Source organism: Salmo salar, chromosome ssa05 (genome assembly GCF_905237065.1).
Source record: "Salmo salar chromosome ssa05, Ssal_v3.1, whole genome shotgun sequence".
NCBI classification, from domain to species: domain Eukaryota; kingdom Metazoa; phylum Chordata; class Actinopteri; order Salmoniformes; family Salmonidae; genus Salmo; species Salmo salar.
In genome coordinates, this window is record NC_059446.1 from 62,579,969 (window position 1) to 62,652,057 (window position 72,089).

The following is a 72,089-nucleotide window of genomic DNA, read 5'->3' on the forward strand; positions in this document are numbered from 1 at the left end:
GTAGAAGCACGGTGGCTAGGAATAACTCCCTAGAAAGGCCAAAAACCTAGGAAGAAACCTAGAGAGGAACCAGGCTATGAGGGGTGGCCAGTCCTCTTCTGGCTGTGCCGGGTGGAGATTATAACAGCACATGGCCTAGATGTTCAAATGTTCATAAATGACCAGCATTGTCAAATAATAATAATCATAGTAGTTGTCCGGGGTGCAACAAGTCAGTAACACAAGAGTAAGTGTTTTTATAGCCGATCTTTGAGAGTATCTCTACCGCTCCTGCTGTCTCTAGAGAGTTGAAAACAGCAGGTCTGGGACAGGTAGCACGTCCGGTGAATAGGTCAGGGTTCCAGCAGGTCTGGGACAACAGGTCTGGGACAGGTAGCACGTCCGGTGAACAGGTCAGGGTTCCATAGCTGCAGGCAGAACAGTTGGAACTGGAGCAGCAGCACGTCCAGGTGAACTGGGGACAGCAAGGAGTCATCAAGCCAGGTAGTCCTGAGGCATGGTCCTAGGGCTCAGGTCCTCCGAGAGAGAGAAAGAAAGAGAGAAAGAGAGAATTAGAGAGAGCATATTTAAATTCACACAGGACACCGGAAAAGACAAGAGAAATACTCCAGATGTGACAGATTGACCCTAGCCCCCCAACACAAACTACTGCAGCATAAATACTGAAGACTGAGACAGGAGGGGTCAGGAGACACTGTGGCCCCATCCGATGAAACCCCCGGACAGGGCCAAACAGGTAGGATATAACCCCACCCACTTTGCCAAAACACAGCCTCCACACCACTGGAAGGATATCTCCAACCACCAACATACCATCCCGGGACAAGGCCGAGTATAGCCCACAAAGATCTCCGCCACGGCACAGCCCAAGGGGGGGCGCCAACCCTGACAGGGTTAAATATGGGTCACAGGGGCTGTTTCGAAGGGTTAAAAAAGTCAGATAATTTCAAAACTTCATATGTGTGACTAGGTAACCCTCATGAACTGTAAATCAGTCATTTATCCCATCAGATTTGCAAAAAACGAACACACACACACACACACAGCTAGGACATAGTGACACAGTGTGCTCCTTAGAGTCTTACACTGCCTGCAATAGTTACCTTCGTTCGAACGATCAATGAACTGTCAGACCTAGAGCTCTGAAACTTTAGAAGCCTGTTCTAGAGCTCAAGTCGATAGTGCATGGTGAGTTATGTGGCTCTAGAAGGTTCTCAGACCGAGAAACAGCCTTGTACATTTGTAATATGTTCAATTCATTTTGACCATCATGAAAATGGCGACATTTAGAAATGTCCCAGAGTCGCAAGACTAAGTGCATTGAAACCACCCCAGCCCATAGAGACGGACCCCAACGTTTCTGTCCAATACCTCATTCAAGGACCCCGTAGCAACGCCCGTAAAAAATGGATTTTCAGCACCAATTAAGGTCGTTGCTCGGACCCCGAATGACCTATCAAGCCAAAACTTTGGATTCGGGGTCGCCTCACATAGGCCTACACATAATGTCAGAGCTGGACCCACAGCTAGAACGTAACTACGTGTTTTATGTTTTTTATGGTTAAAACTGAAGGCACTGTGAATTATGGGCCTGCTCTGATATATGTGATAGTTGGCTTCTAAACGAGTTGGAGAAAGTGGATTTGGTGTCAGATGGTATCAGTTTGGTGTCAGAATGACATCTAATTGACTGATGGACGCTGACTTGCTGGGTGACGAGCAATGGAGAGGAACCAGAATCACTGCACGGCCATCCCGAGTTCATCGGGCCAGTCAATTATGCATTTCTGCAGTATTTTTGAGCATGTCAAATTCATGATACTAAATGCCCATTGAAACATAATGCAAATGTAACGCGCATTTGGAATATGATTCAACAGTGAAAAAATATCACCAAATGGACATGATGAAATTAACACAATGAGCGATGGAGAGGAACCACAGTCACTGCCCGGCCATCCTGAGTTCATCGGATCAGTCAATTATGCATTTCTGCAGTATTTTTGAGCATGTCAAATTCGTGATGCTAAATGCCCATTGAAACATATTGCAAATGTAACGCACATTTGCAATATGATTCAACAGTGAAAAAATATCACCAAATGGACATGATGAAATCAACACAATGAGCAATGGAGAGGAACCACAGTCACTGCCCGGCCATCCCGAGTTCATCGGATCAGTCAATTATGCATTTCTGCAGTATTTTTGAGCATGTCAAATTCGTGATGCTAAATGCCCATTGAAACATATTGCAAATGTAACGCGCATTTGGAATATGATTCAACAGTGAAAAAATATCACCAAATGGACATGATTAAATCAACACAACGAGCGATTGAGAGGAACCACAGTCACTGCCTGGCCATCCCGAGTTCATTGGGCCAGTCAATTATGCATTTCTGCAGTATTTTTGAGCATGTCAAATTCGTGATGGTAATGGTCATTTTGGACGTTTTTCAAAAAATAATTAAAAAACAACAGAGTCCCACTTCTCCCTCATCATACATGACAAATAGACCATCTAGGTTGATTCATGGCTTAACATAGGGCTATTTAAAATTTGGGCAGTTTAAATGCCATTTGGATCGTACATGGCAAATGGACAAACATCCTGATTTGGCACATTCAATACTTTCATATGTGTATAATTGACAAAAAAATAATTGGACATTTCATTTGGACATTTCTTATGGCATTTGGCAAAAAAAAGAAAGAATTATGTCACTTTTGACTTCCTATGAAATCATATTGCAAATGGACAAAACATATGCCTTATGTACAAGCAAAAACAGCCAAAAAAATGATGCCAATAAAATATGTCAAAAGTATGTTCATACAGCTCTTATACATGTGTAATTGACAAAAAAAGGGAAAGAATTTCGAAAAACGGTCCAGAAAGCAGTCTTCGAAAATGTTTTCATTTGTTCAAAATTTGACTCTTGGGTCTTGACTTGTGTTACATTTGCAATAAGAAAATTCACTGTGGAGAGCGCTCGCCGTCTATTGGATATTTGCTGTGATTTGGCACATTCAATACTTTCATAATTGACAAAAAAAGAATTGGACATTTCATTTGGACATTTCTAATGGCATTTGGCAAAAAAAAAGAAAAAAAAGTCACTTTTGACTTCCTATGAAATCATATTACAAATGCACAAATTCAAGATTTGACCCTTGGGTGTTGACTTGTGTTACATTTGCAATATGAAAATCCATGGTGGAGCGCACTCGCCATCTATAGGATTTTTGGGGTGTGACACTTGGCATTTGCCATATGAAATTTGCAACATGATTTGGATGAATGTGGACCAAATTGGGTGGTATTGGCATTAGGGTGTATGATTCGTGGAGGGGCCAATATGTTCTCATTCATTTTTGTCCATTTCATGGGGGTCTTCCCTTACTGTACATAAAGCTGTCCCAATAGCAGATCTTTCTTTTCAGCACCGCTACACCTGGCTATCAGCTTGGAATTCCGAGTTGGATGACTGTTCAAAACATATTTTCTCAGTCGGAGCTCATTTTTTAGGTTTCCAGTTGTCTTGAACTCAGTGAAGTCTGTAATTTCTCAGTTCCGACTTTCCAGTTGCTCTGAACAAAGCAGAAGTCATGCGGGATTGAGAGCATGGCCAATGTATTCAAACTTTTCTTGCACATGGTGCTGCATGTGAATGTTTATCATTTTAATCTTGGAAAAGAGACCCTTAAAGCCAGACTTGGCCCACTCCCACTCCACTGAATAGCAGGCTAGTGATTGCTTTACGCTTGCAGTTAGCCACTGATTCCTTCCAAACCACTCATTGTTTAATTTGCAATTTCCAACTTGTGTAATGTTTATGTCCAATGGCCAATGAGCACCGATACGTTTTATCTATAATTTCTCTTCATATGACAAGCCTAGAAAAGGATTTGCCAGTAGATTGTCGAATTGATTCATGATGATGACTGTTTGTCTAACTTGCTAGCTAAGATTTTTGTATGCGGCTTTATTAACTCAATTATGTATTTTTTTACATTGTTTGCAAACTGATGTGTGACACGTATTATTTTGGCATTAACATGCAAAACAGTCAATAACAAAAAATATTTTTTGCTAAACAGGTGGAGCTGAACGACGGGTTGCCACTGATTGTGTCACTTTTGCCACATGAACTGTTCTTTCATGAATATATCACAACATTCTCCTAAAGTCTAATAGGCACATAGGCTAATGGAATTTCACACAATTTTTTTGTGTAGTATTTTATTAAGTGAAGGAAAATATATACCCATTTATTTTATTGATGCAATAAAAATAATTAACCTTGTTACTTCATTTGTGTCAAAAAGATCCCACTGGGCACACATTGGTTGAATCAACACTGTTTTCACATTGTTCCTGTGTTTTTAGTGATGGTACAAACTGTTTCTGGGAGCATGTATTTGTGCTTTGGCTCTTCATCCATGTATTTAGATCTTTGGCATTTGAATGGCTTGCAAAAGTACTCTCACCCCTCTTGGCATTTTTCCTATTTTGTTGCCTTTCAACCTGGAATTAAAATAGATTTGTGGGGGGGGTTTGTATCATTTTGATTTACACAACATGCCTACCACTTTGAAGATGCAAAATATTTTTTATTGTGAAACAAACAAGAAACAAGACAAAAAAACAGAACTTGAGCGTGGATAACTATTCACTCCACACAAAGTCAATACTTTGTAGAGCCACCTTTGCAGCAATTACAGCTGCAAGTCTCTTGGGGTATGGCTCTATAAGCTTGGCACATCTAGCCACTGGGATTTTTGCCCATTCTTCAAGGAAAAACTGCTCCAGCTCCTTCAAGTTAGATGGGTTCCACTGGTGTACAGCAATTTTTAAGTCATACCACAGATTCTCAATTGGATTGAGATCTGGACTTTGACTAGACCATTGCAAGACATTCAAATGTTTCCCCTCAAACAACTCAGGTGTTGCTTTAGCAGTATGCTTAGGGTCATTGTCCTGCTGGGAGGTGAACCTCCGTCCCAGTCTCAAGACTGAAACAGGTTTCCCTCAAGAATTTCCCTGTATTTAGTGCCATCCATCATTCCTTCGATTCTGACCAGTTTCCCAGTCCCTGCCGATGAAAAACATCCCCACAGCATGATGCTGCTATCACCATGCTTCACTGTGGGGATGGTGTTCTCAGGGTGATGAGAGGTGTTTTCCTTGATGGCCAAAAAGTTTAATTTTAGTCTCATCTGACCAGAGTACCTTCTTCCATATGTTTGGGAGTATCCCACATGCCTTTTGGCAAACACCAAATGTGTTTGCTTATTTTTTTCATTAAGCAATGCCTTTTTTCTGGCCACTCTTCCATAAAGCCCAGCTCTGTGGAGTGTACGGCTTAAAGTGGTCCTATGGACAGATACTCCAATCTCCGCTGTGGAGCTTTGCAGCTCCTTTAGGGTTATCTTTGGTCTCTTTGTTGCCTCTCTGATTAATGCCCTCCTTGCTTGGTCCGTGAGTTTTGGTGGACGGCCCTCTCTTGGCAGGTTTGTTGTGGTGCGATAGTCTTTCCATTTTTAATAATGGATTTAATGGTGCTCCGTGGGATGTTCAAAGTTTCAGATATTGTTTTATAACCCAACCCTGATCTGTACTTCTCCACAGCTTTATCCCTGACCTGTTTGGAGAGCTCCTTGGTCTTCATGGTGCTGCTTGCTTGGTGGTGCCCCTTGCTTAGTGGTGTTGCAGACTCTGGGGCCTTTCAGAACAGGTGTCTATATACTGAGATCATGTGGCACTTAGATTGCACACAGGTGGACTTTATTTAACTAATTATGTGACTTCTGAAGGTAATTGGTTGCACCACATCTTATTTAGGGGCTTCATAGCAAAGAGGATAAATACATATGCACGCACAACCTTTCCGTTTGTTTTTTTACATTTTTTTAAATAAGTTATTTTTTCATTTCACTTCACCAATTTGGACTATTTTGTGTATGTCAATTACATGAAATTTAAATAAAAATCAATTTCAATTACAGGTAGTAATTCTACAAATAGGAAAAACGCCAAGGGGGATGAATACTTTTGCAAGGCACTGTACACAAACAGCCAGTTAAATTCACCACAAATGGAAGTGCTCCCCATAACAGAAGACACTGTGGGCCACTCTGTCTATCTAGTGATGAAAAGGAAGCCTGTTGCTGGGTTTCAGAGAGTCTGTTTTCTGGAGGAAATAATAACACTCTGCCCCAGAGAGGATCACACTGATAGATGTGTTTTTATGTGTCTGACCTTCCCCTGGAGATGTATCAGACAGACACAAAATATACATTGAAAAACCTTTATACGTCTCTGAAACCTGTGTTTCATCTGGGGATAACTGTACAGTCAGTCAAAGAAGAGAGAGGATGTACAGTACGAGAGGATATGAGAGAGTGAGAGAGAGAGAGAGCTTTCACTAGTGAAACTTGTTTCACCCAGTGAAAACTAGTGTCTGGTTTGCGTACGGTTGAAAATATATGTATTAAAATGCAACAATGTTTACAGTGTAATACAAAAAGAAACACGACTGCATATCAATGAAATGTTATTGTTGGTTTTTGATCCCAGAAACATGGCAAACGATGATTGAATGGTAGCCAACCTCTGAGGGTACAATAGCAAAGAAACAAGAGTTCATGCCTCAAAGACAAAGCTGTCATCATACTGAGGGTGTTATTTTGTGTGTGTGTGTGTGTGTGTGTGTGTGTGTGTGTGTGTGTGTGTGTGTGTGTGTGTGTGTGTGTGTGTGTGTGTGTGTGTGTGTGTGTGTGTTTGTCCTCTAAGGTATCAGTGGTTGGCTGTCTTTAGGGTTCCTCTGATCTGCCCCCCTCTCCCAGCCCTGGCGTATGCGGGTGATGGTTCGGTCCACACAGGGTGTGATGAGCAGCAGCTTGAGTAGCAGCACCACAGAGGGAAGCACCAGACACAGCATGTAGCCCGGTGGGGTGTACCACTTGTAGGTGGAGGAACTCAGGAATCTGTTCCAGCCGTACAGGTAGGTGTGCGCCGTACACAACAGCAGAGTCAGGTGACCCAGCTTGGACTGGTGGGGGAGAAAAGAACACATAAACACATGAACCACACACACACACGCTCCAGGTATGTGCACAGATAGAGGTCTAAAGGAGCTTGAGCACCTGCCCTTTTGCCCTCCCATGAGAAATTAAACTTTGTTTCAATTTTAGTCTATTGCCCATCAAACTAGCTAATTTCTAATTGTTTTCATTTTGGAAAGTTTCCCCTCCCTAGCTGCGAAGAAGCCATTTCCGGCTATCAATCAAGTTAAAGTAGCTAGCTATCTTAGCTGGCATGCCTGCTGGCAAGGTTGGTAGACTTGAAAAAAGCAAGCATTACAAAACGTACTGAATAAGACTCACATTCCTTTCAAGCTTTTACCCAGATTTTAGCATAGATGCAGAGAAGAATATTTAGTTTCTTTAAAAAAAAGAACCACCAGTCAGGAGGACCCCTGGAATTAAGCATAATTATTATGGCTCTAGATTACAGGAAAAAGCTGCTTCAGGTGTTTGACAAACGCAAAATGCTCCTACGTCCGGATGGGGGGCCTAGCCATTACCCAGCTATCCTCACGTATCTTGTGCCCCCTCAAATGTTTTGGGGTGCATGCCGCCCCTGCGAGCGCACACACACACACACACACACACACACACACACACACACACACACACACACACACACACACACACACACACACACACACACACACACACACACACACACACACACACACACACACACACACACGTGAATTCTCCTGGCCTGTTCTAATATATTCTTCCTAAATTACATTTGATGAATAACTTAACATTTAAATCACTGCTTCAATTTGAGGGAAATTCATGAATTAGAGAATGAGCCGGAGTTTCTTCTGACCCAGTTACATTTATGAATGAGTGTGTGTGTTCCCTGTAGTGATAGGAATACAGCTTCATATCCCCAGCGCATAACCTCTGGCTTGTCTGCTGAAAATCAGATTACTTTCCTGGAGTTTTATTGCATTCTGGCCTGAATGTTGGCTCTGCACCCTGCATGAATACGCGAATAGGGGAAATACTGAAGGAGATAAGTGTACAAATTAGGGCTGGGAATTGCCAGGGACCTCAAGATACAACATTATCACAATACTTAGGTGCGATACGGTATGTATTACAATTTTCACGATTCTATATGTATTGTGATTCGATACTTTGATTTTATTGCGATTTGATGTTCCAAACATATTGTTCATTATATGTCTGCTACAGAAAGACAAGAGAGAGCATGAGAAAAGTAGTTTTTTATCAGTCATGGAAATAAAAGGGCTGGAAAACATTGTCTCACTATTTAAAAAGAAGATGGAGGATGAAAAATACCAGAGGTACAGCCGACTAGCTCTAGCTAACGCTTCCTAGGCAAATCGATACTTGGAGTCAAAGTATCAATATAATATTCTCCAAAATATTGTGATATATGACTGTATCGATTTATTCCCCCACTGCTAGTAAAAATGGGCAGAAAATGAGTGCCTCGCAAGTGTGTCTGGCCTAAGCATTCAGTGTGAAGGGTCCTGGTGATCCCACCTGTACGAAGCTGAACTCCCTCCAGCTGAGAGCGTTACTGACGGAGGGAAGAGATGTGATTCCTAACAGGACGTACAGGCCAAATCCCAGAATTCCCAGGGATAAGTAGGAATCGCTACGCCAGGCCGTCGTCGTATCAAACTCAGTGGTCCTGTTCTCTCTGATCTGAGAGAGAGAGAGAGGCGTATTTATAATCAAAACTAGTGCCTGAATATTGCTATATACTGTAGGTGTGTGTCCAATGTACAGATGTAGGATCTTAATATGACCAGTATTGTCACAGCAAAATAATCCTGCAGCAACAGCATTCAAACATTTAGTCCATTCCCACTTTTCTGCCAATGTAATGTTACTTGATTGGTGGCAAGGCTATTAGCTGGCCAAAATTAGGCTACATAAAAGTGCTATACTGTTAAGACATGCTCCGGTTCGTTGGCGACTAAGAAAATATTTTTTAAACCTCCTGCTTTGGACTGGATGTCTCAATATGTAGTTCATACATTCATACCTCAATTAGCCACTAAATACTTGAAAAGTTACTGTTTTCTTAAAGCTGTGCATTGCCATTTTCCCTACATTTCCCCCATATGGGCCAGCTCCTCAGCAATTTGAGTTTTAGCCAAAGAGCTTCAGCCCCTCACATTTGAGTGACAGCTAGCAAGAGGCCTCCCAGCATTAACCAATGAGGTTGCAGGGCTGGCGCAATGGCTCAGTGGCCACAGCAGATACAGAAAAAGCAAGGACGTGGTGTCACGTAGTACTCGTTTTCACCACTTTTGGCTCGTGAGTGCTGCTTTCAGAACTACTGGCCAAAAAGTACACACCACTGGAAGGATATCTCCAACCACCAACATACCATCCCGGGACAAGGCCGAGTATAGCCCACAAAGATCTCCGCCACGGCACAGCCCAAGGGGGGGCGCCAACCCTGACAGGGTTAAATATGGGTCACAGGGGCTGTTTCGAAGGGTTAAAAAAGTCAGATAATTTCAAAACTTCATATGTGTGACTAGGTAACCCTCATGAACTGTAAATCAGTCATTTATCCCATCAGATTTGCAAAAAACGAACACACACACACACACACAGCTAGGACATAGTGACACAGTGTGCTCCTTAGAGTCTTACACTGCCTGCAATAGTTACCTTCGTTCGAACGATCAATGAACTGTCAGACCTAGAGCTCTGAAACTTTAGAAGCCTGTTCTAGAGCTCAAGTCGATAGTGCATGGTGAGTTATGTGGCTCTAGAAGGTTCTCAGACCGAGAAACAGCCTTGTACATTTGTAATATGTTCAATTCATTTTGACCATCATGAAAATGGCGACATTTACAAATGTCCCAGAGTCGCAAGACTAAGTGCATTGAAACCACCCCAGCCCATAGAGACGGACCCCAACGTTTCTGTCCAATACCTCATTCAAGGACCCCGTAGCAACGCCCGTAAAAAATGGATTTTCAGCACCAATTAAGGTCGTTGCTCGGACCCCCGAATGACCTATCAAGCCAAAACTTTGGATTCGGGGTCGCCTCACATAGGCCTACACATAATGTCAGAGCTGGACCCACAGCTAGAACGTAACTACGTGTTTTATGTTTTTTATGGTTAAAACTGAAGGCACTGTGAATTATGGGCCTGCTCTGATATATGTGATAGTTGGCTTCTAAACGAGTTGGAGAAAGTGGATTTGGTGTCAGATGGTATCAGTTTGGTGTCAGAATGACATCTAATTGACTGATGGACGCTGACTTGCTGGGTGACGAGCAATGGAGAGGAACCAGAATCACTGCACGGCCATCCCGAGTTCATCGGGCCAGTCAATTATGCATTTCTGCAGTATTTTTGAGCATGTCAAATTCATGATACTAAATGCCCATTGAAACATAATGCAAATGTAACGCGCATTTGGAATATGATTCAACAGTGAAAAAATATCACCAAATGGACATGATGAAATTAACACAATGAGCGATGGAGAGGAACCACAGTCACTGCCCGGCCATCCTGAGTTCATCGGATCAGTCAATTATGCATTTCTGCAGTATTTTTGAGCATGTCAAATTCGTGATGCTAAATGCCCATTGAAACATATTGCAAATGTAACGCACATTTGCAATATGATTCAACAGTGAAAAAATATCACCAAATGGACATGATGAAATCAACACAATGAGCAATGGAGAGGAACCACAGTCACTGCCCGGCCATCCCGAGTTCATCGGATCAGTCAATTATGCATTTCTGCAGTATTTTACATTATTGATCTTGCCCATTAAACATTTCAAATTCTTATGAACAAGACAGTCCTCCGAGTTCATTGGGCCAGTCAATTATGCATTTCTGCAGTATTTTTGAGCATGTCAAATTCGTGATGGTAATGGTCATTTTGGACGTTTTTCAAAAAATCATTAAAAAACAACAGAGTCCCACTTCTCCCTCATCATACATGACAAATAGACCATCTAGGTTGATTCATGGCTTAACATAGGGCTATTTAAAATTTGGGCAGTTTAAATGCCATTTGGATCGTACATGGCAAATGGACAAACATCCTGATTTGGCACATTCAATACTTTCATATGTGTATAATTGACAAAAAAATAATTGGACATTTCATTTGGACATTTCTTATGGCATTTGGCAAAAAAAAGAAAGAATTATGTCACTTTTGACTTCCTATGAAATCATATTGCAAATGGACAAAACATATGCCTTATGTACAAGCAAAAACAGCCAAAAAAATTATGCCAATAAAATATGTCAAAAGTATGTTCATACAGCTCTTATACATGTGTAATTGACAAAAAAGGGAAAGAATTTCGAAAAACGGTCCAGAAAGCAGTCTTCGAAAATGTTTTCATTTGTTCAAAATTTGACTCTTGGGTCTTGACTTGTGTTACATTTGCAATAAGAAAATTCACTGTGGAGAGCGCTCGCCGTCTATTGGATATTTGCTGTGATTTGGCACATTCAATACTTTCATAATTGACAAAAAAGAATTGGACATTTCATTTGGACATTTCTAATGGCATTTGGCAAAAAAAAGAAAAAAAAGTCACTTTTGACTTCCTATGAAATCATATTACAAATGCACAAATTCAAGATTTGACCCTTGGGTGTTGACTTGTGTTACATTTGCAATATGAAAATCCATGGTGGAGCGCACTCGCCATCTATAGGATTTTTGGGGTGTGACACTTGGCATTTGCCATATGAAATTTGCAACATGATTTGGATGAATGTGGACCAAATTGGGTGGTATTGGCATTAGGGTGTATGATTCGTGGAGGGGCCAATATGTTCTCATTCATTTTTGTCCATTTCATGGGGGTCTTCCCTTACTGTACATAAAGCTGTCCCAATAGCAGATCTTTCTTTTCAGCACCGCTACACCTGGCTATCAGCTTGGAATTCCGAGTTGGATGACTGTTCAAAACATATTTTCTCAGTCGGAGCTCATTTTTTTAGGTTTCCAGTTGTCTTGAACTCAGTGAAGTCTGTAATTTCTCAGTTCCGACTTTCCAGTTGCTCTGAACAAAGCAGAAGTCATGCGGGATTGAGAGCATGGCCAATGTATTCAAACTTTTCTTGCACATGGTGCTGCATGTGAATGTTTATCATTTTAATCTTGGAAAAGAGACCCTTAAAGCCAGACTTGGCCCACTCCCACTCCACTGAATAGCAGGCTAGTGATTGCTTTACGCTTGCAGTTAGCCACTGATTCCTTCCAAACCACTCATTGTTTAATTTGCAATTTCCAACTTGTGTAATGTTTATGTCCAATGGCCAATGAGCACCGATACGTTTTATCTATAATTTCTCTTCATATGACAAGCCTAGAAAAGGATTTGCCAGTAGATTGTCGAATTGATTCATGATGATGACTGTTTGTCTAACTTGCTAGCTAAGATTTTTGTATGCGGCTTTATTAACTCAATTATGTATTTTTTTTACATTGTTTGCAAACTGATGTGTGACACGTATTATTTTGGCATTAACATGCAAAACAGTCAATAACAAAAAATATTTTTTGCTAAACAGGTGGAGCTGAACGACGGGTTGCCACTGATTGTGTCACTTTTGCCACATGAACTGTTCTTTCATGAATATATCACAACATTCTCCTAAAGTCTAATAGGCACATAGGCTAATGGAATTTCACACAATTTTTTTGTGTAGTATTTTATTAAGTGAAGGAAAATATATACCCATTTATTTTATTGATGCAATAAAAATAATTAACCTTGTTACTTCATTTGTGTCAAAAAGATCCCACTGGGCACACATTGGTTGAATCAACACTGTTTTCACATTGTTCCTGTGTTTTTAGTGATGGTACAAACTGTTTCTGGGAGCATGTATTTGTGCTTTGGCTCTTCATCCATGTATTTAGATCTTTGGCATTTGAATGGCTTGCAAAAGTACTCACCCCTCTTGGCATTTTTCCTATTTTGTTGCCTTTCAACCTGGAATTAAAATAGATTTGTGGGGGGGTTTGTATCATTTTGATTTACACAACATGCCTACCACTTTGAAGATGCAAAATATTTTTTATTGTGAAACAAACAAGAAACAAGACAAAAAAACAGAACTTGAGCGTGCATAACTATTCACTCCACACAAAGTCAATACTTTGTAGAGCCACCTTTTGCAGCAATTACAGCTGCAAGTCTCTTGGGGTATGGCTCTATAAGCTTGGCACATCTAGCCACTGGGATTTTTGCCCATTCTTCAAGGAAAAACTGCTCCAGCTCCTTCAAGTTAGATGGGTTCCACTGGTGTACAGCAATTTTTAAGTCATACCACAGATTCTCAATTGGATTGAGATCTGGACTTTGACTAGACCATTGCAAGACATTCAAATGTTTCCCCTCAAACAACTCAGGTGTTGCTTTAGCAGTATGCTTAGGGTCATTGTCCTGCTGGGAGGTGAACCTCCGTCCCAGTCTCAAGACTGAAACAGGTTTCCCTCAAGAATTTCCCTGTATTTAGTGCCATCCATCATTCCTTCGATTCTGACCAGTTTCCCAGTCCCTGCCGATGAAAAACATCCCCACAGCATGATGCTGCTATCACCATGCTTCACTGTGGCGATGGTGTTCTCAGGGTGATGAGAGGTGTTTTCCTTGATGGCCAAAAAGTTTAATTTTAGTCTCATCTGACCAGAGTACCTTCTTCCATATGTTTGGGAGTCTCCCACATGCCTTTTGGCAAACACCAAATGTGTTTGCTTATTTTTTTCATTAAGCAATGCCTTTTTTCTGGCCACTCTTCCATAAAGCCCAGCTCTGTGGAGTGTACGGCTTAAAGTGGTCCTATGGACAGATACTCCAATCTCCGCTGTGGAGCTTTGCAGCTCCTTTAGGGTTATCTTTGGTCTCTTTGTTGCCTCTCTGATTAATGCCCTCCTTGCTTGGTCCGTGAGTTTTGGTGGACGGCCCTCTCTTGGCAGGTTTGTTGTGGTGCGATAGTCTTTCCATTTTTTAATAATGGATTTAATGGTGCTCCGTGGGATGTTCAAAGTTTCAGATATTGTTTTATAACCCAACCCTGATCTGTACTTCTCCACAGCTTTATCCCTGACCTGTTTGGAGAGCTCCTTGGTCTTCATGGTGCTGCTTGCTTGGTGGTGCCCCTTGCTTAGTGGTGTTGCAGACTCTGGGGCCTTTCAGAACAGGTGTCTATATACTGAGATCATGTGGCACTTAGATTGCACACAGGTGGACTTTATTTAACTAATTATGTGACTTCTGAAGGTAATTGGTTGCACCACATCTTATTTAGGGGCTTCATAGCAAAGAGGATAAATACATATGCACGCACAACCTTTCCGTTTGTTTTTTTACATTTTTTTAAAGAAGTTATTTTTTCATTTCACTTCACCAATTTGGACTATTTTGTGTATGTCAATTACATGAAATCTAAATAAAAATCAATTTCAATTACAGGTAGTAATTCTACAAATAGGAAAAACGCCAAGGGGGATGAATACTTTTGCAAGGCACTGTACACAAACAGCCAGTTAAATTCACCACAAATGGAAGTGCTCCCCATAACAGAAGACACTGTGGGCCACTCTGTCTATCTAGTGATGAAAAGGAAGCCTGTTGCTGGGTTTCAAAGAGTCTGTTTTCTGGAGGAAATAATAACACTCCAGAGAGGATCACACTGATAGATGTGTTTTTATGTGTCTGACCTTCCCCTGGAGATGTATCAGACAGACACAAAATATACATTGAAAAACCTTTATACGTCTCTGAAACCTGTGTTTCATCTGGGGATAACTGTACAGTCAGTCAAAGAAGAGAGAGGATGTACAGTAAGAGAGGATATGAGAGAGTGAGAGAGAGAGAGAGCTTTCACTAGTGAAACTTGTTTCACCCAGTGAAAACTAGTGTCTGGTTTGCGTACGGTTGAAAATATATGTATTAAAATGCAACAATGTTTACAGTGTAATACAAAAAGAAACACGACTGCATATCAATGAAATGTTATTGTTGGTTTTTGATCCCAGAAACATGGCAAACGATGATTGAATGGTAGCCAACCTCTGAGGGTACAATAGCAAAGAAACAAGAGTTCATGCCTCAAAGACAAAGCTGTCATCATACTGAGGGTGTTATTTTGTGTGTGTGTGTGTGTGTGTGTGTGTGTGTGTGTGTGTGTGTGTGTGTGTGTGTGTGTGTGTGTGTGTGTGTGTGTGTGTGTGTGTGTGTGTGTGTGTGTGTGTGTTTGTCCTCTAAGGTATCAGTGGTTGGCTGTCTTTAGGGTTCCTCTGATCTGCCCCCCCTCTCCCAGCCCTGGCGTATGCGGGTGATGGTTCGGTCCACACAGGGTGTGATGAGCAGCAGCTTGAGTAGCAGCACCACAGAGGGAAGCACCAGACACAGCATGTAGCCCGGTGGGGTGTACCACTTGTAGGTGGAGGAACTCAGGAATCTGTTCCAGCCGTACAGGTAGGTGTGCGCCGTACACAACAGCAGAGTCAGGTGACCCAGCTTGGACTGGTGGGGGAGAAAAGAACACATAAACACATGAACCACACACACACACGCTCCAGGTATGTGCACAGATAGAGGTCTAAAGGAGCTTGAGCACCTGCCCTTTTGCCCTCCCATGAGAAATTAAACTTTGTTTCAATTTTAGTCTATTGCCCATCAAACTAGCTAATTTCTAATTGTTTTCATTTTGGAAAGTTTCCCCTCCCTAGCTGCGAAGAAGCCATTTCCGGCTATCAATCAAGTTAAAGTAGCTAGCTATCTTAGCTGGCATGCCTGCTGGCAAGGTTGGTAGACTTGAAAAAAGCAAGCATTACAAAACGTACTGAATAAGACTCACATTCCTTTCAAGCTTTTACCCAGATTTTAGCATAGATGCAGAGAAGAATATTTAGTTTCTTTAAAAAAAAGAACCACCAGTCAGGAGGACCCCTGGAATTAAGCATAATTATTATGGCTCTAGATTACAGGAAAAAGCTGCTTCAGGTGTTTGACAAACGCAAAATGCTCCTACGTCCGGATGGGGGCCTAGCCATTACCCAGCTATCCTCACGTATCTTGTGCCCCCTCAAATGTTTTGGGGTGCATGCCGCCCCCTGCGCACGCACACACACACACACACACACACACACACACACACACACACACACACACACACACACACACACACACACACACACACACACACACACACACACACACACGTGAATTCTCCTGGCCTGTTCTAATATATTCTTCCTAAATTACATTTGATGAATAACTTAACATTTAAATCACTGCTTCAATTTGAGGGAAATTCATGAATTAGAGAATGAGCCGGAGTTTCTTCTGACCCAGTTACATTTATGAATGAGTGTGTGTGTTCCCTGTAGTGATAGGAATACAGCTTCATATCCCCAGCGCATAACCTCTGGCTTGTCTGCTGAAAATCAGATTACTTTCCTGGAGTTTTATTGCATTCTGGCCTGAATGTTGGCTCTGCACCCTGCATGAATACGCGAATAGGGGAAATACTGAAGGAGATAAGTGTACAAATTAGGGCTGGGAATTGCCAGGGACCTCAAGATACAACATTATCACAATACTTAGGTGCGATACGGTATGTATTACAATTTTCACGATTCTATATGTATTGTGATTCCATACTTTGATTTTATTGCGATTTGATGTTCCAAACATATTGTTCATTATATGTCTGCTACAGAAAGACAAGAGAGAGCATGAGAAAAGTAGTTTTTTATCAGTCATGGAAATAAAAGGGCTGAAAACATTGTCTCACTATTTAAAAAGAAGATGGAGGATGAAAAATACCAGAGGTACAGCCGACTAGCTCTAGCTAACGCTTCCTAGGCAAATCGATACTTGGAGTCAAAGTATCAATATAATATTCTCCAAAATATTGTGATATATGACTGTATCGATTTATTCCCCCACTGCTAGTAAAAATGGGCAGAAAATGAGTGCCTCGCAAGTGTGTCTGGCCTAAGCATTCAGTGTGAAGGGTCCTGGTGATCCCACCTGTACGAAGCTGAACTCCCTCCAGCTGAGAGAGTTAATGACGGAGGGAAGAGATGTGATTCCCAATAGGACGTACAGGCCAAATCCCAGAATTCCCAGGGATAAGTAGGAATCGCTACGCCAGGCCGTCGTCGTATCAAACTCAGTGGTCCTGTTCTCTCTGATCTGAGAGAGAGAGAGAGGCGTATTTATAATCAAAACTAGTGCCTGAATATTGCTATATACTGTAGGTGTGTGTCCAATGTACAGATGTAGGATCTTAATATGACCAGTATTGTCACAGCAAAATAATCCTGCAGCAACAGCATTCAAACATTTAGTCCATTCCCACTTTTCTGCCAATGTAATGTTACTTGATTGGTGGCAAGGCTATTAGCTGGCCAAAATTAGGCTACATAAAAGTGCTATACTGTTAAGACATGCTCCGGTTCGTTGGCGACTAAGAAAATATTTTTTAAACCTCCTGCTTTGGACTGGATGTCTCAATATGTAGTTCATACATTCATACCTCAATTAGCCACTAAATACTTGAAAAGTTACTGTTTTCTTAAAGCTGTGCATTGCCATTTTCCCTACATTTCCCCCATATGGGCCAGCTCCTCAGCAATTTGAGTTTTAGCCAAAGAGCTTCAGCCCCTCACATTTGAGTGACAGCTAGCAAGAGGCCTCCCAGCATTAACCAATGAGGTTGCAGGGCTGGCGCAATGGCTCAGTGGCCACAGCAGATACAGAAAAAGCAAGGACGTGGTGTCACGTAGTACTCGTTTTCACCACTTTTGGCTCGTGAGTGCTGCTTTCAGAACTACTGGCCAAAAAGTACACAAAAGTTCCAGAGAATCTCTTTAACATAACCATGTATTGGTGTAAATTTATGTAAATCCTGTGGCGCAGGAAAATTCTCAGCGACAATAGAGTGTTCAAATTAAGGTCTTAAATCTGTACACAATTATGTCTATCCAATGTTCGCTGTTTTGAAAGTGTTTAATTTGGCCTTAACGCTAGGTAGGTGTTCTTACCACAGAGACAGTGCGTTCAGTGACCTTGAACCTCACAAAGTACCTGGGAACAAAATTAATTATTTCTTTACTAAAATCCAATGGAAGACACAGTTCACTGTGTGTGTGTGTGTGTGTGTGTGTGTGTGTGTGTGTGTGTGTGTGTGTGTGTGTGTGTGTGTGTGTGTGTGTGTGTGTGTGTGTGTGTGTTTTGCGTGTGTGTGCTCCACTGACCGTATGGGTATGATCAGTGTATAGAGCACGTGCAGAAAGGCGAACCCCAGTGCCAGAAGACCCAGCTGTTTCCTGCACAGCATCCAGCGATCCAGCCAATCAGGGAAGCGCCTGAGGTTAAACATACATAAACACTTATAATCAACATAAATACAATACATATATACAAAAGTACACTACTGGTCCAAAATTTTAGAACACCTACTCATTCAAGGGTTTTTCTATATTATTACTATTTTCTACATTGTAGAATAATAGTGAAGACATCAAAACTATGAAATAACACATATGGTTTCATGTAATAACCAAAAAAGTGTTCAATAAATCAAAAGTATTTGATATTTTTCAAATAGCCACCCTTTGCCTTGATGACAGCTTTGCACACTTGGCATTTCTCAACCAGCTTCTTGAGGTTGTCACCTGGAATGCATTTCCATTAACAGTTGTGCCTTCTTCAAAATTAATTTGTGGAATTTCTCTCCTTCTTAACGAATTTCAGCCAATCAGTTGTGTGGTGACAAGGTAGGGGGGTATACAGAAGATATCCCTTTTTGGTAAAAGAACAAGTCCATATTATGGAAAGGACAGCTCAAATAAGCAAAGAGAAACGACAGTCCAGCATTACTTTAAGACATGAAAGTCAGTTAAGCCAGAAAATGTCAAGAACTTTGAAAGTTTCTTCAAGTGCAGTCGCAAAAACCATCAAGCGCTACGATTAAACTGGCTCTCATGAGGACCACCACAGGAATGGAAGACCCAGAGTTACCTCTGCTGCAGAGGATAAATTCATTAGAGTTACCAGCCTCAGAAATTGCAGCCCAAATAAATACTTCACAGAGTTCAAATAACAGACACATCTAAACATCAACTGTTCAGAGGAGACTGTATGAATCAGGCCTTCATGGTTGAATTGCTGCAAATAAATGACTGCTAAAGGACAGTAATAAGAAGAGACTTGATTGGGCCAAGAAACACGAGCAATGGACAATAGACCAGTGGAAATTTGTTGTTTGGTCTTGAGTCCAAATTGGAGATTTTTGTTTCTAACCGCTGTGTTTTTGTGAGACGCACTGTGGTTGAACGGATGATCTCTGCATGTGTATTTCTCACCGTAAAGCATGGAGGAAAAGGTGATATAGTGTGGGGGTGTTTTGCTGGTGACACTGTCTGCGAATTATTTAGAATTCAAGGCACACTTAACCAGCACGGCTACCACAGCATTCTGCAGCGATACACCATTCCATCTGATTAAAAAAAAAATCACCTTTATTTAACCAGGTCGGCCAGTTGAGAACAAGTTCTCATTTACAACTGCGACCTGGCCAAGATAAAGCAAAGCAGTGCGACACAAACAACAACACAGAGTTACACATGGAATAAACAAATATACAGTCAATAACACAATAGGGGGGAAAAATCTATATACAGTGTGTGCAAATGAGGTAAGATTAGGGAGGTAAGGCAATAAATAGGCCATGGTGGCAAAGAATTTACAATTTAGCAATTAACCTGTTTGGGATAGGGGCCAGTATTTTCACGGCCGGATAAAAAACATACCCGATTTAATCTGGTTACTACTCCTGCCAAGAAACTAGAATATGCATATAATTAGTAGATTTGGATAGAGAACACTCTAAAGTTTCTAAAACTGTTTGAATGGTGTCTGTGAGTATAACAGAACTCATATGGCAGGCCAAAACCTGAGAAGATTCCATACAGGAAAGTGCCCTGTCTGACAATTTGTTGTCCCTTCTGTTGCATCTCTATCGACATTACAGCATCTGTGCTGTAACGTGACACTTTCTAAGGCTTCCATTGGCTCTCTAAAGCCGCCAGAAAGTGGAATGGGGTGTCTGCTGTCTCTGGGCAAAGTATAGGAGCAGAGTTTGTAAGTGGTTAGCCTGGGGACAGTGAGACTGAGATGCGCGTTCACGAGACTTCTCCATTTTTTTCTTTCAGCCTTTGAATGAATACAACATTGCCTGGTTGGAATATTAGCGCTATTTTATGACAAAAATAGCATAAAATAGATTTTAAACAGCGTTTGACATGCTTCTAAGTACGGTAATGGAATATTTTGAATTTTTTTGTCAAGAAATGCACTCGCGTGTTACCTTTCAGATAGTGATCTGAACGCACGAACAAAACGGAGGTATTTGCATGTAACTATGGATTATTTGTTGTTGAAGTAGAAGTCCTGGGAGTACATTCTGATGAAGAACAGCAAAGGTAATCCAATATTTCTAATACTAATTCTGAGTTTAGGTGACCCCGAAGTTGGCGGATGTCAAAATAGCTAGCCGTGATGGCCGAGCTATGTACTCAGAATATTGCAAAATATGCTTTCGCCGAAAAGCTATTTTAAAATCGGACATAGCGATTGCATAAAGGAGTTCTGTATCTATAATTCTTAAAATAATTGTTAAGTATTTTGTCAACGTTTATCATGAGTAATTTAGTAAACTCACCAGAAGTGTTCGGTGGGTATGCTAGTTCTGAACATCACATGCTAATGTAAAAAGCTTTTTTTTGATATAAATATGAACTTGATTGAACAAAACATGCATGTATTGTATAACATAATGTCCTAGGAATGTCATCTGATGAAGATCATCAAAGGGTAGTGCTGCATTTAGCTGTGGTTTGGGTTTATGTGACATTTAAGCTTGCTTGGAAAATGGGTGTGTGATTATTTGTGTCTATGTACTCTCCTAACATAATCTAATATTTTGCTTTCGCTGTAAAGCCTTTTTGAAATCGGACAATGTGGTTAGATTAACGAGAGTCTTATCTTTAAAATGGTGTAAAATAGTTGATTGTTTGAGAAAATTGAATTGTGGTATTTTAGTTGGTTTTGTATTTCGCACCGTGCAATGCCATTGGCTGTTGGCTAGGGGTTCCGCAGGCAGAACGGGGTTCCGCTAAAGAAGTTAATGACTCCAACCTAAGTGTATGTAAACTTCTGACTTCAGCTGTACATACGCAACATTGTATAAACATACATGTATGCAAACACACTCACATACACACAAAGGTCTGACCTGTACTTGGTGCCTCTGTAGAGCTGCAGGAAGGAAGCAAGGACACCAGGCAGGTAACAGAGAGACAGCATGATCAGAGACACGATGGGACACACCTGGGGAGAACACACACACGCACACACCTTGAACAGCTGGTAACACACAGAGAAACACAAACACAACCACTCAGAGGGCCTTTGGCCAGTACCTTGTTGGCCAGTGAGACCATGATTCTGAAGGAGATGTCTTTGCCCTGGGTGACGTATGCATAGATGATGTCTCTGATCAGCAGGTAGAAGAAGAAGGCAGCACTGAGGCCAATGGCGATGCGCAGGGGGAGCCTCCACTGGGGGAACAGCTGTAGGGGGAAGTCCTCCAGCTCCCGGGCCACTGAGATAGAGCCCCGGTCCAGGGCACTGAAACCCAGCTTGGTGGCTACCGCTATCACCGCTTGCTTGGCCTCTGCACTTTCACCGCAGATATACACCTGACATATATTTATACACAATCAGTGGGTTCCTGAAATTATTGACACCCTTGATAAGTATGAGCAAAAATGCCTGCATAAAATAAATCATTCAAATACTCAGCTATTTTGTATGCTCCAAAAATGCAGGAAATGATATTATTTTATACTAATAAAGTGTTCAATGAAAGATATGTTTAACTTCTTTGGGATAGGGGGCAGTATTTTCACGGCCGGATAAAAAACGTACACGATTTAATCTGGTTACTACTCCTGCCCAGAAACTACAATATGCATATAATTAGTAGATTTGGATAGAAAACACCCCAAAGTTTCTAAAACTGTTTGAATGGTGTCTGTGAGTATAACAGAACTCATATGGCAGGCCAAAACCTGAGAAGATTCCATACAGGAAGTGCCCTCTCTGACCATTTCTTGTCCTTCTATAGCCTCTTTATCGAAAACAGAGGATCTCTGCTGTAACGTAACATTTTCTAAGGCTCCCATAGGCTCTCAGAAGGCGCCAGAATGGGGAATGATGACTCTGCAGTCCCTGGGCGAAAAACAGTAGGGGTTTTGGATAGTGGTCGATCTGAGAACAATGACACAGGTGTGCGCGTGCACGTGAAGACACCATTTTCTTCTTTCAGTCTTTGAACAAAAACAACGTCTCCCGGTCGGAATATTATCGCTATTTTACGAGAAAAATCGCATAAAAATTGATTTTAAACAGCGTTTGACATGCTTCGAAGTACGGTAATGGAATATTTTGAAATTTTTTGTCACGATACGCGCCGACGCGTCACCCTTCGGATAGTGTCTTGAACGCAAGAACAAAACGCCGCTATTTGGATATAACTATGGATTATTTGGAACCAAAACAACATTGGGTGTAAAGTAGAAGTCCTGGGAGTGCATTCTGACGAAGAACAGCAAAGGTAATCCAATTTTTCTTATAGTAAATCTGAGTTTGGTGAGTGCCAAACTTGGTGGGTGTCAAAATATCTAGCCTGTGATTGCCGGGCTATCTACTCAGAATATTGCAAAATGTGCTTTCACCCGAAAAGCTATTTCAAAATCGGACACCGCGATTGCATAAAGGAGTTCTGTATCTATAATTCTTAAAATAATTTATGTTTTTTGTGAACGTTTATCGTGAGTAATTTAGTAAATTCACCGGAAGTTTTCGGTGGGTATGCTAGTTCTGAACGTCACATGCTAATATAAAAAGCTGTTTTTTTTATATAAATATGAACCTGATTGAACAAAACATGCATGTATTGTATAACATAATGTCCTAGGAGTGTCATCTGGTGAAGATCATTAAAGTTTAGTGCTACATTTAGCTGTGGTTTTGGTTTTTGTGACATATATGCTAGTTTGAAAATTGGGTGTCTGATTATTTCTGGCTGGGTACTCTCCTGACATAATCTAATGTTTTGCTTTTGTTGTAAAGCCTTTTTGAAATTGGACAATGTGGTTAGATAAAGGAGAGTCTTGTCTTTAAAATGGTGTAAAATAGTCATATGTTTGAAAAATTTACGTATTTGGCTTTTTGAGGAGTTTGCAATTCGCGCCACGCCTATCATTGGATATTGGCGAGGCAGTTCCGCTAGCGGCACATCTAGATGTAAGAGGTTAATAACAAACGTGTATGCCATCTGTAAATCCGAATAAAATTGCTTAGTTGATTTATCTACGGAAAAAGTTAGGAACCTTCCCGCTTGCCATGATTGGCTGAGATAATGGATGGGCTAGACATGCCCATACAATATTCAGATTGGTTGCCATGTAGCGCACTTCTGTCTATAACATGAGCTGGTCAGTTTGTGTAGGTAATTCTTTCTAATGCGTTAAAAAAAAGATATCACGTAGTACATGTAGAACTGCAAAAGTGTTGTTCACCACTTTCTGGATGGCCGAGTTTTGAAATCAGTGGAATGCCCGGTAGAATTAGATTATGTTAGCTAAGGAGATAGAGAAAATTCTGCCGTTTGATTGCAAATATGCTGAGGGAGTCGAAAAGAGAACACTCAGAAGGCTGTTGTATAAAACACCTGTCTCTGGATTACATCTTCAAACTAAGGGCAACCATGGCATCCGTGACAGAGAGGGAGAAGTGTCCATCCATGTATATGGGTAAGAGAGTCTAGCTAGCTACATTTTCAGATGTTATACGTTTCTAATTTTGTCAGAAAGTTGTTTTCATTTCAAATTAAAGCGTACATTTAGCTAGCTAGCTAACGTTAGCTGGCTGGCTCGCTATCTAGCTAACGTTACGTGTATGATCTGTGTAGTAATATTATTCATATCTCTGAACCATTTGCATTACTAGTTATAGCCTAACATTAGCTAGCTAGATAACATTGAACCTGGTTGGTTAAATACCTGTAGATTCATGCAGGGTAGTGACATAATGAGTTGGGATTATGGTTCATTTTTTAGCTAACGTTAGCTGGCTGGCTCGCTAGATGTCTAAACAAAAGACTCCACTATGCAAGTAGCCATTTCACTACACCTGCTGTATCCTGTGCATGTGACAAAATGTGATTTTATTTTATATAGTATGTTTTTAATTTAGACAGTAATGTGAAGAACATGACCTGCACCAACGTCAAATTAGGGTGTAATGTTAGGCCAATGAGACAGTGTCCAAGTTCTAAAATGCTACTTTAGTTTTTTTTAACTTGTAAATAACGATCTTGTTGTGAGTGTATTTTCCTGTAATAATGAAGACACATGAGCTAAGATGTTGTCAGCTATATGATATGGTCATTATTTGAACTGGCTAGCCAGTTAACTTAACATTAGCTAGCTAGCTAACATCAAGAAACAAGTCAAACATTATTTAGAAAGATGCTTTTAGTTGCCTGGTTTGCTAGATTGACATATACTAAATTCATTTTTAAACGGGTGGGTTTATTGGTGTTAAAATACACTAGTTATGCTATTTTGGACCACCAGGCTGCTGATGTCATGCAGTTTGATATCGGACGACAATATAATGTTTATGATGTCACTGCAACAACAGTCGATAGACGTAGTTTAACCTCTTACATCTAGACGTTCCGCTAGCGGAACACCTGCTCCAATATCCAATGATAGGCGTGGCGCGAATTACAAATTCCTCAAAAATACAAAAACTTCAATTTTTCAAACATATGACTATTTCACAGCATTTTAAAGACAAGACTCTCCTTTATCTAACCACACTGTCCGATTTCAAAAAGGCTTTACAGCGAAAGCAAAACATTAGATTATGTCAGCAGAGCACCAAGCCAGAAATATTCAGACACCCATTTTTCAAGCTAGCATATAATGTCACAAAAACCCAGAAGACAGCTAAATGCAGCACTAACCTTTGATGATCTTCATCAGATGACACACCTAGGACATTATGTTATACAATACATGCATGTTTTGTTCAATCAAGTTCATATTTATATCAAAAAACAGCTTTTTACATTAGCATGTGACGTTCAGAACTAGCATACCCCCGCAAACTTCCGGGGAATTTGCTAACAATTTACTAAATTACTCACGATAAACGTTCACAAAAAGCATAACAATTATTTTAAGAATTATAGATACAGAACTCCTCTATGCACTCGATATGTCCGATTTTAAAATAGCTTTTGGTGAAAGCACATTTTGCAATATTCTAAGTACATAGCCCAGCCATCACGGGCTAGCTATTTAGACACCCGGCAAGTTTAGCACTCACCAATATCAGATTTACTATTATAAAAGTTTTATTACCTTTTGTTGTCTTCGTCAGAATGCACTCCCAGGACTGCTACTTCAATAACAAATGTTGGTTTGGTCCAAAATAATCCATCGTTATATCCGAATAGCGGCGTTTTGTTCGTGCGTCCCAGACACTATCCGAAATGGTAAATCAGGGTCACGCGCATGGCGCAATTCGTGACAAAAAAAATCTAAATATTCCATTACCGTACTTCGAAGCATGTCAACCGCTGTTTAAAATCCATTTTTATGCCATTTTTCTCGTAAAAAAAGCGCTAATATTCCGACCGGGAATGTCCATTTAGCTAAACAGAGGAAAGAAAATAAAGCTTTCGGTCGACGCGGGCACGAGCCTGAGTCTCACAGTACTGTAACCAGCCACTACCCAAACGCGCTACTTTTTTCAGCCAGAGCCTGCAAAGCCACGATTCTGCATTTTGCCGCCTTCTGAGAGCCTATGGCAGCCGTAGGAAGTGTCACGGGACAGCTAAGATCCTCACTCTTCAATAAACAGAGACAAGAAGAACGACACCTTGTCAGACAGGCCACTTCCTGCATGAAATCTTCTCAGGTTTTTGCCTGCCATATGAGTTCTGTTATACTCACAGACACCATTCAAACAGTTTTAGAAACTTTAGGGTGTTTTCTATCCAAAGCCAATAATTATATGCATATTCTAGTTACTGGGCAGGAGTAGTAACCAGATTAAATCGGGTACGTTTTTTATCCAGCCGTGAAAATACTGCCCCCTAGCCATAACAGGATAAACTAGCCTTTAGTCTTGAAATCTTTGGTTGTTTAGTACATGGCCTCACTTGTGAATCCTTAAAGAGATGTGTGGGGCTAAGGCTTAAGAGGGTGTGAACGATGCTGAATGAGTGTAGACAAAGAAGAGCTCTCCAGTAGGTTCACCAAACCATTCAAGGGCCATTTTCTCAAAACTGAGGTTACAAGTTTATCAACTTTCAAAGCAGAATTATGGGTATGCTTGTCATTGGCAAGGACTAGGGAGTTTTTTTTAAGATAAAAAGAAACAGAATAGAGCTAAAGCACAGGCAAAATCCTAGAGCAAAACCTGGTTCAGTCTGCTGGGAGTCATTCCCCTTTCAGTGGGACAATAACCTAAAAAACAAGGCCAAACATACACAAGATGACATTGAATGTTCCTGAGGGGCCTAGTTACAGTTTCACTTAAATCGGCTTGAACGTCTATTGAATTGATCAACTTGACAGAGCATGAATAATTGTACAAATAATAATGTGCAAATATTGTGAAACAGTTTTTCAAAGCTCTTACCCGAAAGACTCAGAGCTGTAATTGCTGGCAAGGGTGTTTCTAACATGTATTGACTCAGGGGGTTTATAACATTTTTGACATGCGTTTTTCTGGATTTTTTTGTTGTTATTCTGTCTCTCACTGTTCATTTAAACCTACCATTCAAATTATAGACTGATCATTTCTTTGTCAGTGGGCAAACGTACAAAATCAGCAGTGGATCAAATACTTTTTTCCCTCACTGTATATGTATGTTTATATACAGACTCTTTGAATGCCTATATATGTTTATATACAGTCCCTTCAGAAGGTATTCATACCCCTTGACTTTTTCCACATTTTGTTGTATTATAGCCTGAATTCAACATTGATTAAATTGATATTTCTGTATTACCCTTGTACACACAATACCCCATAATGACAGCACTTTCTAAGGCTTCCATTGGCTCTCTAAAGCCTTCAGAAAGCGGATTGAGGCGTCTTCTGTCTCTGGGCAGAGTATAGTAGCTCAGTTTCTCAGTGGTCTGCCTGGTGACAAAGAGATTGGATATCCGCGTTCACGCGAGCACGCTGTTTTTTCTTTCCCTCTTTGAATCAATACACTATTGTCCGGTTGGAATATTATCGCTATTTTACGAGAAAAATACCATAAAAATTGATTTTAAACAGCGTTTGACATGCTTCTAAGTACAGTAATGGAACATTTTGAATTTTTTTGTCTCGAAATGCGCTCGCGCGTTACCCTTTGGATAGTGACCTGAACGCATGAACAAAACAGAGGTATTTGGACATAACTATGGATTATTTGGAACAAAAACAACATTTATTGTGGAAGTAGCAGTCCTGGGAGTGCATTCTGACGAAGATCAGCAAAGGTAATCCAATATTTCTAACACTAATTCTGAGTTTAGTGTGCCCCGAACTTGGCTGGTGTCAAAATAGCTAGTCGTGATGGCTGAGCTATGTACTCAGAATATTGCAAAATGTGCTTTCGCCGAAAAGCTATTTTAAAATCGAACATAGCGATTGCATAAAGGAGTTCTGTATCTATAATTCTTAAAATAATTGTTATGTATTTTGTCAACGTTTATCATGAGTAATTTAGTAAATTCACCGGGAGTTTATGGTGGGAATGCATGTTCTGAACATCACACGCCAATGTAAAAAGCTGTTTTTGGATATAAATATGAACTTGATTGAACAAAACATACATGTATTGTATAACATAATGTACTAGGAATGTCATCTGATGAAGATCATCAAAGGTTAGTGCTTCATTTAGCTGTGTTTTGGGTTTTTGTGACATATATGCTTGCTTTGAAAATGGCTGTGTGATTATTTTTGGCAGGGTACTCTCCTAACATAATCTAATGTTTTGCTTTCGCTGTAAAGCCTTTTTGAAATCAGACAATGTGGTTAGATTAACAAGAGTCTTATCTTTAAAATGGTGTAAAATAGTCGTATGTTTGAAAAATTGAAATTATTGCATTTTTGAGGTTTTGTATTTCGCGCCACGCTGTTCCACTGGCTGTTGAATAGAGCGGGACGGTCACGTCCCACTAGCCCAGAGAGGTTAAGAGAGTGGATTCGGGAGATAACTGCTCTATATAATGAATGCTTCCGTTGTACCCTAGGCTATTAATGGTTTAATTGTTGCATAGTTTAATTCAATCACATAATCAATTAAACATTAGGTAATCGATGTGATAAAATAGTATGTCATATAATTTAATCATAGTCAGAGACATGACAACATACTACCACATACTTTTGGTCATGTAGTGTATATAGACTTGAATCTAGTAGCCAATTGGTTTCATGGGCCTGGCTTGAACCTCGGTGTGTACCTGTCTGTTGGCATCTGAAGGTCCGTTTTGCAGACTCCAGGCAGACAGGGTGTTGAAGCCTTTAACCACCTCAGCTCCAGGAACCAGACTGTTCAGGTACATATAACCACATTTACATTATATCAACATACACATCAACATATAAAAACATTCCTAATTAACAAAAAAACATACACATATTAACAACCTATACTGTATAGCTCTCACCTTTGCAGGTACTCTGCGTTGGCCTCTGGGTACTGATTCTTCCTCAGGTTGTTACTGAGGTCCACCAACACCTGCAATTCAACATGGCATCATATACACTGGTTCATACTTTATATTTGCCAAAAACCCTGGAATTTATATTCTATTGGCTAAATGCAATGGTATGTACAATATATTTGTGTCACACCCTGACCTTAGAGAGTCTGTTTTAATCTCTATTTGGTTAGGTCACGGTGTGACTTGGGTGGGCAAATCTATGTTTATATTTCTTTGTTGGCCTAGTATGGTTCCCAATTAGAGGCAGCTGTTTATCGTTGTCTCTGATTGGGGATCATACTTAGGCAGCCTTTTTTTCCTCCTTTGATTGTGGGATCTTGTTTTTGCATTGTGCTGTCTAGCCCTGCAGAACGTTACGTTCGGTTTTGTATTTTTGTTGTTTTGTTGGTGTTCATCTAATAAAGTAAGATGTACACTTACCAAGCTGCACCTTGGTCTAATTCTTCAATCGACGAGCGTAACAATTTGCTAAATACACAAGCATTTCGCTACACTCGCAATAACATCTGCTAACCATGTGTATGTGACCAATAAAAGTTTGATTTGAAATACACTGGGACATAGAATCTATTGGCTAAATACGCTGGGACATACATTATATTCGGCAAATTTACAGTTGCATGCTGACAAAACAGATATTCATACATATAGCAGAAGTAATAAAACATATATGAAACCTTTCCCTTTAGCTGATTGGCCAGTGGTACCAGGAAGTCGTAGTGTTCTCTCTGGACAGCGATGAAGATCAGATGGGCTGACTGGGCAGCTGCAGCATGACCCAGGACCTGCATATACATCATCAACATATTGATACACACTTAAACACAAATACAATATATTAACATATACTCCTTCAAACATAAACAAATATATTGAAATACATTTACAACACAGTAAAAACACATATCCACATTTAACATATCACCACATAAAACCAGATCTACTTTATTTTGTACCTGTGCTCCGTGGGGTAGGCGGCTGCTGCTGTGGGGCTGTCGGCTGCCGAACACCACACCGTACCCCGCCTGCAGCAGACGCAGGCCCAGAGAGTGCCCCAGGTCCCCCGTCCCAAATACACACACCCTCTCACTCTCAGGTAGGGCAGGGTCAGCCTCCATCATCGGAGACATTGACACACACTCACTCTTCTCCTCACTCCTCTCCTGACCTGTCATGCCTGAACAGAGACAGGCAAAGACCTCCTTGAGTCGCAGATAGAATCAACAGAAAGTGTCAAAAAGACCAAAGAGTTTAAAATACCTTCCTGAAGTTTCAATCACAGAAAAAGTACATCCACATAAATGGAGCTCGCAGGATGAACGCCACTTTCACTTTGTTAAGTTCTTCAGCAGACACCTCCTCTAGACAGAGTCTTACAGTCCAAACAGAGCACTGTCAATCAATGATAGGACAGCTTACTGTAGTTGAAATCCTGCAATGAAATGTTTTCTGCATTACATGTTCCAAAACAATAGTCTTCAGAGTTGGAGCAGCACCTCTGAGTTATCCAGACACGACTGACTGAGTCTCTATTTGTGTCTGGGCGTGCTCCTGGAGGGAGGAGGAAAGGGAGTAGTCTCTCTGCCAAGATGGAAATTCCGTTAGAAGAGGAGTGTGTGTGTGTGTGTGTGTGTGTGTGTGTGTGTGTGTGTGTGTGTGTGTGTGTGTGTGTGTGTGTGTGTGTGTGTGTGTGTGGGCAGGAAAGCCCATGGCACTCACTCTGTATTGTCTCTGAGGACAGGCCAGTGGTTTCTGGGAAGCAGGGAGGTTACATAATAGTGGAATACCAGGCCTGGAGAGACGTCACATCACTGTGGTCTTTCTGGGTTCACACAAGCACAGGTCCGCAGTTCATGACAATAACACAACAGCAGATGCACTTTGGTTTGTTGTAATACTACCTTTCCTCAGATGTGTTTGTTCAAAGATGACAACATACCATTGCTTGTAACTCCAAAAATCACAGAATGTGAAATACCAGCATAATTGTGACACATCACCATGAACAGTGTCTTGAAACACTGGTTTCATGAAAGCAAGAAAAATCTAAATGCTTGAGATGGGGTCAGAGCACAGTAGAATTAGTGAACCCAAGCTTTAGACTGGGCTTAGTTTACAGTAAACCAGTAGCGGTGCATGGGTAAAATCACTGGGGAAGCTAAGCCAGTAAAGAATTGCCATATTACAACCTGTGTTGTGATAATTACGTTGTTTGCTCTATAACCTGTTAGTTCATATGCCTTGGGACCTTGATATATAGGCCTAAGACCGAGACAATATGAAGACACAGTGGCAGAATAAATTCAACCACACATTTTTTTCATCACAAAACCAAAGAGCAACCTCTGTCCGGTGAAGTCCACAAAGCATATTGCATGTAACAATCAGTTACATGACCTACAGCATGGTCAAGCAAGTTCATGTTTCTGACATTTTCAGACCACTAAACAACTATTGATTTAGAATCCCGGAGAGTTACCGCAAGTCACAAAGAAAACAGGAGCTGCCTCCACTATTCCAGCACCATTTCAACGTCAACATTTCAACATCATCAAATCACCTATGCTTAGTCTAAAACAGTGAAAACTAAAAGATACCAAAAACAATTTAGTCCAATCAATGTAAGCTAAATATGATGTGGCTGCCAATGGTTCTGATTTATGTGTGTGTGTGTGTGTGTGTGTGTGTGTGTGTGTGTGTGTGTGTGTGTGTGTGTGTGTGTGTGTGTGTGTGTATAGTGCATGAATGAATGCTGATCTACAAAATTAGATATCAGTGCATATCTTCAGGATGGTATTAAGTTGTAACTACACCAGTAACATTGTGAAACACACTGGCTTACATCCTGCCTTTGCACTAATGTTTAATTTCACGACTTAGAGCAGCTCTGTCATCCGTAACAAGGTTATATTTATCCTAGCATGATAGAACCACTGACAGCTAAATCACGCAACCGACACAGTTTATTTACATTGTCAGTTTCTTACGGTATACTGTCAGCTGAAAGACATATCGTGATATGGCCTTTTCAATTTACACAATTATGGAAAGTTACCAGATAGCATAATAGACACTCATTATTATTTGTTTGAGTGATAATGGTTACAGTCTGATTGCCTGTTCTGCCTGTAGTCTGGATGTCCAAGGCCTTCCCGTTGAGCATGTCGCCGGTGGTCAAGTTCATCTGGTTGGTGCACCTCTGGGTCTCACAGGGAGACAGCACGTAGTCCCAAAAGTGGACGTCTGTTAGCAGGCCAACAAATGACTAATGCTAGTTGAAACGCCCGCTGAACGAATCCTGATCCTGAAACAGGAAACAACAACGTGTTCTGTAATGGAATGCTTTCTTGTTCTTTTCAATGTTGGACGCTTTATTTACAAGTAGAAAAGACTACGTGCATTTTTCAGCTTACATTTCATTCGGAAAATAAACAGCTGCGAATTGTGCACTGTAGCAAAAGTTTTAATAGTAGTGAGCAAACCCAAAACCGCTAAATATGTCAAAACAGAATAAGTTTTACTCTCTACTATTTACTGTCATATTTCATTGCAGTTATCACAGTGAGTATCTTACCTTGAGTTACAGCACAGCATGTTGTAATCATCACAAGTACTAGTAGGAATTTCTCCATCTGGAAATAATTTAAAAAACTGTTATTTTGTCTTAATTAATTAACTTTTTTAATTCATATGAAAAACCTCTGCCCTGTATGCTACTGAGCAGAACGGTAGTATACAATTTATCATAGCTGTTATGAAAGACATTTGTATGCTAATAAGCAGACCATTTTAGTTAGATTCAAGGTGCTGTTATTAGCATTGCAACAGGTTTAACATAAATTTGTAAAACACATGATCTTACCTTGTGGGTTGTCAGAGTGCCTTGTTGGTGTGTGTGAGGGAGAGAGCTGAATACTTATCTTCTACTTGTTTCCTCATTCATTTATATCATCAGCGGTTACAGTGCCTTGCAAAAGTATTCATCCCCCTTGGCATTTTTCCTATTTTGTTGCATTACAACCTGTAATTTAAATGGATTTTAATTTGGATTTCATGTAATGGACATACACAAAATAGTCCAAATTGGTGAAGTGAAATGAAAAAAATAACTTGTTTAAAAAAATAATAAAAAATAAAAAACTGAAAAGTGGTTTGTGCATATGTGTTCACCCCCTTTGCTATGAAGCCCCTAAATAAGATCTGGTGCAACCAATTACCTTCAGAAGTCACATAATTAGTTAAATAAAGTCCACCTGTGTGCAATCTAAGTGTCACATGATTTGAGTATATATACATCTGTTCCGAAAGGCCCCAGAGTCTGCAACACCACTAAGCAAGGGGCACCACCAAGCAAGCAGCACCATGAAGACCAAGGAGCTCTCCAAACAGGCCAGGGACAAAGTTGTGGAAAAGTACAGATAAGGGTTGGGTTATTAAAAAATATCTGAAACTTTGAACATCCCACGGAGCAAACCTGCCAAGAGAGGGCCGCCCACCAAAACTCACGGACCAGGCAATGAGGGCATTAATCAAAGAGGCAGAGAGGCGGAGATTGGAGTACCTGTCCATAGGACCACTTTAAGCCATACACTCCACAGAGCTGGGCTTTATGGAAGAGTGGCCAGAAAAAAAGCCATTGCTTAAAGAAAGAAATAAGCAAACACGTTTGGTGTTCGCCAAAAGGCATGTGGGAGACTCCCCAAACATATGGAAGAAGGTACTCTGGTCAGATGAGACTAAAATGTAGTTTTTTGGCCATCAAGGAAAATGCTATGTCTGGCACAAACCCAATATCTCTCATCACCCCGAGAACACCATCCCCACAATGAAGCATGGTGGTGGCAGCATCATGCTGTGGGGATGTTTTTCCATGGCAGGTACTGGCAAACTGGTCAGAATTGAAGAAATGATGGATGGCGCTAAATACAGGAAAATTCTTGAGGAAAACCTGTTTCAGTCTTCCAGAGATTTGAGACTGGGACAGAGGTTCACCTTCCAGCAGGACAATAACCCTAAGCATACTGCTAAAGCAACACTCGAGTTGTTTAAGTGGAAACATTTAAATGTCTTGGAATGTCCAAAGCCCAGACCTCAATCCAATTGAGAATCTGTGGTATGACTTAAAGATTGCAGTACACCAGCGGAATCCATCCAACTTGAAAGAGCTGGAGCAGTTTGCCTTGAAGAATGGGAAACAATCCCAGTGGCTAGAAGTGTCAAGCTTATGGAGACATACCCCAAGATACTTGCAGCTGTAATTGCTGCAAAAGGTGGCTCTACAAAGTATTGACATTGGGGGGGTGAATAGTTATGCACACTCAAGTTTTCAGTTTATTTGTATTGTTTCTCGTTTGTTTCACCCCAAAAAATATTTTGCATCTTCAAAGTGGTAGGCATGTTGTGTAAATAAAATGATACAAACCCCCCCAAAAATCTATTTTAATTCCAAGTTGTAAGGCAACTGTCACGTCCTGACCAGTAAAGGGGTTATTTGTTATTATAGTTTGGTCAGGATGTGGCAGGGGGTATTTGTTTAGAGTGTTTTGAGATTTGTTGGGCTATGTGTTTAGGTAGAGGGGTGTTTCTTTAGAGTGTTCCGGGGTTTTTGGTTATGTTCTATGTTAGTATATTTATATGTTCTGGTCTAGTCTTTTTAGTTCTATGTTTAGGGTTATTGGATGGCCCTTCAATTGGAGGCAGCTGTTCCTCGTTGCCTCTGATTGAAGGTCCTATATAGAGGGGTGTTTTTTTAATGGGTTTTGTGGGAAGTTGTTTTTGCACTGCTGTGTTTAGCCTGTAATAATGTGCATTCATTCGTTTTCTTGTTTTTGTTTCGTTAAGTGTTCTAATAAAAGTTAATATGAGCACTCTACCCGCTTCGCCTTGGTTCACTATATACGACGACCATTACATAACTTCCCACCACCAACGGACCAAGCAGCGGGGTAAGGAGCTAGAAGGGAGTTATTGTGAGTCGTGGACTTGGGAGGAGATTTTAGCCGGAGAGGGACCATGGAGGAAGGCTGGAGAGGACCGGGACTGTTATATTGGAACACGACTGGCATGGAAGCCTGAGAGGCAGCCCCAATAAATTTTTTGGGAGGGGCACACGGGTAGTTTGGCTGGGCCAGGGTTAAGCCCCAAGCCACCTCCTCGTGCTTACCGGAGGCAACATGTTACTGGTCAGGCCCTGAGCTATGAGGTGATGCGCACGGTGTCGAGGCCGAGCATTCACAGGCCGGTGTGCACGGTGCCAGCGTCCTGCATTTGCCAGGGGGAAGCGGGCATCCAGCCAGTAAGGGTGGTGCCAGTGCTGCGCTCGAGACCGCCAGTGCGCCTTCACGGCCCAGTGTATCCTGTTCCCGCTCCTCGCACTAGCCCTGAGGTGCGTGTATCCAGTCTGGCACCTCCACTACCAGCACCAAGCACCAGGCCTCCAGTGCGTCAGCCCAGTCCAACTCGTCCTGTTCCTGCTCCTCGCACTAGCCCTGAGGTGCGTGTTTCCAGTCTGGCACCTCCAAAGCCAGCACCACGCACCAGGCCTCCAGTGCGTCAGCCCAGTTCAGCACGTCCTGTTCCCGCTCCTCGCACTAGCCTTGGGGTGCATGTCTCCAGTCTGGTACCTCCAGTACCAGCCCCACGCACCAGGCCTCCAGTGCGTCAGCCCAGTCCAGCTCGTCCTACTCCTGCTCCTCGCACTAGCCCTGAGGTGCGTGTTTCCAGTCTGGCACCTCCAAAGCCAGCACTACGCACCAGGCCTCCAGTGCGTCAGCCCAGTTCAGCATGTCCTGTTCCCACTCCTCGCACTAGCCTTGGGGTGCGTGTCTCCAGTCTGGTACCTCCAGTACCAGCCCCACGCACCAGGCCTCCAGTGTGTCAGCCCAGTCCAGCTCATCCTACTCCTGCTCCTCGCACTAGCCCTGAGGTGCGTGTTTCCAGTCTGGCACTTCCAAAGCCAGCACCACACACCAGGCTTTCGTGCGCAGTCCTCATCCAGAGTGTCCGGCAACAGTGCCCCTTCCAGAGTGTCCGGCAACAGTGCCCCTTCCAGAGTGTCTGGCGACAGTGCCCCGTCCAGAGTGTCCGGCGACAGTGCCTTGTTCAGAGTGTCTGGCAACAGTGCCCCATCTAGAGCTTCCGGCGACAGTGCCCCGTAGAGAGACGGCCCACAGTCCGGAACCGAGAGAGACGGCCCACAGTCCGGAACCGAGAGAGACGGCCCACAGTCCGGAACCGAGAGAGACGGCCCACAGTCCGGAACCGAGAGAGACGGCCCACAGTCCGGAACCGAGAGAGACGGCCCACAGTCCGGAACCGAGTGAGACGGCCTACAGCCCGGAGCCGAGAGGGACGGCCTACAGTCCGGAACCGAGAGAGACGGCCTACAGTACGGAGCCGAGAGAATCGCCCTACAGTCCGGCGCTCCCAGAGTCGCCCTACAGTCCGGCGCTCCCAGAGTCGCCCTACAGTCCAGAATCGGCACAGCGAGAGTCGCCCTACAGTCCGGAATCGGCGCAGCGAGAGTCGACCTACAGTCCGGAATCGGTGCAGCGAGAGCCGCCCTACAGTCCGTAATCGGCGCAGCCAGAGACGAGCTTCAGCCCAAGGTCTACAGCGACGTGCTTCAGCCCGAGGTCTACAGCAAAGTGCTTCAGCCCGAGGTCAACAGCGATGCGCTTCAGCCTGAGGTATTCAGCGGGGGTGGACAGGTTAGATGGGTGACTAAGGCCAGAGCCTGAGCCACCTCCACAGTAGGAGGATTGGGGAGGGGGGGTGTAGCACGGGAACCGTCGGTGACGGTAGCCACCCTCCCTTCCCTCCCTTTAGTTGGGGGGTTTATTTTTGTGTTTATTTTTGTGTGAGGTGCATCCGGGGTCTGCACCTTTGGGGGGGGGGGGGGTACTGTCACGTCCTGACCAGTAAAGTGGTTATTTGTTATTATAGTTTGGTCAGGATGTGGCAGGGCGTATTTGTTTAGGTAGAGGGATGTTTGTTTAGAGTGTTCCGGGGATTTTGGTTATGTTCTATGTTAGTATATTTCTATGTTCTGGTCTAGTGTTTTTAGTTCTATATGGCTCTGACACATGCACAAGCACACCCAAACTCACACACTTTTGACAATTATCTTAAATATATAGTTTAGCTTTAGGATAGCCTATTGAACATGCACGCGTTTATCCCAGATAGCGCTAATAACACTCTAGGCATTGGAGCTGTGCAAGGAGAAGCCTGGAGAAACCTCAGAAACAGGCTGGCCAGATAAATCTCCCTTAATTGACCCTTAACTAAACCTCACCCCAGAATATTAGGCAACCAATCGCAGTGCTCCGTTGGATAGTGTTTTTTTCTCCAATTTATGCTTTGGCCACAAATACTGGTATAGGATGAGTCAACAACCTTATCTTGTTAAGAGTTAACAGAACATAAACTTTTAAAGTGAGATTTTCACTGGACAGTTACTTTAAAACACAATTTAAGATCATCCTAAGTGGTTTTCTCCAATGGTGGTTTGAACAGAGAGTTGTACTTCCTGGAAAATTGTTGCCCAAGTTTGCTAAGTAACGAAGGGGGCGTGGCTTAGCGAAGGGCCAATCGTTGTATAGTTTAACTATGAGCAAATATGGGACTGACCTTCACACAGGGGCAGAAATCCCGGGGGGGGACGGGGGGGACACGACTCCCCCATCCTGGGAAAAATATGATTTGTCCCCCCCCAATATATCACTGAAACATAACTATGTAATTTAAATCATATTAATAATACACAATGAAAGCAATTGTGCTGATTATAGACACTTAATAGCGCGTTTTTAAGTTTCAAAAGATTGCGAACCCCCCACCCTTTGCCTCACAATGGTTTGATCCACTGCCACTTCCTTAGTTGTCAAGGTAACAGAGGGGTCGTATCCACTGTCTGAAAGGCACTCAATGAACGTAACTGACGTGAGGTTAATCCAGTCAATCGCGCACACACACTAGCTGAATATGCAGAGCTAGCGCGCAAATATTAACTATTAAGCTAGCTAGTACCTATTCCATTTATGTGGCCTCGTCAAAGATGGAATCTTTGCTATCGTCAATTTATTCCAAGATCAGCATGCAGATGATGTAAGTTAGTGCTTCAAAGTCCCTGTGATAAGGTTAGCGATAAACTGAAGTCCAAACTGAACAGAACTACACTCTCTTCTACCATTGTCTTAAATATATTTAATGGTCTCGTTGCAAAAGCTAAATTGTCGCAAGGGAACTTGTATTTATTTATTTTATTTCACCTTTATTTAACCCGGGTAACACCACTGAAACAGAATTGGTGCTCGCTAGCTTTGCAAATTCAGCTATTGTTGGAAGCCAGCCAATATGAAACAAACTATTAAAATTACAAAAGGTTGCAGCATATGTTGTGTAAATGGTGAACTCATACAGCTGTCAACTCTTGTCATTTTAATCCGTTTCACATTTGCTAGCTACCTTTTAGATCGAAGCCCAAATAGAATGATAAAAGATAAGATGATAGAAGCCCATCTCCTACTGTAAATAACCTACACACTGTGTGTGTGTAGCCAGCCAGCCAGCCAGGTAGAGAAATGGCAGAAAAATAAAAGACGGACATCAGAGTATTTTTCAGTACACCAAAATGCAAAGTAAGAACCCTAGTAGCCTAATATCTCAAAGACTAGTTGATAAAATGTTCATAAGAAAGAAATGAAATTCTAATGGAAATGTTTCACAATGATGTCATTAGGCAGAGCAGGCAACAGATGGCACACAGACAGCAGAGTTGGGGACAGATATGCAGGGACAGACTGGCAGAGACAGGGAGTCTCAGGTAAGTTTGTTGAGTCTTTGTTTGGCAACATTATGAAAGGTTCTAAATTTTTTTGACTTGCAAAATAGGAACATAATTGGAAAATGCCATGGATACCCCCACTCTCAACTTAAACTGGTGACTGAACTAAGATTTGTTAAAGGGAATGGTATTGCTGTTGTGATTAGTTGTGTAGTTTTGGGTACCGGTAGTTAGGAGTACGGCAAACACCTTATTTCTTTGGTTCCTCAATATACATTTACCATATTACAATGTAGGCTATGTGTTACAGCACTACTTTTGGTGTCCCCCTCAGGAATTGCTCTTGAGAAAATTTCATGTAATTGTCCCCTCCAAAGTTGATATCAGATTTTCGCCCCTGCCTTCACAGAGACAGACCTCCAGAGGTGGGACCAAGTCATTGTTTAACAAGTCAGAAGTAAGTCTCAAGTCTTAGCACTCAAGTCCCAAGTCAAGACCGACAAGTCTCAAGTCCTAAACTTTAAGTTTCGAGTCCTAAACAAGTCATAATGTGCTCTTCACCAAATGTAATACCATTTCATATTTTTAACAAGAGTAATAGTTAGTATATTACATTTTCGCAAGTCATGAATGCTTTTAAAAATATAGATATTTATTACTTTCCATGGAAATACATGGGTTGCCATTAGAAAGTCCCATGCCCACCCCCCCCCCCACACCCCCCCCACATAGCGATCGACTATCGAGGATCACTATGGGGCGCAAGCTTAACACACACACACACACACACACACACACACACACACACACACACACACACACTCTCTCTCTGTGTGTGGTTACAGTAGGCTAACGTATGTCAATGGTTTTAGGAACAGCAATAACATCAGGCAGGATTTAGCTAGTTGGTGCTCAATCTTGGGTGCAATGAACACGTTCCCACACTGACTGATTGTGTGGAGGCTCATTGATTTAATGTTACGTTAGCCTACATGCTACACTAGCAAAGTTATAAATTATATAGCTGTCGGCTATGTTAGCCACGACTTACCGTTCTTTGTGCAGCTTCAAATGTCGAACAAAGTTGGAAGTTGTTGCGCCTCCGTCTGTAATCTTCTTCCCGCATGTTTTGCAAGTTGCAATCAGTTTTTTGTTGATACAGCGAAGTCTTTATATCCAAAAAGAATAATTTTGGATATCATCTTTCCAAATGCTCCATCTGAATTCACCCGCCGACGTTCCTCTGCACTGCCAAGCGCAACTTTTTATCTGCTGGCACAATTTGATTGGCTGCTGTCCGATACAAACTGTAATCTGTTAAATGAAGAGTTGATGCGCTGCACACTTTTTTTAATAGCATCATTTTTAATATTTGGGCTTGGGGGGATATCAAGTCAGGTCGAGTCAAAAGGCTCAAGTCCAAGTTAAGTCACGAGTCATTGGTGTTAAAGTCAAAGTCGAGTTGCAAGTCATCATATTTGTCACTCGACCTCTGGTCTACCTTAACAGACTCACACACACACACGTGCACACACACACACAGACAGAGGCGTCGGGCCAATATGCGCACCACAGATTTGTCCTGTTTAAACATTTTTAATAATATAGTTTCTCTGTAATACTACTAGCCACCTAGCAATTTTAGGTTCCCAATCTCATAACCTCATATCTAGCCACCAATAAGTTATTTCAGGCTATCAATCAAGTTAGTGTAGCTAGCTTGTCTAAATATCTTAGCTGGCACACCTGCTGGCAAGGTTTCACCCGGATTTGAGCAGAGATGCAGAGAAATATTTAGTTTCTTAAAAAAAGACTAACCAGTCAGACAGCTCAAGAGGTATGCTTAGATATTTTTTTTACATATAATTAAGTATAATGATTATGGTTCCAGATTACAGGAAACATCTGTTTCAGATGTTTGATAAATACCAAATTCTCCAACTTCAGACCCCCAGCCCGGACCATTACCAAGCCATCCTCAGACACTGTAATTTGTGTCCCCTCAATTTCTGGGCGCGGATGATGCCCCTGCACATACATCTCTAGGTGAATTTTCCTGGCCTGTTCTAATATAATCCTCCTAAATTATATCTGATGAATAACTTAACATTTAAATCACTGCACCAATTTGAGGGGAATTAATGAATTAGAGAATGAGCCAGAGTTTCTCCTTATTATCCCCAGCACATAACCTCTGGCTTGTCTGCTGAAAATCAGATTACTTTCCTGGAGTACTATTGCATTCTGGCCTGGATGTTGGCTCTGCACCCCACATGAATACGTCAATAGGGGAAACACTGAAGGAGATAAGTGTACAAATTAGGGCAGGTAATTGCCAGGGACCTCACGATACGATATTATCGCGATACTTAGGTGCGATGCGATACGTATTGTAATTCTCACGATTCTATATGCATTATGATTCGATACTTTGATTTGATTGTGATTTGACGTTCCAAACATATTATTCACTATATGTCTGCTGCAGAGAGACAAGAGAGAGCATGAGAAAACGTTTTATCAGTCATGGAAATAAAAGGGCTGAAAACATTGTCTCACTATTTCAAAAGAAGATGAGAACAATCTATAGGATGAAAAATACCAGCGGTACAGCCGACTAGCGCTAGCTAACGCTACCGAGCAACAAGAAAAGGGGGGGCAGTTACAAATCAATACTTGGAGTCAAAGTATCAATATAATATAGTCCAAAATAATATTGCGATATTTAACTGTATCGATAACCCCACCGCTAGTAAAAATGGCCAGAAAATGAGTGCCTCGCAAGTGTGTCTGGCCTAAGCATTCAGTGTGACCGGTCCTGGTGATCCCACCTGTACGAAGCTGAACTCCCTCCAGCTGAGAGAGTTAATGACGGAGGGAAGAGATGTGATTCCCAATAGGACGTACAGGCCAAATCCCAGAATTCCCAGGGACAAGTAGGAATCGTCATGCCAGGCCGTTGTGGTATCAAACATTGTGGTCCTGTTCTCTCTGATCTGGGGGAGAGAGACAGAGAGAGAGAGCAAGAGAGAGAAGAGAAAGAATGTGAGAAAGAGGAAGCGTGAGAGCAAGGGAGAGGCGTAATCCAGTATAATCAAAACCAGTGCCTGAATCCTGCTATATACTGTAGGTGTGTGTCCAATGTACAGATGTACTGTATGAGTTTAATATGACCAGTATTGTGTCACAGCAAAATAATCCTGCAGCAACAGGATTTTAACGTTTTGTCCATTTACACTTTTCCGCCAATGTAATGTTACTTGATTGGTGGCTAGGCTATTAGCTGGCCAAAATTAGGCTACATGAAAAGTGCAACACTGTTAAGACATGCTCCGGAACTTTGGTGTTTTTGAAACCTCCTGCATTGGGCTGGATGTCTCAATGTGTAGTTCATACATTCATAATCAATGAGCAAAATTACTTTCTTACCACAATTAGCCACGAAATACTTAGTTTGAAAGCGACTGTTTTCTTGAAGCTGTACAACGCCATTTTCCCTACATTTCCCCCATATGGGCCAGCCCCTTAGCAATTCGAGTTTTAGCCAAAGAGCTTCAGCCCCTCACATTTGAGTGACAGCTAGCAAGAGGCCTGCCCAGCATCATCCAATGAGGTTGCGTGGTGGGCCCAACGGCTCAGTGCCCACAGAGGAGAGAGAGAGAAACCAATGACGTGGTGCACATATCTGCACAAATGTAACATAGTACACGTTTTTGGGGACCACTTTTGGCTCATGAGTGCTACGTTCAGAACTACTAGCTAAAACGTATACAAAAGTTCAGGAGAATCTCTTTAATGTAACCATGTATTAGTGTGAATTTATGTAAATCTTGCGGCGCAGGAAAATTCTCAGCGACAACAAAGTGGTCAAATTAAGATCCTACATCTGTACACAATTTTGTCTACTCACTGTTCACTGTTTTGAAAGTGTTTCATTTGGCGTTACAGCTAGGTAGCTGTTCTTACCAGAGAGACAGTGTGTTCAGTGACCCAGAACATCACAGAGTACCTGAGAACAAAATCAATACTTGCTTTACTAAAAACTAAAGGAAGATACATGCACTGTGTGTGTGTGTGCATGCGTGTGCATTTGAGTGTGTGCTCCACTGACCGTATGGGTATGATCAGTGTATAGAGCACGTGCAGAAAGGCGAACCCCAGCGACAGTAGACCCAGCTGTTTCCTGCACAGCATCCAGCGATCCAGCCAATTAGGGAAGCGCCTGATGTTAAACATACATAAACACTTATAATCAACATAAATACATATGCAACCTCGTGTGAACATACATGCATGCAAACACACACACACACACAGAGGTCTGACCTGTACTTGGTGCCTCTGTAGAGCTGCAGGAAGGAAGCAAGGACACCAGGCAGGTAACAGAGAGACAGCATGATCAGAGACACGATGGGACACACCTGGAGAGAACACACACACATCATAAACAGCTGGTAACACACACAGAAACAAACAGAACACAAACACTCAGAGGGCCTGTGGGCCAGTACCTGGTTGGCCAGTGAGACCATGATTCTGAAGGAGATGTCTTTGCCCTGGGTGACGTATGCATAGATGACGTATCTGATCAGCAGGTAGAAGAAGAAGGCAGCACTGAGGCCAATGGCGATGCGCAGGGGGTGCCTCCACTGGGGGAACAGCTGTAGGGGGAAGTCCTCCAGCTCCCGGGCCACTGAGATAGAGCCCCGGTCCAGGGCACTGAAACCCAGCTTGGTGGCTACCGCTATCACCGCCTGCTTGGCCTCCACACTTTCCCCGCAGATATACACCTAACATATATTTATGCACATACAGTGGGGTCCGAAATCAGTGATAAAGATGAGCAAAAATGCCTGTATAAAATAAATCATTCAAACACTGAGCTATATTGTATTCTCCAAAAAAATGGGAAATTATAATATTTTGTACTAATACAATTCCTGAGAGAAAGATATTTTGTTTAACAAGTAATAAAAAAAAATCAAAAAGTTATGGGTCAAAATTATTGACACCCCTGTTATCAATACTTTTCAATAGCTCACTTTGCGAGGATAACAACACTGAGCCTTTTTCGAAAATGATAGAAAAATGCAAATGACTGGAGTTTGCTAAACGGCATTGGTACTTGGATTGGGACAGGCGCTTTTGTCAGATGACATGACAATAGACCTCCTTGACCGAGCATGCCAGTTGTGGATTTGGCGTTGAAAAACAGAAGCATATACAGAAAGTACTTACATTTACATTTTAGGCATTTAGCAGACACTCTTATCCAGAGCAATTGGGGTTAAGCGCCTCGCTCAAGGGCACATCAACAGATTTTTCACCTAGTCAGCTTGGGGATTCAAACCAGCAACCTCTCTGTTACTGGCCTAATGCTCTTAACCACTAGGCTACCTGCCACCCCATACCCTAATTTTAAATATTGTGGATCTTTGATGTTATGGGGCTATTTCATCCTCGAGCCCTTGTTAAGGTCAACGGCATAATTAACTTAACCCAGTACCTTGACATTTTAGCAAAAAACCTGGTTGCCTCTGCCAGGATGTTGGAACTTGTCATCAAGTGGATCTTCCAGCGAGACAATGACCCCCAAACACTAATAAAAATCCACAAAGAAATGGTTAATTGGCCCAAAAGAATTGCTCTGAATGTTTTCTCCAACTCATAAAACACGTTAGAAAAAGGCTCAGTGTCTTTATCCTCACAAGGGGAAGGTGCTAGAGTATTGAAAACAGGGGTGAATTTGCATTGAATATAGCTCAGTCATTGAATTATTTATTTTCAACAGTCGTTGTTGCAATTTTTTTTGCTCAAAGGTCCCAATAAATATTGATCGGTTGGTATTTGTACTAATTTAACTAACTGTTGTGGTTTATATTTGGCGGCAAAACAAATAAAAAATGTTTTGTTTCTTGTCAAATAACTCAAATATTATTTGGTTTTCTGAGAGCTGAATTTGAATATCAAAGAAAAGTATTGCCTTTGAAAACTCTATATTCAACTACCCAAAGTATTTGAAAAGTTGGTATATTCAAATAAAATACAAAATAAAATAAAATTTCCCAGGTCTGGTTTGTGTGTGTCACCTTGTGTGTGTGTGCATGCTTCTCTCTACAGAGGATGCACAATACCGGTTTCTAGTTCCAGAATGAAGATGTTCTTATTTAGCACAGAGGGGAGAAAGTAAAATCAACATGCTGACAGTAAAAATGTATAGTGCCTTCAAAAAGTATTCCACCCCTTGACTTTCTCCCCATTTTGTTATGTTACAACCTGCATTTGTCATGGATTAAATTGAGATTATGTGTCACTGGCCTACACACAATACCGCATAATAATGTCAAACTGGAATTATGTTTTTAGAAATTGTAAAAAATGTATACAAAATGAAAAGCTAAAATGTGTTGAGTCAATAAATTATGGCAAGCCTTAACAAGTTTAGGAGTAAAAATGAGCTAAACAATTCACATAATAAATTGCATGAACTCACTCTCTGTGCATTAATAATGTTTAACATGATTTTTGAATGAGTACCTCATCTCTGTACCACACACTTATTATCTGTAAGGTCCCTCAGTCAAGTTCAGTAGAGGAGGAATAATGGTCTGGGGATGTTTTCATGGTTCGGGCTAAGGCTACAGCATACAATGACATTCTAGATGATTCTGTGCTTCCAACATTATGACAACCGTTTGGGGAAGGCCCTTTGCTGTTTCAGCATGACAATGCCCCAGTGCACAAAGTGAGGTCCATACAGAAATGGTTTGTCGAGATCGGTGTGGAAGAACTGGCCTGCACAGAGCCCTGACCTCAACCCCATGGAACACCTTTGGGATAATTTGGAACGCTGACTGCAAGCCAAGCCTAAATGTCCAACATCAGTGCTCAACCTCACTAATGCTATTGTGGCTGAATGAAAGTAGGTCCCTGCAGCAATGTTTCAACATCTGGTGGAAAGCCTTCCCAGAAGAGTGGAGGCTGTTATAGCAGCAAAGGGTAGACCAACTCCATATTAATCCCCATAATTTTGGAATGAGATGTTCAATGAGCAGGTGTCCACATACTTTTGGTCATGTAGTGTACAGCATATAGACTTGAAACTAGTAGCCAATTGGTTTCATGGGCATGGCTTGAACCTCGGTGTGTACCTGTCTGTTGGCATCTGAAGGTCCATTCTGCAGACTCCAGGCAGACAGGGTGTTGAAGCCTTTAACCACCTCAGCTCCAGGAACCAGACTGTTCAGGTACATATAACCACATTTACATAATATCAACATATAAAAACGTCCCTAATTAACAAAAAAACATACATAATATCAACAGATACTATATAGCTCTCACCTTTGCAGGTACTCTGCATTGGCCTCTGGGTACTGATTCTTTCTCAGGTTTTTACTGAGGTCCACCAACACCTGCAATTCGACATGGCATCAAATACACTGATTCATACAATATATTGGCCAAATACACTGGAATATACATTCTATTGGCTAAATACACTGGAACATAGAATATATTTGCTAAATACACTGGGACACAGAATATATTGGCTAAATACGCTGGGACATACATTATGTTAGCCAAATATTTTTGAGTTGGGCATCTCCGGCGCGGCCCACGCTTGGATTGCGTCCTACCTGACAGGTCGCTCCTACCAGGTGGCGTGGCGAGAATCTGTCTCCGCACCATGCGCTCTCACCACTGGTGTCCCCCAGGGCTCTGTTCTAGGCCCTCTCCTATTCTCGCTATACACCAAGTCACTTGGCTCTGTCATATCCTCACATGGTCTCTCCTATCATTGCTATGCAGACGACACACAATTAATCTTCTCCTTTCCCCCTTCTGATAACCAGGCGGCGAATCGCATCTCTGCATGTCTGTCAGACATATCAGTGTGGATGACGGATCACCACCTCAAGCTGAACCTCGGCAAGACGGAGCTGCTCTTCCTCCCGGGGAAGGACTGCCCGTTCCATGATCTCGCCATCACGGTTGACAACTCCCTTGTGTCCTCCTCCCAGAGTGCTAAGAACCTTGGCGTGATCCTGGACAACACCCTGTCGTTCTCCACTAACATCAAGGCGGTGACCCGATCCTGTAGGTTCATGCTCTACAACATTCGCAGAGTACGACCCTGCCTCACACAGGAAGCGGCGCAGGTCCTAATCCAGGCACTTGTCATCTCCCGTCTGGATTACTGCAACTCGCTGTTGGCTGGGCTCCCTGCCTGTGCCATTAAACCCCTACAACTCATCCAGAACGCCGCAGCCCGTCTGGTGTTCATCCTTCCCAAGTTCTCTCACGTCACCCCGCTCCTCCGCTCTCTCCACTGGCTTCCAGTTGAAGCTCGCATCCGCTACAAGACCATGGTGATTGCCTACGGAGCTGTGAAGGGAACGGCACCTCCATACCTTCAGGCTCTGATCAGGCCCTACACCCAAACAAGGGCACTGCGTTCATCCACCTCTGGCCTGCTGGCCCCCCTACCTCTGAGGAAGCACAGTTCCCACTCAGCCCAGTCAAAACTGTTTGCTGCTCTGGCACCCCAATGGTGGAACAAGCTCCCTCACGACGCCAGGACAGCGGAGTCCATCACCACCTTCCGGAGACACCTGAAACCCCACCTCTTTAAGGAATACCTAGGATAGGATAAAGTAATCCTTCTAACCCCCCCCCCTTAAAAGATTTAGATGCACTATTGTAAAGTGGTTGTTCCACTGGATATCATAAGGTGAATGCACCAATTTGTAAGTCGCTCTGGATAAGAGCGTCTGCTAAATGACTTAAATGTAAATGTAAATGTAAAATATACAGTTACATGCTGACAAAACAGATATTCATACATATAGCAGAAGTAATAATACATATATGCTACCTTCCCCTTAAACTGATTGGCCAGTGGTACCAGGAAGTCGTAGTGTTCTCTCTGGACAGCGATGAAGATTAGATGGGCTGACTGGGCAGCTGCAGCATGACCCAGGACCTGCATATACATCATCAACATATTGATACACACTTAAACACAAATACAGTATATTAACATATAGTCATTCAAACATAAAAAAAATATATTGAAATACATTTACAACACAGTAAAAACACATATTCACATTTAACATATCACCACATAAAACCAGATCTACTTTATTTTGTACCTGTTCTCCGTGGGGTAGGCGGCTGCTGCTGTGGGGCCGTCGGCTGCCGAACACCACACCGTACCCCGGATGCAGCAGACGCAGGCACAGAGAGCGCCCCAGATCCCCCGTCCCAATCACACATACCCTCTCACTCTCAGGTAGGGCAGGGACAGCCTCCATCATCGGAGACAGTGACACACACTCACTTTTCTCCTCACTCCTCTCCTGACCCGTCATGCCTGAACAGAGACAGGCAAAGATCACCTCGAGTCGTAGATAGAATAAACAGAAAATGTCAAAGAGTCCAAAGAGTTTAAAATACCTTCCTGAAGTTGCAATCACAGAAAAACCTGTTCACCGGACATGCTACCTGTCCCAGACCTGCTGTTTTCAACTCTCCAGAGACAGCAGGAGCGGTAGAGATACTCTCAATGATCGCTATGAAAAGCCAACTGACATTTACTCCTGAGGTTCTGACCTGTTGCACCCTCGACAACTACTATGATTATTATTATTTGACCATGCTGGTCATTTATGAACATTTGAACATCTTTGCCATGTTCTGTTATAATCTCCACCCGGCACAGCCAGAAGAGGACTGGCCACCCCTCATAGCCTGGTTCCTCTCTAGGTTTCTTCCTAGGTTTAGGCTTTTCTAGGGAGTTTTTCCTAGCCACCGTGCTTCTACACCTGCATTGCTTGCTGTTTGAGGTTTTAGGCTGGGTTTCTGTACAGCACTTTGAGATATCAGCTGATGTAAGAAGGGCTTTATAAATACATTTGATTTGATTTGAAGTATTCCTCATCAATCTACACACAATACCACATAATGACAAAGTGAAATGTATTCAAAATAAAAACACAGACATAACTTATTTACATAAGTATTCAGACCCTTTGCTATGAAAATCTAATTTGAGCTCCTGTTTCCATTGATCATCCTTGAGATGTTTCTACAACTTGGAGTCCACCTGTGGTAAACTCAATTGATTGGTCATGATTTGGATTGGACAGATGGAAGCCACTCTTCAGCAAAAGGAACATGACAGCCCGTTTGGAGTGTGTCAAAAGACACCTAAAGACTCTTAGACCATGAGAAACAAGATTTTCTGGTCTGATGAAACCAAGATTAAACTCTTTGGCTTGAATGCCAAGCGTCACGTCTGGAGGAAATCTAGCACGATCCCTACGGTGAAGCATGGTGGAGGTGGCATCATGCTGTGGGGATGTTTTTCAGTGCCAGAGACTGGGAGACTAGTCAGGATCGAGGGAAAGATGAATGGATCAAAGTACAGAGAAATCCTTGATGAACACCTGCTCCAGAGCGCTCAGGACCTTCCAACAGGAAAATGACCCTAAGCACACAGCCAAGACAATGCAGGAGTGGCTTCGGGACAAGTCTCTGAATGTCATTGAGTCGCCCAGCCAGAACCCGGACTTGAACCCAATCGAACATCTCTGGAGAGACCTGAAAATAGCTGTGCAGCGGCGCTCCCCATCCAACCTGACAGGGCTTGAGAGGATCTGCAGAGAAGAATGGGAGTAACTCCCCAAATACAGGTGTGCCAAGCTTGTAGCGTCATACAGAAAAAGACGTGAGGCTATAATCGCTGCTGTGGCGGATGAATCAGAATTAGTTGGGTAACACAGATAATTAAGATGTTTTATTTGTATAATATGCTTATGTGAGATACTTGTCATTAGGATGGCGTGCCCTTTGGACTCTGGTGTTGACAGTTGTACTTTTCCCTTAGCTAGGGCTCAGTCACTTGGGGCCCAGAGAGGGGAGAAGTCAGAATGAAACATTGTCTTCATATGTGAATGTGTCTTTACCTATTCTTAAACCATGTGAAGGGATGGCGTGATTAATGGGGAACCAATTACTTGTCTCCACAATGTCTGTGTGCAAGTCACTCCCTCCTTTTCTATGTTGTGAGGAGGTGTATGGCAGTGTCTGGGACCATTGTATGTCCTCTCTCTAGATCTTGCACTTATCCTGGAATAGTGTATGACCTTGAGGCTCACTCCCCTCAGTGAGCTTGTCCAGGAGTGGAGTCAAGAGGGGGTTTACTTGAGATGGGAGTATCTAGAGTTGTCAATTGATTTATGCCATTGGATGAGCTAATGGTTCTGTTCTATACCGTACCAGGGAGAGACGGTTCAAGTTTGGGGTAGGAGGACCAGATACTGGTCTATACAATGAACACTGTTGATACAGCAGTTGCTGTCTGCTATGTTTTATAGATATCTTTCATACAGAACTTAACCTTTGTGAACTGTTCCTAAGATCTGTTGTTCGTCATGTACGTTGAGAGGGGTGGGTCTTGGGTATAAAAGATCTTTGTACTTTTGTGTAATCACTTTTCAATCACTTTTGCAAAAGCATCTTAATTATTAAATATGTCGTTTTAAGTATAACTGACTTGTGTGTGAAGTTTGTAACTCTCCTCATTTGGTAATGCAGAAATTAGCCACCACACTGCTAAAGTTGCTTCAACAAAGTACTGAGTAAAGGGTCTGAATACTTATGTAAATGTGATAATTTTATATAAAAATATAGAAAACCCCTTGAATGAGCAGCTGTGTCCAACGTTTTGACTGGTACATACACATATATATATATATATATATATATATATATATATATATATATATATATATATATATATACGCACACACACACACACACACGCACACACATACACACTGATCAAAAGTATAAACGCAACATGTAAAGTGTTGGTCCCACGTTTCATGTGGTGAAATAAAAGATCACAGCTGATGAAACTGAGGAGTTTTTCTGTCTGTAATAAAGCTCTTTTGTGTGGAAAAACTAATTCTGATTAGCTGGGCCTGGCTCCACAGTGGGTGGGCCTGAACCCCTGCCTAGTCGTGAAATTGACTGATATCCTTATATGAGCTGTAACTCAATAAAATCAATGAAATTGTTGCTTGTTGCATTTATATTTTTGTTCAGTAATATGTTAATTTATATTCTGGACTACGACATTCGTTCTGATATTTCTTAATTTCTTTCTGTACATTTTTGGGATTTGTGTGTATTGGTTTGTATTATTAGGTACAGTATACTGTACTGTTGAAGCTAGAAACAAGCATTTCAATGCACCTGCGATAACCTCTGCAAAATATGTGTACGCAACCAAGAACATTTTATTTGAGCTCTCTCTCTCTGTGTGTGTGTGTGTGTGTGTGTGTGTGTGTGTGTGTGTGTGTGTGTGTGTGTGTGTGTGTGTGTGTGTGTGTGTGTTGGTTGGTTGGTTGATCAGTCTCTGTGTGTGGGAACGACATTAACGACCCTCACATACACAGCATGAAGCACACAAGGACAGGCACACATAGACACACTGCTACCCACACACACACAGTAAACCACACATAGACACACTGCTACCCACACACACACACAGTAAACCACACATAGACACACTGCTACCCACACACACAGTAAACCACACATAGACACACTGCTACACACACACACAGTAAACCACAGGGAGCAATCACAGGTCAGCAGTACTGTGGTTCACCTTAACCCAAACACAGCAATTATGGAGCTTTCAGAGGTGGAATTGAGTAATGACGTTAAACCTTGACCTATAAGTCATATATAATAATATTCTGTGTGTGTGTATTTGGAGAAAGAGAGAGAAAGAAATAGCTAGAGAGAGCGAGAGAGAGAGACTAGGGCTTTCGTTAGCCTGTAATTTGTGGGTTTGCTTCTGGAACCCATATCACACCCACTCACAAGCAGTCATTATCTCATAAGACGGGAGGGGAAGATACAGGCGCACACACGCACACGCACACACGCACACACACACAGATAATGGGGTACAGCATCGTGCTAGTTACTGGCCTTCTGATTGGTCTGTCTCCTTAAGTTTCTGCTACCTGGTAACTAACAATATGCATTCACTTCCTCCCATAATAACAAGTTTCTTCAATTTTGGCTATTGGAATTTGCAGGTTTTTAAAGACTGTGATTATTGTAGTTAATCAGACTTAGGTTGATCAGGCTTATTATTGTTTGGTATTAGCTAAGGACCAGACAGAGACTGTGTTGATGTTACTGGGTGGGTCACAAGACAAGAAAAAACAAAAGAAAACAGTTTTATCTTATCTCGTTGTTTACAGATGGCCTGTCAGCAGTGCGTGTGACCTGAACTGCTCTCTACCCCACACAGACCCTTATTACTAACCACCAGTTCAATGACCCTCCAGTCTCAGAGGTTCCATAACCATAAAAAGCCCAAACAGGAGTCAACACACCCTGAGTTCCCAGGACCGGCATGGGAGACCACTGACTGAGGTCCCAAAACAGGAAATTCACAGATTAAGGGAAAGTGCACTGTAGGCCTGTGTCCTTGAGGTTACAGTGTTCACCCTGAGATTGGAGGGCTGGGGTTTCCATTCCCTGGTCGAGTCATCCTATGACTGAAAACAGGGCCGATGCCTCTCTGTTTAGCACTCAGCACTCAGATGGATTGGGGGTAAGGCCCTGAGATAAACTAACATCCTATCCAGGGGTTGTAATTGTACCTCAAGCTGCCTTATGCTACAGAAACAGGAGATAGGCTCCTGCCCTATGGGCCGTTCTGGCTCAGACAAAATTACATCTTTCCAATACAGATTAAGTATTCTGAGGGGAACCCACAGTGCAGTTTTCCTTTATCTGCAACTACTTGAGTTGGGACCTGAGTCAGAGTGAGACTAGAGGGCAGGAGGATGGGGGAAAGGGGCTGAACCTTTCATATAAGTACTGGGGTTATTAATCAAATTTCAAATAACATTTATTTATATAGCCCTTCGTACATCAGCTGATATCTCAAAGTGCTGTACAGAAACCCAGCCTAAAACCCCAAACAGCAAGCAATGCATGTGAAAGAAGCACGGTGGCTAGGAAAAACTCCCTAGGAAAAACTCCGTAGAAAGGCCAAAAACCTAGGAAGAAACCTAGAGAGGAACCAGGTTATGAGGGGTGGCCAGTCCTCTTCTGGCTGTGCCGGGTGGATATTATAACAGAACATGGTCAAGATGTTAAAATGTTCATAAATGACCAGCATGGTCAAATAATAATAATCATAGTAGTTGTCGAGGGTGCAGCAAGCACGTCCGGTGAACAGGTCAGGGTTCCATAGCCGCAGGCAGAACAGTTGAAACTGGAGCAGCAGCATGGCCAGGTGGACTGGGGACAGCAAGGAGTCATCATGCCAGGTAGTCCTGAGGCATGGTCCTAGGGCTCAGGTACTCCGAGAGAAAGAAAGAAAGTGAGAAAGAGAGAATTAGAGAGAGCATATTTAAATTCACACAGGACACCGGATGAGACAAGAGAAATACTCCAGATGTAACAGACTGACCCTAGCCCCCCGACACATAAACTACTGCAGCATAAATACTGAAGGCTGAGACAGGAGCTGCTAGAGTAGGTGCTTGGCAGGGAGAGAACTATCAGATACATAAATATCAGTGGACATTATTCAACAGAGTGCATGGTCATATGAATGAATTATAGATGGACTACAGTCAGGGTTTTGTTCCACAGTGGGATTTGATGTCAAGAGGGGCGGATGGTAACGAAGAAAATGAGTCGAATGGAGAGATGGTGATGAAAGTGAGTCGAATGGAGAGATGATGAAAATGAGTCGAATGGAGAGATGGTGGTGAAAGTGAGTCGAATGGAGAGATGGTGATGAAATGGTGCTCCTCCTCTACTTCTCCTTTCCTCCTCCCTCGCAACAGAAGGGTAGTAAAGTTGCCCGTAATGCAACATCTAAACTTTGGAAAGAGACAGGGAGATGTTGCAAGCTGAGCTTTTCCCTGTGATATGGACAGGCTGGTGAAAGAAACGGTGTATGTGTGCGTGTGATAGTTTGGGTGATATACTGTACAGTGGAATATCCCTCTTGACCCCTGCTCCAGTGGTGCGCCGTGTGAGGCCTGTAAAGTTAAATGGGTCAGATCTAACACGCACACGCGCTCACATGATGCCAGAAGCTTTATAGCATTTCAATCACGGCAGTCGTAAAACATCAATGAGGGATTCACCAATGAGAGATGAGCTTTCAACACCCTGGATGACCAGTGTGTGTGTGTGTGTGTGTGTGTGTGTGTGTGTGTGTGTGTGTGTGTGTGTGTGTGTGTGTGTGTGTGTGTGTGTGTGTGTGTGTGTGTGTGTGTGAGTGACCACCAGCTTGTCTCCCAGTAGTTCATCTGCCTGGAAACTGACAATACACTCTTATCTTCATTCCCATCTCTCCATTCAACTCCACTCCCTCCTCACCATCCCTCCTTTCTACACATTTTATTCGTTACTATCATTCCCTTTGACATCAAATCCCACTCTTGATCAAATTCCTGACTGTAGTCCATCTATAATTTATCCCTTTGACCACACTCTGTTGAATATTTAACTCTGACAGTCATGTATAATAACAGTTATCTGTGTGTCAGGCTGCCTCTCAAACCGTTGTAACGCTCCAGGCCTGCAGGCCCACACGCTCTGCTTCATTTCTTCTCTCCCTGGCACTTAAAACCTGTTTGGGATAGGGGGCAGTATTTTCACGTCCGGATGAAAAGCATGCCCAAATTAAACTGCCTGCTACTCAGGCCCTGAAGCTAGGATATGCATATAATTGGTAGATTTGGATAGAAAACACCCTAAAGCTTCTAAAACTGTTAAAACAATGTCTGTGAGTATAACAGAACTTATTTGGCAGGCAAAACCCCGAGGACAAACCATCCAGGAAAATATTTTTTTGAGGTGACTCTGTTTTCAATTGGATTTCTATGGGAACCTAGATTTCTGTAGCACTTGGATGCAGTTCCTATTGCTTCCACTAGATGTCAACAGTCTTTAGAAATTGGTTGATGTTTTTCTTTAGAGAAATGAAGAAGTACAGCTATTCAGAATGAGGGTCCAGCCGAGTGGACTATACTGTTTTGATGCGCACTCCAGGTCACGCACTTCACGTTGTTTTTATCCGATATTGAACACAGTTTATCCCGTCTTAAATTTTATCGATTATTTACGTTTTAAAATACCTAAAGTTGGATTAGGAAAGTTGTTTGAAATGTTTGGACAGCGTTTACAGGTAACTTATTAGATATTTTGTAGTTATGCTGGGCGAATCGGAACCGGTGTTTTTCTGAATCAAACGCGCCAAATAAATGGACATTTTGGACATATAACGATGGAATTAATTGAACAAAAGGACCATTTGTGATTTTTATGGGACATATTGGAGTGCCAACAGAAGAAGTACTTCAAAGGTAAGGCATGAATTATATCGTTATTTCTGAGTTTTGTGTCACGCCTTGCGGGTTGAAATGTGATTGTCATGTGTTTGTTTGATGGGGTGCTGTCCTCAGATAATCGCATGGTTTTTGCTTTCGCCGTAAAGCCTTTTTGAAATCTGACAAGGTGGCTAGATTAACAAGAAGTTAAGCTTTAATTTGGTGTATTGCACTTGTGAATGTATGAAAGTTAAATATTTCTACGAATTTTGGGGGAATTTCGCACTCTGCAATTTCACTGGATGTTGTCGAAACGTTCCACTAGCGGAACCCCTAGCCATAACAGGTTTTAAAGGAAAAATCCACTTAAAAGCAATATTTTGGTATTTTTTCATTAGTCCAATGTTAATACAGTCCCAAAATGTTTTGCATGTCAGCAGATATTGGACTTTCAAGAAGCAAAGTTTCATTTGCCACATCATTATGATGATGCAATGCATTTTGCATCATCGTGATTATGTGGCAAGTGACACTTACCGTCTTGAAAGTCCTATATCTTGAAAATGTGGATTTTTCCTGTAATTTGTATTTGTATTTGTATTTATTATGGATCCCCATTAGCTGCAGCCAGCGGCATAGCCATGGGTAGGCCTATTGGTAATTTTAATATAATGTAACGAAAAAATAGTCCGCGACAATCAAGTTGGCTTCCGACTATTGGTTACATTTTTTTTTAAGTCATACGGTGGTTTACCTGAACAACCTGGCAACGTCATGTGGGTAAACTTTGTAGCACATAAGCTAGCAAGCTCTACCACGCTAGCTTTATCGAATTGACTCACCAGCTAAGGTCATTTAGTAGTTCTAGCAATGGAAAACGAAATGTTGATCACTAGGTTTTTCAAAAAAAAGACGTGTGGAGGAAAAAGAGTGTGCGCCAGAAAATAATTTGGATCAAACTACCGATAGCTTCCAGAATGAGACATTAACAGGTGGCGCAAGGATAGAAATAACTGCAATCGCCATCACAACCGCCAATGCCACGTGGAGCCAGGCATGCTTGCCTACCCCACCGTCTCCTCTCGTTATTGATGCTGCGGGCGGGGGTGAACCTGCAGTAGGTCCAACAACAGATTTGTCTGCCGTTGATGAACCAGCCTGTCAACCAAAGCTAGCAAAGTTCCCTTCAAGTATGATAAATGGCAAATCACGCTGCTTTTCTTCAAGGTGGTATGACCAATTAGTGTGGATTGAATATAGTAAAGCAAAAGATGCAAATATTGTACGTTTTGTAAGGCACTTTCCTGGGGCAAATGTCGAATTCAGATTTGTACGAGATGGATTTAAAAACTGGAAACTCACAAGAAATGCTTGCTGCAAACACCAGAATAGCAAATTACATGCTAGTGCCCTTGCAAAATTTGAATCCTACAAGGCGACCCATGGGCCTAGAAGTTGTGGGACTGTGTTGAACCAAATACATGGTCATGCAAACATGGATTTTATAGAAAGAAACCGTGCACATTTTAAAGTGGTCATAGATATTGTTCTAATGTGTGCAAAGCAGGATATTCCACTCAGAGGGCATAGAGAAACCGAAGAGGCAATCAACAAAGGTAACTTTTTAGAAATCTTCAATTTCATCTCAAAGTAAGACTCAGAAATACAAAACAGGCTTAAACTGTTAGGGCTAGGGGGCAGCATTTGCACGTCTGGATAAAAAAAATGTACCCGATTTAATCTGGTTACTAATCCTACCCAGTAACTAGAATATGCATATACTTATTATATATGGATAGAAAACACTCTAAAGTTTCTAAAACTGTTTGAATGGTGTCTGTGAGTATAACAGAACTCATTTGGCAGGCAAAACCCTGAGACATTTTCTGACAGGAAGTGGATACCTGATGTGTTGTATTGACTTTAAACCTATCCCATTGAAAAACACAGGGGTTTAGGAATATTTTGGCACTTCCTATTGCTTCCACTAGATGTCACCAGCCTTTACAAAGTGTTTTGAGTCTTCTGGAGGGAGATCTGACCGAACAAGAGCCATGGAACGATGATGTCCCATTAGACACCTGGCGCGAGTTCATGTTGGGTACCCTCGTTCCAATACGTTATAAAAGAGTATGCATTCGTCCACCTTGAATATTATTCATGTTCTGGTTAAAAAAGGCCCTAATGATTTATGCTATACAACGTTTGACATGTTTGAACGAACGGAAATATATTTTTTCCCCTCGTTCATGACGAGAAGTCCGGCTGGCTTAGATCATGTGCGAACAAGACGGAGATTTTTGGACATAAATGATGAGCTTTTTTGAACAAAACTACATTCGTTATGGACCTGTGATACCTGGAAGTGACATCTGATGAAGAGAATCAAAGGTAATGGATTATTTACATAGTATTTTCGATTTTAGATCTCCCCAACATGACGTCTAGTCTGTATCGCAACGCGTATTTTTCTGGGCGCAGTGCTCAGATTATTGCAAAGTGTGATTTCCCAGTAAGGTTATTTTTAAATCTGGCAAGTTGATTGCGTTCAAGAGATGTAAATCTATAATTCTTTAAATGACAATATAATATTTTACCAATGTTTTCTAATTTTAATTATTTAATTTGTGACGCTGACTTGACTGCCGGTTATTGGAGGGAAACGATTTCCTCAACATCAATGCCATAGTAAAACGTTGTTTTTGGATATAAATATGAACTTGATAGAACTAAAAATGCATGCATTGTCTAACATAATGTCCTAGGAGTGTCATCTGATGGAGATTGTAAAAGGTTAGTGCATCATTTTAGCTGGTTTTATGGTTTTGGTGACCCTGTCTTTGACTTGACAAAACATTACACACAACTCTTGTAAATGTACTGTCCTAACATACTCTAAATTTATGCTTTCGCCGTAAAACCTTTTTGAAATCGTAAAACGTGGTTAGATTAAGGAGATGTTTATCTTTCAAATGGTGTAAAATAGTTGTATTTTTGAAAAATTTGAATTTTGACATTTATTTGGATTCAAATTTGCCGCTCTTGAAATGCACCTGCTGTTGATGGAGTGCACCACGGGTGGCACGCTAGCGTCCCACCTAGCCCATAGAGGTTAAGTACGGCATTCGCCCTAATGAGCGTGTCGTGGGAATGATGTCACCTGAGGCAGCTCTCCATACTCGTCCTGAGGTGCGTGCTGGTTGTCTGGTAAAGACTGTGCCTACGCCCAGAAACAGGCCTCCTGCATGTCTTCCCAGCCCTGCACGTCCTGTGCCTACGCCCAGAACCAGGCCTCCTGCATGTCTTCCCAGCCCTGCACGTCCTGTGCCTACGCCCAGAACCAGGCCTCCTGCATGTCTTCCCATCCTGGTCAAGCCTGTGCCTCCTCCACGGACCAGTCCTCCAGTGGGTCTCCCTATCCTGGTCAAGCCCGTGCCTCCTCCACGGACCAGTCCTCCAGTGTGTCTCCCCATCCTGGTCAAACCCGTGCCTCCTCCAAGGACCAGTCCTCCAGTGGGTCTCTCCACCCTGGTCTCTCCTGTGCCACCTCCTCAAACCAGGCCTCCAGTGGGTCTTCCCAGACTGGTGAGTCCAGGGCCTGCGCCCAGAGCCAGGCCTCCTTCTTGTCTCCCCAGCCTGGTGAATCCTGAGCCGGATCTGCCAGAGTGGCCCGTCGTGCCGGATCTGCCAGAGTGGCCCGTCGTGCCGGATCTGCCAGAGTGGCCCTTCGTGCCGGATCTGCCAGAGTGGCCCGTCGTGCCGGATCTGCCAGAGTGGCCCGTCGTGCCGGATCTGCCAGAGTGGCCCGTCGTGCCGGATCTGCCAGAGTGGCCCGTCGTGCCGGAGCTGCCAGAGTGGCCCGTCGTGCCGGAGCTGCCCGAGTGGCCCGACTGTCCTCCGGCCCAGCCCGAGTGGCCCGCCTGTCCTCCGGCCCAGCCCGAGTGGCCCGCCTGTCCTCCGGCCCAGCCCGAGTGGCCCGCCTGTCCTCCGGCCCAGCCCGAGTGGCCCGAGTGGCCCGAGTGGCCCGCCTATCCTCCGGTCCAGCCCGAGTGGCCCGCCTATCCTCCGGCCCAGCCCGAGTGGCCCGCCTGTCCTCCGGCCCAGCCCGAGTGGCCCGCCTGTCCTCCGGCCCAGCCCGAGTGGCCCGCCTGTCTTCCGGCCCAGCCCGAGTGGCCCGCCTGTCCTCCGGCCCAGCCCGAGTGGCCCGCCTGTCTTCCGGCCCAGCCAGAGTGGTCCGTCTGCCAGGTTCAGCCCGAGTGGCCCGTCTGCCCGGCGCAGCTATCGGCGCCACCGAAGTGGGCAACGCCGAAGGTGGAGCGAGGTCCACGTCCTGCACCTGAGCCACCTCCAGGATAGGTGGGTTGGGGAGGGAGGGAGGGTGTAGCACAGTGCCGTCGGTGACGGCAGCCACCCTCCCTTCCCTCCCTTATTGTTTATTGGTTTTGTTGGGGTATTGGGGATTTTTTTGTGTGTTTTCTTTTTGTAAGGTGCATTACGGGGTCTGCACCTTGAGGGGGGGGGGGTACTGTCACATCCTGACCAGCAGAGGGAGCAATTGGATTCGTTTTGGTCAGGATGTGGCAGGGTTTTTGTGTGTGTGTTTATTGTTTCATTGATTTTGGCCGTGTGACTTCCAATCAGGCACAGCTGTAGAGGGTTGTGGTTGATTGGGAGTCACACATAAGTTGCCTACGTTTCCTTTGTGTTTCGTGGGTAATTGTTCTTGTCATTGTGGTTGCACCTGACAGGACTGTGTTGACTGTCAGTTTTTCTTGTTTTTGTAAATTGCATAGTGTTCCGTTTATTAAATCATGTTGAACACTAACTCCGCCGCATTTTGGTCCGTTTCTGAAGACAGCTGTTACACTGTGTGTGGGTTTTTGTTTCGATGGCGCTTCAGTCATGTCAGGGAACAGAGGAGGGGTACATGTCCTAATAAAGCAAACATTTAAGCAAGTGGTATATGTGCATTGCAACTCCCACTGTTTGAATTTGGTTCTATGCACCACAGCAAAAGTGTCGGGACATGTCAGTACTTTTTTTGACACAGTAAACCAGCTACACATATTTATGAGTGGATCCCACAGACATGCTGGATTCATAGAAGTACCGAAAGAGTTGCATCCTGATAGACCATGTATCGAGCTAGAAAGATCCACGGATGTACGGTGGAGTTCAAAATCAGGGTCTGTGAGTAAAGTGCTGTTTCTACTAGATGTCATTTTAGAGGTTCTTGCAGATTTTTCAGAGGCTTGTGGACAAAGCAAATTAGAAGCCGATGCCCTCTTACAACAAATCCAGAACAATACGTTTTTATTCCTGTTAGTCACGTTTAGTAAATTGTTTGAAACTAGTGATTTTGCTACGAAGGGATTACAAAGCTCTACATTATCTGTGACGGACTGTATTGGTTTAATTGAAATCCTTAAAAGTAGGTTTTCTACATTCAGAGATAACTCAGGGGGAGACTTTGATAAAGTTCTCAAGCTAACTGAAGAGATGATGATTAAGCATGACATTAGTAATTGGGATGTGAGCGCATCACGGCAGCAAAAACTGCCTGTAAAATTGGCAGACAGTGTAGTCACAACTTCATTAGGGAAAACATCCAGCATCAAGAGTGACAGTGACCAGAGGCAACTTTGGAATAATATTCTAGACAGACAGATTACTGAGTTAAACTCAAGATTTCAAGAAGACACATATGGGATCATGCAAGCGGCAGCCTCCTTTTCCAAAGAATCCCAAACCTGCGGCCTTAAAGAGCAGCTGAAGACCACATGCGATCATTATGCAATATCAATTGAGGATGCTGAATTCACTGTTTTTATTCAGCAGTTGAGTCGCAAAATGAACATGGGAAAGAGTGACTTTTTCTTCATAATGAGTGTACTTGACAGCTGCCCTGATGATATTTTCCCTAATATTAACTCTCTGTTAAGGTTCATTGTCACACTTCCAATGACATCATGCAGTGTGGAGAGACATTTCTCAACAACAACTAGGATAAAAAATTGTCTTCACACATCAATGACAAGCGCCAGGCTGAACCACTTCAGTTTGCTGTCTTTTGAGCGTGAACTGACAGATACGTTGGATTATGATGAAATCATCACCATATTCAACTCAAAGCCTCGCCGTCTGCGCCTTGTGATGTAGGTGTCACGTCCTGACCAGCAGAGGGCGTAATTGTGTTAGTTTTGGTCAGGATGTGGCAGGGTTTTTGTGTGTGTTAAGTGTTGTGTTGGTGATTGGACTCCCAATTGAAGGCAGGTGTGTTGAGTTGCCTTTGATTGGGAGTCCTATATAGTAGTGTGTGTTTTTCTTTGGGGTTGTGGGTAGTTGTTCTTGCATTGCGTTTTGTGTGCCTGCAAGACTGTTCCTGTCTTGTGTATTGTTTTTGTCCGGTGGATGCTTTACTCCTTTTTGGAATTAAAATATGAGTATCCACATACCCGCTGCGCCTTGGTCCATTTTTGAAGACGGTTGTTACAGAACTACCCACCACAAAAGGACCAAGCAGCGGAAGAGGAAGGAGCATCGGGTGGAGGAATGGACATGGGAGGACATCCTGAATGGCAAGGGATCCTACACCTGGGAAGAGATCCTGGCCGGAAGGGATCGCCTCCCATGGGAACAGGTGGAGGCACTGAGAAGAGCGGAGGCAGCAGGAGAAGGGAGCGAACGTTATGCTGGAACACGGCTGGCGAGGAAGCCGGAGAGGCTTGGGGGGGCACACGGGTAGTTTGGCCAGGCCAAGGAAGAGCCGTAAGCCAGCTACCCGTGATTACAGGGAGGTGCATATGAGGTGGAGGGCGCCATGTTACGCTGAGGTACGCACCATCTCGTCTATACGTACGCACAGGCCAGTCCGCCCTGTACCAGCGCCCCGCATGTGCCAGGGTGAGCATCGAGCCGGAAGGGGTGATGCCAACCCTGCACTCAAGACCGCCAGTGAGCCTCGAAGGTCCGGTGTTTCCCGCTATATGCACTAGCATGGAGGTGCGTGTCTCCAGGCTGGCACGTCCAGTACCAGCCCCACGCATCAGGCGTCTAGTGCGTCAGCCCAGCCTCGCCAGTCAAGGGTCGCCAGAGCTGCCCGCCAGTCAAGAGTCGCCAGAGCTGCCCGCCAGTCAAGAGTCGCCAGAGCTGCCCGCCAGTCAAGAGTCGCTAGAGCTGCCCGCCAGTCAAGAGTCGCTAGAGCTGCCCGCCAGTCAAGAGTCGCCAGAGCTGCCCGCCAGTCAAGAGTCGCCAGAGCTGCCCGCCAGTCAAGAGTCGCCAGAGCTGCCCGCCAGTCAAGAGTCGCCAGAGCTGCCCGCCAGTCAAGAGTCGCCAGAGCTGCCCGCCAGTCAGGAGTCGCCAGAGCTGCCCGCCAGTCAGGAGTCGCCAGAGCTGCCCGCCAGTCAGGAGTCGCCAGAGCTGCCCGCCAGTCAGGAGTCGCCAGAGCTGCCCACCAGTCAAAGGTCGCCAGAGCTGCCCGCAAGTCAGGAGTCGCCAGAGCTGCCCACCAGTCAGGAGTCGCCAGAGCTGCCCGCCAATCAGGAGTCGCCAGAGCCGCCCGCCAGTCAAGAGTCGCCAGAGCCGCCCGCCAGTCAAGAGTCGCCAGAGCCGCCCGCCAGTCAAGAGTCGCCAGAGCCGCCCGCTAGTCAGGAGCTGCCAGAGCCGCCCGACTGCCCGGAGCTGCCAGAGCGGCCCGACTGCCCGGAGCTGCCAGAGTGGCCAGACTGCCCGGAGCTGCCAGAGTGGCCCGACTGCCCGGAGCTGCCAGAGTGGCCCGACTGCCCGGAGCTGCCAGAGTGGCCCGACTGCCCGGAGCTGCCAGAGTGGCCCGACTGCCCGGAGCTGCCAGACTGGCTCGACTGCCCGGATCAGTTAGAGTGGCCTGCCTGCCCGGATCAGCCCGAGTGGCCCGCCTGTCCTCCGGCCCAGCCCGAGTGGCCCGCCTGTCCTCCGGCCTAGCCCGAGTGGCCAGCCTGCCCGGATCTGCCAGGGTGGCCCGCCTGCCCGGATCTGCCAGGGTGCCCCGCCTGTCCTCCGGCCCAGCACGAGTGGCCCGCCTGTCCTCCGGCCCAGCCCGAGTGGCCCGCCTGTCCTCCGGCCCAGCCCGAGTGGCCCGCCTGTCCTCCGGCCCAGTCCGAGTGGCCCGCCTGTCCTCCGGGCCAGCCCGAGTGGCCCGCCTGTCCTCCGGCCCAGCCCGAGTGGCCCGCCTGTCCTCAGGCCCAGCCCGAGTGGCCCGAGTGGCCCGCCTGTCCTCCGGCCCAGCCCGAGTGGCCCGCCTGTCCTCCGGTCCAGGCAGAGTGGTCCGTCTGCCAGGGTCAGCCCGAGTGGCCCGTCTGCCCGGCGCAGCTATCGGCGCCACCGAAGTGGGCGACGCCGAAGGTGGAGCGAGGTCCACGTCCTGCACCTGAGCCACCTCCAGGAGAGGTGGGTTGGGGAGGGAGGGTGTAGCACAGTGCCGTCATTGACGGCAGCCACCCTCCCTTCCCTCCCTTATTGTTTAGGGGGAAATTTTGGGTTGTTTGGGGGTTTGTTTTTCCTTTTAGGTGCATTTCGGGGTCTGCACCTTGAGGGGGGGGTACTGTCACATCCTGACCAGCAGAGGGCGTAATTGTGTTCGTTTTGGTCAGGATGTGGCAGGGTTTTTGTGTGTGTTAAGTGTTGTGTTGGTGATTGGACTCCCAATTGAAGGCAGGTGTGTTGAGTTGCCTTTGATTGGGAGTCCTATATAGTAGTGTGTGTTTTTCTTTGGGGTTGTGAGTAGTTGTTCTTGCATTGCGTTTTGTGTGCCTGCAAGACTGTTCCTGTCTTGTGTATTGTTTTTGTCCGGTGGATGCTTTACTCCTTTTTTAAATTAAAATATGAGTATCCACATACCCGCTGCACCTTGGTCCATTTTTGAAGACGGTTGTTACAGTAGGTCACGCCTTATGATACGTCTACTAAAGGTAAGGTACCTTTTTATAGTACTACTGTACGCCGTGGTATAAATGGTAACATCAAATATAGGCTTGTTTGCCCATCGAGATTAAAGTGCACCTGAAGATGAGTTTTATGTTGTTGGCAACTGGTCTAAATTTACTGTCTTATTTTAACCTGTTGGGTCTAGGGGGCAGCATTTGCACGTCTGGATAAAAAAAATGTACCCGATTTAATCTGGTTACTAATCCTACCCAGTAACTAGAATATGCATATACTTATTATATATGGATAGAAAACACTCTAAAGTTTCCAAAACTGTTTGAATGGTGTCTGTGAGTATAACAGAACTCATTTGGCAGGCAAAACCCTGAGACATTTTCTGACAGGAAGTGGATACCTGATGTGTTGTATTGACTTTAAACCTATCCCATTGAAAAACACAGGGGTTTAGGAATATTTTGGCACTTCCTATTGCTTCCACTAGATGTCACCAGCCTTTACAAAGTGTTTTGAGTCTTCTGGAGGGAGATCTGACCGAACAAGAGCCATGGAACGATGATGGCCCATTAGACACCTTGCGTGCGAGTTCATGTTGGGTACCCTCGTTCCAATACGTTATAAAAGAGTATGCATTCGTCCACCTTGAATATTATTCATGTTCTGGTTAAAAAAGGCCCTAATGATTTATGCTATACAACGTTTGACATGTTTGAACGAACGTAAATATATTTTTTCCCCTCGTTCATGACGAGAAGTCCGGCTGGCTTAGATCATGTGCTAACAAGACGGAGATTTTTGGACATAAATGATGAGCTTTTTTGAACAAAACTACATTCGTTATGGACCTGTGATACCTGGAAGTGACATCTGATGAAGAGAATCAAAGGAAATGGATTATTTACATAGTATTTTCGATTTTAGATCTCCCCAACATGACGTCTAGTCTGTATCGCAACGCGTATTTTTCTGGGCGCAGTGCTCAGATTATTGCAAAGTGTGATTTCCCAGTAAGGTTATTTTTAAATCTGGCAAGTTGATTGCGTTCAAGAGATGTAAATCTATAATTCTTTAAATGACAATATAATATTTTACCAATGTTTTCTAATTTTAATTATTTAATTTGTTACGCTGACTTGACTGCCGGTTATTGGAGGGAAACGATTTCCTCAACATCAATGCCATAGTAAAACGCTGTTTTTGGATATAAATATGAACTTGATAGAACTAAAAATGCATGCATTGTCTAACATAATGTCCTAGGAGTGTCATCTGATGGAGATTGTAAAAGGTTAGTGCATCATTTTAGCTGGTTTTATGGTTTTGGTGACCCTGTCTTTGACTTGACAAAACATTACACACAACTCTTGTAAATGTACTGTCCTAACATACTCTAAATTTATGCTTTCGCCGTAAAACCTTTTTGAAATCGTAAAACGTGGTTAGATTAAGGAGATGTTTATCTTTCAAATGGTGTAACATAGTTGTATTTTTGAAAAATTTGAATTTTGACATTTATTTGGATTCAAATTTGCCGCTCTTGAAATGCACCTGCTGTTGATGGAGTGCACCACGGGTGGCACGCTAGCGTCCCACCTAGCCCCAAGAGGTTAATGTGCTGGGATAGGTAATTATTTGTATATGTAATTAGGTTGCTCCAAGTACTATGCACTAGTATAAAACGATTGTATTACGAAATAATCTACGGTGCACATCGCAAAATAATGTAATAAACAATTCGAAAAAATGCCTATCCAAATTTTTCCAGGCCTATCCAAAAAAAGGAAATCTGGCTATGCCCCTGGCTGCAACTACTCTTCCTGGGGTCCAAACACATTAAGGCACTTACAATACACATAAAACAAAAGATAAAACAGTACATCATATAACATTGTTACACCACTACAAAATGTATCTACAACACAAAATGTATGATACCACCATACAACAATATTACAATGTACATGTATGTAGAGTGAGCGTGGTAGCGCCTGTGTGTGTATACGTGTGTCTGTACCTGTGCGTGTGTCTCTTCACAGTCTCAGCTGTTCCATAATGTCACGCCTGCTCCCACTCCTCCTCTCTGGCGCTCGAGGGCGCCAGGCTGCTCTTCATTACGCACACCTGCCACCATCATTACGCGCATCTGTGCTCATTGGACTCACCTGGACTCCCGTTTGTTGATTGCCCCTCCTATATCCGTCTATTCCTCGGTTAGATCAGATTATTGTCATTTTCCCCTGTCCAGACGCTGTCTGTATTCTGTTCCTGGCCGTGTTTCATTAAATGTTCGATCCCTGTACTTGCTTCTCGTCTCAAGCATTTGTCCTCACACATAAGGTGTATTTTTTATCTGTTTTTAAATCTGATAAATTGCTTGCATCAGTTACTTGATGTGGAATAGAGTTCCATGTAGTCATGGCTCTATGTAGTACTGTGCGCCTCCCATAGTCTTTTCTGGACTTGGGGATTGTGAAGAAACCTCTGGTGCCATGTCTTGTGGGGTATGCATGGGTGTCAGAGCTGTGTTCTAGTAGTTTAACCTCTATGGGCTAGGTGGGACGCTAGCGTCCCCCCCGTGGTGCACTCCATCAACAGCAGGTGCATTTCAAGAGCGGCAAATTTGAATCCAAATAAATGTCAAAATTCAAATTTTTCAAACATACAACTATTTTACACCCTTTGAAAGATAAACATCTCCTTAATCTAACCACGTTTTATGATTTCAAAAAGGTTTTACGGCGAAAGCATAAATTTAGAGTATGTTAGGACAGTACATTTACAAGAGTTGTGTGTAATGTTTTGTCAATTCAAAGACAGGGTCACCAAAACCATAAAACCAGCTAAAATGATGCACTAACCTTTTACAATCTCCATCAGATGACACTCCTAGGACATTATGTTAGACAATGCATGCATTTTTAGTTCTATCAAGTTCATATTTATATCCAAAAACAGCGTTTTACTATGGCATTGATGTTGAGGAAATCGTTTCCCTCCAATAACCGGCAGTCAAGTCAACACCACAAATTAAATAATTAAAATTAGAAAACATTGGTAAAATATTATATTGTCATTTAAAGAATTATAGATTTACATCTCTTGAACGCAATCAACTTGCCAGATTTAAAAATAACCTTACTGGGAAATCACACTTTGCAATAATCTGAGCACTGCGCCCAGAAAAATACGCGTTGCGATACAGACTAGACGTCATGTTGGGGAGATCTAAAATCGAAAATACTATGTAAATAATCCATTACCTTTGATTCTCTTCATCAGATGTCACTTCCAGGTATCACAGGTCCATAACGAATGTAGTTTTGTTCAAAAAAGCTCATCATTTATGTCCAAAAATCTCCGTCTTGTTAGCACATGATCTAAGCCAGCCGGACTTCTCGTCATGAACGAGGGGAAAAAATATATTTACGTTCGTTCAAACATGTCAAACGTTGTATAGCATAAATCATTAGGGCCTTTTTAACCAGAACATGAATAATATTCAAGGTGGACGAATGCATACTCTTTTATAACGTATTGGAACGAGGGTACCCAACATGAACTCGCGCGCCAGGTGTCTAATGGGCCATCATCGTTCCATGGCTCTTGTTCGGTCAGATCTCCCTCCAGAAGACTCAAAACACTTTGTAAAGGCTGGTGACATCTAGTGGAAGCAATAGGAAGTGCCAAAATATTCCTCAGCCCCTGTGTTTTTCAATGGGATAGGTTTAAAGGTAATACAACACATCAGGTATCCACTTCCTGTCAGAAAATGTCTCAGGGTTTTGCCTGCCAAATGAGTTCTGTTATACTCACAGACACCATTCAAACAGTTTTAGAAACTTTAGAGTGTTTTCTATCCATATATAATAAGTATATGCATATTCTAGTTACTGGGTAGGATTAGTAACCAGATTAAATCGGGTACATTTTTTTTATCCAGCCGTGCAAATACTGCCCCCTAGCCCTAACAGGTTAACCTTTCTGCGCAGGCGTTCTGCTAGCGGCCCACCTCGACAACATCCGGTGAAATTGCAGAGCGCCAAATTCAAAATACAGAAATAGTCATAATAAATGTTCATAAAAAATACAAGTGTTATACATCAGCTTAAAGATTAACTTCTTGTTAATCCATCCGCTTTGTCAAATTTCAAAAAGGCTTTACGGCAAAAGCATACCATGCGATTATCTGAGGACAGCGCCCCACTTACAAAAGCATACAAATATTTTACAACCAAGTAAAGGAATTACAAAAGTCAGAAATAGCGATAACATGAATCACTTATCTTTGAAGATCTTCATATGGTTGCAGTCACAAGAGTCCCAGCTACACAATAAATGTTTGTTTTGTTCGATAAAGTCCCTCTTACATCCCAAAAACTCTGTTTTGTTGGCGCGTTTTGTTCAGTAATCCACTGGCTCAAAGGTGGTCAAAACATGCAGACAAATACATCCTAATAGTACCGGTAAAGTTCATCGAAACATGTCAAACGATGTTTATAATTAATCCTCAGGTTGTCTGTTGTCTAAATAATCAATAATAGGAAAAACAACGAAGGGCGCACACTCGGTCACGTGCGCAAACCAGCACTGCATGATTCTACAGTCCACTGACAGAAAGGTCTCATTCTTCTTCATTTTTCAGAAAACAAGACTGAAACAATGTCTAAAGACTGTTGACATCTAGTGGAAGCCATAGGAACTGGAATCTGGGTCCTAACCCATTAGATACTCTATAGCCATTCAATTGAAAATACCCACATCAAAAATATCCCACTTCCTGGATGGATTTTCCTCAGGTTTTTGCCTGCCATATCAGTTCTGTTACACTCACAGACATAATTTTAACAGTTGTAGAAATTGTAGAGTGTTTTCTATCCAAATCTACCAATTATATGCATATCCTAGCTTCTGGGCCTGCGTAACTGGCAGTTTACTTTGGGCACACTTCTCATCCAGACGTCGAAATACTGCCCCCAAGCCATAACAAGTTTTAAAACAGACAGAGCAGTACATTCAGCTTGTCAACACTTATTACAAAAACAAGTAGTGATGAAGTTAATCTCTCCTCCACTTTGAACCATGAGAGATTGACATGCATATCATTAATGTTAGCTCTCCATGTACATTTAAGGGCCAGCCATACTGCCCTGTTCTGAAACAATTGTAATAAGTCCCTCTTTATGGCACCTGACCACATGACTGAACAGTAGTCCAGGTGCGACAAAACTAGGGCCTGTAGGACCTGCCTTGTTGATAGTGTCGTTAACCTCTCTTGGGTAGGGGGCAGTATATTCACGTCCGGATGAAAAGCGTGCCCAAAGTAAACTGCCTGTTGCTCAGGATCGTTAGCAATGAACAGTATGTTGTGTCAGCGTATCAGCCTCATGTTACCAGAGTTAGTTTTGTTGTTCTGTAAATTTTTCCGGTTACTCACTCCCGTTTACTCTGTCTACAGTCATCCTCCCGGAACATTCAACTCCCTTGCCTGGCTGTCGATGGTTTCAGTGACATCACTGGAGCTGCCTATTCACTCTCATCAACTCACCTCCGCTGCCGCTCCGTCTCCTGGATTATTCTATTTTCACCTCGAGACTGTAAATAAATACTCACCTTCATTTTACTCACCTTGTCCTGGTCTGCTTCTGGGTTCAGCTTTAGAGAATCGTGACAGAACGATCCGGACAAAAATGAACCCAGCGGACCTGGACTCCGTTCGCCATGCCATTTCCCATCAGGGGAAGATGTTGGGACAACACAGCATGGCGCTACAGGAGATTGCGCTTTCGGTTCGGAACTTTTCTGCTAGTCTGACGAGTATCCAGGCTCAGCTCAGTTTGCCGGCGGATCATCCACCACCTACTTCACCCCTCTCACCTGTCGCTTCTGGAGATGTTCCCTTCCGTGAGCCCATGGTTCCGACGCCTGATAAGTACGAAGGGGATTTGGGAAGATGCCGTTCGTTTCTTATGCAGTGTGGGCTAGTGTTTGATCTGCAGCCCCACTCTTACGCCACAGACAAGGCTAGGATAGGTTTTGTTATTGCACTGCTGCGTGGAAGAGCTCTGGAGTGGGCTTCAGCCATATGGGAACGACAGGACACCTGCATGGTGTCATACCAGGAGTTCACGGCAGAGCTGAGGAAGCTTTTTGACCATCCTGTCCGAGGTAAGAACGCAGCTAAGCGTTTGTTCTCTCTTCGCCAAGGAGCTCGCAGTGTGGCAGAATTTGTTGTTGAATTCAGGACATTGGCTGTGGAGAGTGGGTGGAATGAGGAATCACTGCAAGTGTTTTTTTACCAGGGGTTGTCGGAGCAACTCAAGGACGAGTTGATCTCCTATCCTGAGCCTAGTGACCTGGACAGTCTGGTAGCATTAGCGATTCGGGTGGATAACAGAATCCGAGAGAGAAGGAGGGAAAAGCAATGGGGCACGTCCCATCAATCAGCTACTCGGTTACCATTCGGGTCAGGAAGTGGACGGGAACGAGTCGATCATTATTCACCTCACGGGATGAGTGGAGGGGTCCTGCTTCCAGATCCTGAACCCATGCAAGTGGGGCGGCACGGGTTAACCAAGGAGGAGCGCCAACGTAGACGTGAGACCAACAGCTGCCTCTACGGTGGTAGCTCGGGACATTACATCTCCGCTTGTTCCCAGCGCCCGTTAAACTGCCCGGCTCGCTAAGTTTGGGAGGTTTTTTAGCGAGTCAGTTTCAACCTCTCAATAGTTCTGTTAGACCCCTTTTTCCTGCTACACTCATGAACAAGAATCAGAGTTTAGCGATTAACGCATTTGTCGACTCAGGTGCAGATGGCAGCTTTATAGATGCCGACTTGGTGGAACAGCTGGGGCTTTCCAAGGAGAAATTACCGGAAGCCATTAAAGCAACCACTCTGAACGGCAGTAGTCTGGCACGTATCACTATGAGGACTGAACCGGTCAAGATGCTGTTGTCAGGGAATCATTCAGAGGTTATCTCCTTCTTCATTCTGCCTTCTCCCCATGTACCTCTGGTTCTTGGATACCCCTGGCTGAGAGAACACAATCCCACATTCGATTGGGTGACTGGCAAGGTAACTAGTTGGAGCACTGAATGTCATGCTAACTGCCTGAAGACGGCCTGTTCCCATTCTGTTCCCAGTCAGGTCAGTTATTCTAAACCCCCAGATTTGTCCCTGGTTCCTGAAACATATCAGGAATTGGGTGAAGTGTTCAGTAAGCAGAAGGCTCTGTCACTTCCTCCCCACCGACCATATGATTGTTCCATTAACCTGTTCCCCGGAGCTGCCTATCCCAAGAGACGTTATACAGTATCTCTCGACCTGAACGGGTAGCTTTGGAGACCTACATAAAGGAGTCTCTAGCTGCTGGTCTCATTCGTCCCTCATCATCACCCCTGGGGGCAGGATTCTTTTTTGTGAGTAAGAAGGATGGCTCTCTTCGACCTTGTATTGATTATCGGGGGTTGAATGATATTATGGTCAAGAACAAGTATCCCCTGCCATTGATGAGCTCAGCTTTCGTTTCCTTACAGGGTGCTACGGTGTTCACTAAGCTAGATCTACGCAATGCGTATCATCTGGTCCGGATCAGAGAGGGGGACGAGTGGTTGACTGGTTTCAATACACCGATGGGTCATTTCGAGTATCTGGTGATGCCGTTTGGATTGACCAATGCTCCAGTAGTGTTCCAAAGCATGGTTAATGACGTCTTGAGAGATATGATTGGTTTGTTTGTGTTCGTTTACCTGGATGACATTTTGATCTTCTCTAAGGAGCCTTCCAGCCACGTCCAGCATGTCAAGCAGGTTCTGCAGCGATTGTTAGAGAACCGCCTGTTTGTGAAGCCCGAAAAGTGTGAATTTCACGCCCAAACTACATCCTTCCTCGGGTACATCATCTCCCGGGGAGAGATTAAGATGGACCAAGAGAAGGTTAGGGCAGTTCTGGATTGGGCCCAGCCCGATACGAGATTGCAGCTCCAGAGGTTTCTGGGGTTTGCGAATTTCTATCGTAGAATTATCCGTGACT

General features: G+C 43.2%; 2 protein-coding genes and 1 long non-coding RNA gene across 5 annotated transcripts; all 3 read right to left on the bottom strand.

Annotated features, from left to right (window-relative positions):
- Positions 1–6,232: 6,232 nt before the first annotated feature.
- stea4 (Metalloreductase STEAP4) lies at positions 6,233–30,620 on the bottom strand. Of its 3 annotated transcripts, NM_001173898.1 has the most exons (12): positions 30,221–30,460; positions 29,917–30,137; positions 29,638–29,745; positions 28,904–28,974; positions 28,697–28,784; positions 21,569–21,847; positions 21,382–21,476; positions 18,341–18,451; positions 18,128–18,170; positions 17,112–17,276; positions 15,436–15,599; positions 14,759–15,244 (listed from the first exon to the last, which is right to left on the bottom strand). In NM_001173898.1, exons 2-12 carry the CDS (start codon positions 30,133–30,135, stop codon positions 15,076–15,078), a joined length of 1,512 nt encoding a protein of 503 aa, NP_001167369.1. In that variant the 5' UTR covers positions 30,136–30,137; positions 30,221–30,460; the 3' UTR covers positions 14,759–15,075. The 3 variants fall into 3 exon arrangements, with proteins under 3 accessions (XP_045573677.1, NP_001167369.1, XP_014056411.2); XM_045717721.1 differs by lacking the exons at positions 14,759–15,244; positions 15,436–15,599; positions 17,112–17,276 and adding exons at positions 6,233–7,058; positions 8,596–8,760 and having other exon boundaries at positions 30,221–30,620; XM_014200936.2 differs by having other exon boundaries at positions 14,759–15,599; positions 30,221–30,606.
- Positions 30,621–31,607: 987 nt separating this feature from the next.
- Positions 31,608–33,089, bottom strand: LOC106605426 (uncharacterized). Its single transcript, XR_001328845.2, has 3 exons — positions 32,823–33,089; positions 32,535–32,592; positions 31,608–32,264 (listed from the first exon to the last, which is right to left on the bottom strand). It is a non-coding gene; the product is annotated as an uncharacterized lncRNA (long non-coding RNA).
- An 8,232-nt stretch (positions 33,090–41,321) lies between these two features.
- Positions 41,322–48,124, bottom strand: LOC106605425 (metalloreductase STEAP4). The gene is made up of 9 exons (XM_014201067.2): positions 47,906–48,124; positions 47,626–47,733; positions 46,092–46,162; positions 45,899–45,986; positions 43,259–43,537; positions 43,074–43,168; positions 42,859–42,969; positions 42,714–42,756; positions 41,322–41,743 (listed from the first exon to the last, which is right to left on the bottom strand). The coding sequence occupies exons 1-9, from the start codon at positions 48,122–48,124 to the stop codon at positions 41,543–41,545; spliced, it is 1,215 nt and encodes a 404-aa protein (XP_014056542.1). The 3' UTR covers positions 41,322–41,542.
- Between the last annotated feature and the right edge of the window lie 23,965 nt (positions 48,125–72,089).

What these genes read in the sequence shown, in the direction of transcription:
- stea4 (NM_001173898.1), bottom strand. Translation starts at nt 30,135, where the DNA reads ATGACAGGTCAGGAGAGGAGTGAGGAGAAGAGTGAGTGTGTGTCAATG. An exon ending in CCAATCAGCTAAAGGGAAAG is followed by an intron (nt 28,975 to 29,637) that starts GTTTCATATATG and finishes GTTGAATTGCAG; the next exon opens with GTGTTGGTGGACCTCAGTAA. An exon ending in AACGCAGAGTACCTGCAAAG is followed by an intron (nt 28,785 to 28,903) that starts GTGAGAGCTATA and finishes GTACCTGAACAG; the next exon opens with TCTGGTTCCTGGAGCTGAGG.
- LOC106605425 (XM_014201067.2), bottom strand. Translation starts at nt 48,124, where the DNA reads ATGACGGGTCAGGAGAGGAGTGAGGAGAAAAGTGAGTGTGTGTCACTG. An exon ending in TGGTCTCACTGGCCAACCAG is followed by an intron (nt 43,169 to 43,258) that starts GTACTGGCCCAC and finishes TGTTCTCTCCAG; the next exon opens with GTGTGTCCCATCGTGTCTCT. An exon ending in ACACTGATCATACCCATACG is followed by an intron (nt 42,757 to 42,858) that starts GTCAGTGGAGCA and finishes TTTTGTTCTCAG; the next exon opens with GTACTCTGTGATGTTCTGGG.